We start from the raw sequence: 67,394 nt of genomic DNA, 5'->3' as shown, positions 1-67,394 counted from the left end.
TTGTAAGTTAAGATCCTCCTTGTTCTCTAAATCAGGCTATGCCAGGAAAAGGTTTTCATCTTGACCTGTTAGGTAACTTTTTAGCATACTAATCAAAGTCCAGCACACTACTGTTTTCATGTAGGTCAGATACTACAAAAGAATATTACCTCAGTCTTCTCTTGCATATTCCAAGTTGTATACTAAGGAGTGGACATAAGAGTTGATGCTTTTTATGAGATAGGCCTTCCAAACCACATGTCTGCCAATGTCTGTAGATGTATTAGAGTTGCCTGTGAGTGGGGTCCTACGTAGATAAAAAGTCCATAGTTGTTTCCTGTTAAAACCATAATTAGACATACATCCTCCTGTAAGATTCTGTCTGGATTAGTAGCTGAATACCAGTTAACAGCTCTTTGCCTCTATCTTTTGCAGTCCTTATGACTGCATTAACTTTTTTAGGAGTCAGAATTATTTGCTTAGTTAAAACTGTGTTTCAGTTAAATTGGAGAGAAAAAGGTCAGTATTGGTCAATCTTGTGACCAACGTAAGAAAAAATTAACCTTGAAATTTATAGCTCTATCAAGGTAAGCAATTAGATGAGTTTCTAAAGGAAAACCTAGAAATCTGGGGGGTTTTCTAGATGTAAATAAAGCCTGTTTCTGAAGCTTAATCTAAAGACTTAGTGCTTGAAATCTGTATTTTAAGCTTTTCTATACACTGAAAGGCTACCTACAAAGCCACTGTGCCTGTGATTTTTCTTCCTTTTTTGATTGCTTGAAACAAATGAGGTCTTTACAAGATTATATGCTATAAATGTAGATTAAAGGAATTTCAGATCGGAGAAAAAATAAGGTTCAAGACATCCCTACCTCTCCCTCTCTGTCTGTGTGTTTCCATTTTTCTGTGTCAGTCATCTTGTCACACCCTGCACCCACCCCCATCTTGCTCAGTTTGTTACAAAGAATATTTGTGTTAGTCAGTGGCAGTAGAGTGACATAGCTAGAGTAAAAACTAGCTTACTGTATCACAGGAAAAGTGTCTGAGGTAAAGGGAATTTTAGCCTAGTATAAATTCTTTTTTATATCTGTAATATTTTCATTTACCACTTTTATTCACCACTGTAGAAGCAGATGTTGAATTTTAGTCTATTAACTTTTATATTTCTAGTTTTATATTATACATCTGACATATAGAAAGGATGCAGTAATCTAATTACTGAGTAATCAGTGAGGCTTACAAGTTTTTACTAGCCAAGTCTGTAGGTTTGGGATTCATAAAGTGCACCTGAACCATTGTCACAAATCATGGTGCATCCACTGTCTTCTCCTCTTTAGAAGAGGAGGAGGGAATAGGTAACTACTGATTCAGTGTCCCAAGTAGTCACTCCACATATTCTACAACCATACACTGTGTAAAGAGGACAGTTAGTTGAACTCATAGCTTTCAAGTGTCATTAAGGAATTAAGTCATCTGGGGCAGAAGTAAATGATTTAGGGTTTCCAAGTATTAGAATAACTCTCCTTAGACAATCGAATTGTGAGATATCTGTAAACCTCTGACTTGGCTCCATGCTCTGGCTTGGTTTCCTTCTTCGTATGAGATGTCAGCCTTCCAGGGCTTAACTTCCAAGTTCCTTTGTTTTGTGTATTTATAGAGCTGACACAAGTGAGTGCCCAGCCCGATTAATTCAACTGGACACATGTCAAATTTTATCAGTTTAGGAACAGGTGTCAGTTTTCCGTGATGTAACATGTCTTGGTTTGATGGCAGCCTTCACATCAGCTAGAAATTACCTTTTCAAATTCTGCCAAGTCTAAGGCCTGACTGCTTACAGGGTGTCTCAAAATGTACATTGTTGGTGTGGGCTGGCCTAGATAGTTGTGGAGATTTTTATGCCACTTTTCCTTCCATCCTACCTATGGGGGTTAGTGAGCTAGTAAAATTCATTCTGTATTGCTGTGAATTGTCCCCTCCTTATGCTAACAGGTTCTCATCATTGGTCAGACTTTCTCTTGACTATGTCGTTTGGTTAAGGAAGAAAATCTAGACTGCCTTCCTTGTTTATCGTGATGGAGTTTTGCCCTGGCAGTCTTGGAGTCTCCTGAAACAGAGGACCACAAATGTGGGGACAGTGACATTCTTTGTATGGATGCTGAAACTTTAGGAGACGAGCTGTATCAGCTGAATGTTCACAAGTCCATGTGGCCTGATGGGATTCATCCCAGCATTCTGAAGGAGTTGGCGTATGGTTTGGAAGAACTCCTCTTGATCATCTACCAGACATCTGGGAGGGTTCCTGCTTACTGGAAGCTAGCTAATGTTGTTCCAGTTTACAAGATGGACATAAAGGAAGACCCAGGGAACTACAGACTCGTTAGTCTAACCTCAGTTCCTGGAAATTATACAGATTATACCAGGTACTATTGGAAGGCACACACATATGTTGTTTCTCTTTCAATCTTCTATAAAATCTTAGTAAAGCAATGTAGGAGTTGTGGAAATGATTACACTTTGCTAACTGCTTGTGCCATGGTTAGGTCTTAAAAGCAGCTGATTCTATCCTATAATTTCTGTAACAGATGTACAAAGCCCGGAGCATTTCACCACCAGCCAGAAAAGAGATGGAGGGAATATCTCCAAGTCCCAGTGATCCATTCATATCTGCTGTTCTTGCACATGCTGCAGTGGAGGTAGAATCTGCACTAGATGGAGCTGGAGGAGAGGGGAGGAGTTTGGAGGGAAAAAATGAGGAACATTTGTAAAATGTTCCTCTGAGTGCCCTTCTGATGATTTTTCTGAGGGAGGAATGAGTCACTGATATGAGCAATGAATAAACAAAGGGTGAAAGATTGTAAGTGTAGCCTATTCATTGGAGCTTAATATTCATCTAAATGCAGTGGCACATTTTTGTGTTCCTAATTTGACATATTAGTCACTTTCTTACTGACTGTTGCAATGTGAGCATACAGGGCTTTGCAGTGGTTGAACAAATGTGAATATTGAAAAGTTTTGTCCCCTGTGATACATGTTTTAATGTGCACCTAAGTCATACAACCAAATGTATGCTGTGGATTTGTGAAGGATGACAGTTCAAACTCATAAGATATACATTACAGATTGACGTCCCTGAACCAAACAGGCAAGTTTTACTTAATAAAGGAAAGGTAATTAATCACTTCTGCTGTAAATGAACAAGTGTCTCTGAAGAGGCAAGGCAGTGGACTTTGTAATTGCCTCTTGGAAATGTTGCACCTATTGAACATTCATGTCTGCAGTGGGGATGAAAGGCAGAAAGCCCAGCCCAGTTCCATTGTGAAGGGAAACGGAGCGCTGAGAAGTCTGGCCAGAAGCTTGAGCCTGCTATGTTAACTGAGGGACGTGTCATAGATATTTCTGGGGAACCTCTTCTTTTGTGTACTTCAATCTTCTAGCATCTCATAAGCATAGATTTTCTGTAAAGTTTCCACAATTCTTAACAGACACTTTCTTCATCAGCAAACTATCACTGTTCAGTGGAGTTTTTCTGTTTTCCTTGTGGACCATGTATTTCTTTTTTGTTACTTGTTCTTAAGAAAGGTGGGTGCCCCTGAATCATTAACAGCTCTTGTTAAAAGCCTCTAAAATAGAATTGAAGGACACGAAACACCAAAGGGATAGACAAAGTGAATGAAGTGAGGGAGGTTCTACTTCTGCCTGGTAAAGGGCACACTGCTGCTGCTGTGGCAGGGGAGACAGATGTGAGTTGGGTAATGGTAGAGGAGGTATCCAGTCCTATCCTGGGGGAATCAATTCTAAAATAGATAGAAAAGGTTTTCTGAGTAACATTGGTCTCCACACTTTAGGAATTCTATTGTTGGGCCCAGGACACTATTTGATCATTTGTTGAGGCACTTGATTCTGTGGAGAGGTTTTAAAGCCCAAAGCCACAAGCGTGGACTTAAGTCTATAAATTACACACTTTTTGATAGAAAATGTTCTCTTTGATATAAATGAATATTAACAAATACTGTGTCAGGCATTTGCAAGCAATTTGATGGCCTGTAATTTAATTCTAGATTTCAGTGTGGAAACAGAGTAATTTAATTATTTTAGTAATAGAAAGTAAAACTAATCAGTTTTTGCAACAGCAAGTTAATGACTTTTAGAAAGCAATGCACAGGAGAGAAAAGAGCAGTTTTCAATTGTGTTCCAAAACTGAAATTCCAGATAAGCTAGGAAACAAGTATTTTTATTAGCTGCTGTTTCTTTGCATTATACAGATAATGTCATTTCAATGAAATAATTCATTTAGAAAACAGCAAAACTAAATATTTATTTGAAAATTATTAAGTATGAATAAACATACAACTTAATGTTCCCATGGTCTCTGAGTAACAACATTCCTATCAATAGCCTTTCTTTTGTACTCACAGTTTACTTTCAGAATTACATCATAGTATCTCTTGAGGTTTGCAGCTGTTTCAAAGCCTTTGTGAACACAAATTTTTGTCTTACATTTTCCTGCTACTGAAAAAACACTGACTGATGTAACATTCATTAAATAACGTTTTCTTTCCATCTTTCTGGTTTTAGAAAAAATAGCTGGTGCTTCTTCTGAGAGACAGTGCTTAATCATTTGTGTTCCTATTCCTCAGTATGTAACTGAATTGTCTGATAGATGTTACCTGTTAAGTAGTATCCTTTAATAGGAATGCTCTGCCTGTGTAAATAATTGTTATTCAAAACGAAAATTACAGTACATGTAGAAACCCAGGGGTCAATCCATAATTATTCTTTCCAGTGTGGTTGGTTGCACCCAGCTCCAAAACTGCTGATTTCTGGAAACAGCTCACACTTCCCTATGGCAATTCTTCACTACATTCTCCTGCGTCATGGAGACTGGGCCTTGACATCTCCTTGATAAAGTTATCTGTTGGATCAGTTGTATCATATTTTCTTTCCTAGAATTGTAAATCAGTCCTGGTCAATCCCAATATACACAAACTATTTTTAAGAGTGTGGTATAATTAGGAGACCTCCTTTGCCCACTGGTTTATTACAGTTCATGTGTTAGTGTTTATAATGCCTTTTAACATTTTCAAAATTTAGTAAAATATAAAAAAAAGTGCACTTGGTTATACCTAAATAGGACCTAAAGAATAAAGAAAATAGCTGATACATTTCATAAAACCAAACTTCTTGGTAAAGCATGAGAAATTTTATTGAAAAGAAGCCATCTTAACTGAGCTTTAAGTCAGCACTCCAGCAGAGCCTTGTTCTTCTGGGCACTTGACAAATGCTTTGGTTATAATACAAAGTACAAATCCAAACCAGGAGATTTTCCATTGAGTTAAATGGTCTGTGGAGAATTATACAGGGAGAGAGAACCTGCAACCAAAGTGCACAGAAGCTGCAAAGGATGTGAGGGTGGCGAAGGGGACTTGCCCAAAGCAAAGTGGAGATGGAGCCCCAGCCTCCCAAGTGCCAAGGCTGGGACCAGGCTCGCCCACCAGAGCCCACAAGCAGCCAGCACTGGCACAGAGCTTGTCTTGGGATGCTGCCTCGCACAGAGCTGCTGGCACGGCAAGTGCTGGAGCCATTCAGCACAAGCTGTCGCGCACGGTGCCTGCTGGCACACAACGGGATCCTGTTCCTGCTCTTACTGTGGTATTTATTGTATATTGATGCAGCTCCACAAAGGCTCCTCTGACTTGCTTGGTTCCCTGTAACGCTCTCTGCTACCCAGTGTTGTGTGCAGGCAGAGCAAGATTGTCTTCCATGTCCCCCATGCTCAAATGACAGTTTTCAACAGCCGTCCTGTGCTGAGCAGCCAGGCAGTCTTCCTCAAGAGATGTCAGTTCTGAAATAATGTGGAATAAAGTCTGACACTGGGAAAAACACCACAACTGTTCACAGACCAGAACATTTTATGGCCTGATATGCTGAAATATTTATGGTCTAAATAAGCAGGAGATGAAGTTTTCCTATCAAAAAGGCAGTACCCCAATTGAAAATGCTGCACACATTGATCAAGGCTTTTATAGATCTTTTATACTCTAGAACAAACAAGTAGCAAAGTGTTAAGTATGTAAGAGGAAGGCACTAAGGCTCTTTGGGGTCCAGTTATTAAAAGATAGTTACATACAAAGTCCACAGTGGGGTCTCATTGAATCAAAAGGAAAATAGCTGGTGTGAGCCACATGCAGGCTTTCGTTAAGATGTGTTATGATGGCACTACCTTATGATATCACCTTGTACTAGCACTTGCACTAACAAAGCACACTTACAGCCAGACAGGAATATCTTTAGTTTTAAATACTGTAATATAATGTATGTGGTGAGAAATGAAAGGTAGGATCTCAATGGAATCACCCTGAAAACATCCATTTCATATTGAGGTTTCGCTGTGAAGGAGTCAGGAGCCCCCTCTGACTTTGACAGCCTTGCCAGCCAGGCTTTGGGTAGGTGAGGATGCACTACCTGTAAACATGACTGAAGGCTGAGTCGGAACCTTGGGTCCTGACTCCCTCCTGGCTGATAGTGCAAAGTATGCTCCCTTGTGTCAGTACCCATACAGTGAGCTTGAGGAACTGTGTGTGCATGCTGGTGATGACTAGGACCTGTAATCCTCATCCAGGGAGGTGGAAAACAGGAGTGTGTGAAGTAGAACTGCAGTAAGAGAAGTGGGAGTGCATAGGTAATGCCTGAAGGGAGCAACTTTTTCTTTCTAACGCATGTGCACACACAAGTAAGAAATTATTGTTACATCTAGTTTTCCTTTGCTTAGCTATCCGTGGTATCCTGAATGAGGAAGATGGTGTGTTAATAGAACAAAAGTTGTTAAGCATTCATATGGCAAAGGGAAAATTTGGACTTCTGACAGTTAAAAGCTAAACAGAAGTCACAGCCGAAGGGAAAGGTCAAAAGTTAAGGTGTGCTACTGGTCATTTCCAATGAGATGTTTAAACAAGTTGTTCCTTTGGGTATGTTTCAGTATCTGGGGACATGTTTTGCTGTCAGTCAGTCCACTGTAAATCTGGAGCTTTATGGAGTTTTTTTTGTGCTCCTGCCAGTGCAATAAGAGTAAACCTTGTCTCTGGTTACATCCATCTAGAGCAAGCTACAGCTTGCCTTATCCACAGAAGAATTCCTGTTGGCTTCATAAAGTTTTTCATGAGTTGGGACATCTGGATGTGGTACAGTAATACTTAACATTGTGATGTTGCTGTAAACACTAGGGTGTTTACAGAAATGAGAGACAAATCAGACCCCTGCTAACTATTTCACAGGAGCATAGGGTTTCTTCCAAGAAAAATATGTGAGCTCTCTAGGGCAGCATCTGCTCCCAGTATTCTGTTCTGCAGGAAAACCTACATTCAGGAAGATTAAAATTAGCCTCCCTGGATTCCTGGATAAAACTGTCAGCTTGAGAATCTCCTCTATCTTACAATTGCTAATTGCACTAATTCTCATAACTGTTAGTGAAACTAATGGGTGCTGAGCAGCTGTCTCCCATCCCTTGGGAGTTCCAGCCTCACTCTACCCTGGGCCGGGGCATGCATCCTTTGATAATTAAATGCTCAGACTCTGTTCAAAGAAACCAGTAAGTGAACTACTATGAAAACTGAGGATGAAGATGATGAATATTTAGAAAGGGAGAGCTGTATTTTAGATACACTTCCCTTGTACCCGAGCCTAAATTTTGGAGACTTTCTGAGTTAGATTTAACATGTGGTTGCATTTCAATTAAATACGAATCATCCATTCAAAGCAGAAACTGATTTGGCCTATTTTTCTACCTCCTGCAGCTCACAATACACTCCAGCATGTAAAGTAAAAACGAACAGTCACTGTGACAATTTGGATGACAATTAGTACATAAAAACCTTCATAAGCTGCTTCAGTTACAGTAAGAACTGGTCATAAACCAGCAGGGACTTTCTGTCTGCAGTATGGCAAGAGCATTTGCAGCGCTCTGTGCCAGAGGTTAGCTGGCAATGAGAGGGAACTGCTGCTGCGGAGGTGGAATTAACTGGCTACAGCTTACGTGGATTGATCAAGTTGATGCTAAGCTGGTGACACAGTGGTAAACAGAGAGCTGGGGCTCTCCCTGCACAAACTCTGCAAACACAAGAAGTAATCTTCCCTTTTGCAAAGTACCAGAGGTTATATAAATAATTGCAAAGGTCAGATAGAAAACACCAGGTTTTCCTCAGCCTGGCCAATATAATTAAAATGTTCCCTGATAGGATTGCTTTCTTGGGATCTTAGCACCAGCCTTGAACCAAAGATGTTGCTGGAGTTCTGTGCCTCATTTACCAGAGGGGGAAGTTCAGTACTACTTTCTGATGATGTTTTCAGCAACCCTGCCAGCATGGTTTCGCTTGGTCAGGAGCTGAGCCTCAGAGAATGAGTCACATTCAAGTAAACATCTTGTGTGGCTGGAGATCATCTCTTCCACATCACTGACTAGATTTGCTGTTACAGCAATGTGAAGCTGAATATCAGCTGTCTATCACTAATACAATATTCAGTGTTTCCTTTCTACTCTTCCTAGAGACTTCATACATATATTAAAAGAAGGTAAAGACACAGCAGGACCTTCCTCTCTCAGATCGTTTTTCGGTCTGAGGGCTGCTCTTCCCACACTGCCAACAGGAGTAGAGTACTCCAGTCTTCTCTGGAAGTGTCTCTATGTCATTGCTCTGACATAGCAGAAAAACACTCTGAGGTGTTTTTCAGATCAGCTCCCTCTGACATTGAGCCATGAGTGACCTTGCTGCCAGTGCACCTGTAAAACAGGGTGAGCCGTGAATGGGGAGAGTATTTTCAGGGCTTTTGCATACTGATGTGGAGTGCTGCCAAGCCATCATTTGATGACAGTGTAGACACCTCCAGAGCCTTCTGGTTTCAGCAGCCTCACTGGGCAGTTCATCAAAATTACCATTTCATACTGAGGGGCAGGAATGCCTCTTTGGTACCACAGCCTATGATAAACATTTCCCTATCCCATCCAAAGGTGTCAGTACGTTCCAGTTTTCTAGTGTCTATGCATGTACCCAAGTCAGACTTTGCAGTGGAAATGGCTGCTGTGTGGTGCATGCTGCCTTCACCACCAAGAGGGTCATTACAAGCAAGAACATGAAAAACAAGCTACACAAATGCCCCATTAGAATTTCTTCCTTTCACCTATTACTGAAATCTGAGAAGAAAGGTCCTGCATCTGTCAGGAAAAATAAAGGATGTTCCTTTCCAATCCTGTCTGTTTTTTTTTCTGGGGACACTGTGTGCTAGGGACAGATGTGAGAGAAGAGGTGCTTCAACTGTTGCACACAAGACATTCTGGATCTCCACCAGCCAATTTCCAGTTCCCTAGAATCTATAGTTAGCACCACTAATGAAAATGAAAATAAACACCTTGGGTCACATTTCTTCTTTTTCCTTTAACCATTTTCTAGGTTGCTGCACTGGTTCCCTCATTTGAATTCCAGGGCCACATGACAGCTGAGCCATGCCTTGGTCAGCTGCTGGTGTCAACCTTAACTCTGTGCTGTGGCCTGTGAGACCCCTTGGTAAAGCTGAGAGAGAGGAACCTGTGGTTTTACTAACACCGGAGCACAGTATAGGCTTGGTTTCTTGCTCTGTGTAGGCTTGGTTTCTTGTTCAAGCTTCATTCAGAAGACTTTTTTTGCTCTTGTCAAGAAGAGATTGGCATTGAAGAGGTTTGCATTGCTACTAGTTAATGTGATGTCATTTGTTAAGGAAGTTGTGGGTGGGTGGCTTGGGTAAGGAAAAAGAAGGCATCAGGCCCAAATAGTTGCTAAAATTATTTCTCAAAGGAAGTTTTTCAAGATCACTCTGTATTTCACAACTGAAAAATTAGCCCATGTAAAAGGGAAAAAAAAAGAGTAACAGAATTGTCTAAATTATGGAAACTGTTTGCTATCATAACAATAAAAGATTTATTGTATCTCTATTGCTACCAGCGGAAAAGGTGCTGGGCTGGTTCCTAATTTCAGTGATCATTAACCAGCCTGTGTGACAAGGTGTGGGGCAGTAATTACTGTTTTTCTGACATATTGTTCCAGTGATCTCTGAGTCAGGGAACTGCTAAATTAGATTAGAGCATGATCAGATTTCATGAAGAAGGTCTGAGTCACCCACTCAACCAACCAGGGACAAGAGCTTCCAAACCAAGCTTTGTCCCCCAAGATGTCTGTATCCACTGCATTAATTTCCGAACTGAAAGAGCTGCCAAGAGGCTGGCAAAACAGACCCAAGGAAACATCCCTAGGAACTGCTGACTGCTTTCCTCAAGGTGTGCATGTTACACTGTTGCTGAGAGCAGGGCACACACACAGATTTTAAATACCTTTTTCCTATGCAGAACAGTACAGAGTGCTTCATGAAAGTCCACACTTGGGGTAAGAGGCTGATCCAAACATGATCCAAAGAGAAGAAATGTTTTCCTAAAAATAAAACCTATGTTATAAGCCACACTAGTTCTGTGCTATAGACAGCACCACACATAATTAGGGGCTCATAAGGCATTACCAGTAAGTAGAGAGCAGAGTTGTTATTCTGCTGCAGATGTTACTCTGCTAACCTGGGATTTCTAGGCAAAATATACTTTAAATACAATGCCCAGTTTCTGTAAAAGTTTTCCCTGAGTAATTTTCCTTTGAGAGTGATAGCCTAAATGTCCCATATATCCCAGGGGCCAATTTCTTTACTTCACAACATCTATCCCACCCGTTTCCTGAGTTCAGCTGCAAACCTCTTCAGCTGAATGTTGTCTGATGACACAAGGACTGTTTCCTATCTGGCATAAATCAGCAGAGGCCCAGAGAAATCGGATGAGGAAGATCTTCCCTAAAGGCTCTTTCCTGAATTGATGATGAGAGGTTATTCCTGTCATTCACTCATGAGTTTATGAAGCATTGACAAGGAACCATCAGACCTTTGTCACTGTCCCCTCCAGCAGTAGCTGGGAATCTTGCCTCTCTCACTGTGAATTTTGATGGAGAGCATGTTAAAAAAACATCATGAGTTCTTAAATACAAGAAAGCTTGCAATGAAACTCTGGTCCTATCATAGTTCTATTAATATTTCTACGAGAGTAAAGGTTTGCTTTGCAATTCTCATATTTGAATATTTCATCTGTCTCTTTTCTCTTACTTTCACGTAAGTAGATAACAACCTTTACATCTTTTATCACAAGTGAGATAATATTACATCCAGCTCAGTTTGTCATGTAAAAATCCTTTTTTTGTCCTGTCTACTTGAGTCAAATGAAAATGTGTTGGTGGGTAAAACGCTTCTGTTTTCTCACTTTACTATGTATTTTGCTGAATTGCGAGAGACGCATTCCCATTTGTTGACTGTAGGCAGTCAACGGCGTACAGTGACTTGTATTTCAGGGTGCATGAAGAAATAATGTGGACAATAATATAAGTACAATAAAATCCAACTATTCTTTGCATGCATTTTGCTGAAACTGGATAGGGAACACCTACCTACATGGTGTTTACTGCTGTACTTTGACCTCTTACATAATGCTGAGCAATTTGTTATTCTCTCAGTCCATTAACCAGACGTAGCTGAAAAATTAATTTTTGTGTGGTAAGAAGGGAGGGGGCATGTGGAGGGAGGCAGCACAAACACACAATTTGAAGTTGAATTTTGCAATGTGCTCCAAATAAGCCAAGGAGAACAAAATTATAAAAATATTGAAATATTTGATATTTTAATTAATTGTTTCATGTTGGAAAAGTAAAAAAAATTACTTCAATGCCTTCAGAAAGAAATTTGTTATTTGGCTTTAAAATTACATTTCTCATTTTGCAATTAACCTGCATAAAAACTGAACATTTGAATTGATTCAAAATGTTCCTGTTTCTTGGTCTACTTGTTTTATGAGAGATAAAAATCCATTTAATTTCCACCCAGACAATTTGTTGTTGTTTTCTTTCCTAAGTTTGGCAGTGGATTCAAAAAAGCCTCTATTTGTCTAAACATATTTAGATTTAAGTTATTGGAAATGTCATCTATTATGTAAGTGTATGGTTTAACCTCAGCCACCAACTGAGCCCCACACAGACGCTCACTTCCTCCTCCCCGGTGGGTTGGGGAGGAACATCAGAAAAAGGAGAGAACTTGTGGGTTGAGATAAAGACAATTGAATGGGAAAGCAAAAGCCACACACACAAGCAAAACAGAACAAGGAATTAATTCACTGCTTCCCATGGGCAGGCAGGTGTTCAGCCTTCCTCAGGAAAGCAGGGCTCCATCACATGTGACGATTACTTCAGAAGACAGACACCATCACTCTAAACGTCCCCCCCTTCCTGCTTCTTCCCTCAGCTTTATATGCTAAGCATGGTGCCATATGGTCTGGAATATCCCTTGTGTCAGCTGGGGTCAGCTGTCCTGGCTGTGTCCCCTCCCAACTCCTTGTGCACCCCCTGCCAACTCGCTGATGGGGTGGGGTGAGAAGCAGAAAAGGCCTTGCTGCTGTGGAAGCACTGATCAGAAATAATGAAAACATCTCTGTATTATCAACATCATTTACAGCACAGATCCAAACCACAGCCCCATCCCAGCTACTGTGAAGAAAATTAACCCTACCCCAGCCAAAAACAGCACAGTAAGAGAACATTTTGCAGCATAAATCAAACAGTAAAAGTGGAGCAAGGTTTATACTGGAGCTCCCTAAATCAAACTCAGAGGATTTTATTTTGGCTGCCTTCCACTTCAGATGATCCAGGCAGATGATCAGACACAAGAGATTGGCCCCTCACAATTCAACAGCAAAACTCTGCAAGTAAAAGTCCTGGTGCTTCAGCCTGCATTACTCCAGAGCTGTGTACAGAGCCAAAATGGGAGCTCTACTCAGCTACCAAAGAAACTCTGGGTAAATGAGGATATAAATCTCCTGCAACTTAGCATCCTCCATCAGTGTAACTCCTAGACATTAACTGTGCACCCTGAGAATCTGCAAGCCAGAATTCTCCACTCCATGGTTGAAAATTTGATTCTAAGAAAAGACTCAAGCCCCCATTTTGATATTTGAATCCATGTTCTTTCTGCTGTAGTGCATAGCTACAATTAAGAGTTCCATGTTTATTTTATTCTTTAGAAATTAAATATTATGGTTCAGAGCCTGGAATATGTGTATATAAGGTAATGAACATCTAGCTACAAAATGAGCTAATACTAATACATTAAAAGCTGTTGAAATGAAAATTTCATTCCAGATCCAGATTACACCTGAAGGACCCCAAATGCAATGGTATTGAAAAGGCAAATGTTTGTTTTCAGCAGTAAAAACAATTTGACCAACTGAGGAAGAAGAGTGGTAATGTGCACCACGGTCTGCTGTTGAAAAGGAACCTTTTTTCCCCTAAAGACCATGTTTATTTCTTCTGGTGCTGCAGATGAGATGGCTTAAACTGCCGAATAGCACTCGTGTTTGAGGATTAACCACATGGTTCTATGTTTTCTCTGTCTTTTATTGACACCACTGCCTTGTACTAGTTTCTTATCATTCACTCACATCTGTGAGGCCTGCTGATGTTTCTAGAAAATTTTATGAACATGAAGAATTTGCATAAACTTAATACACCATTTAAATAACTAATATAATTAGTAAGATGTTATTAGTGTTGAACAATGAAAGCAACTACGCCTATTCTGCAAAACGGTAAATTTTCTTCAAAAAACTGACAGACACTAAGCAAGAAGCTGATGTTGCTCAAAGTCCATGGGAATAGATCTTTGCATAGACAAGAACAAAAACTTACTATATGTGCAGTTTCAGAATATACATGTAAGAAAGAATCTTACAGCTATAAAAAACATCAAATTCAGAATATTTACCATAGGTGTGACTTAAGAGCAAAATAATAAAACAAGGCATAGCAGCTTTCTCCAAGTAAATTCCTTGGATTAATAGCTGTAATTGTAATTTGCAATGTGAATTAATAAAATATGCAAAAAACATTATAAACAGATGTGCACATTGGGAAAAAAAGAAGTAAAACAGTCTCCCAGAAGCCAGGGGCTGTGGAAGGAAGGGATATGTGAGTGAGACTGCCTGAGTTTTAGGTTTTAAGCAGCTATTACCAAAAAGGTGATGTATACTTTTGGCTTCACTACTTTATGCAGGTAAGGTAGAGGCTAAGTTTAATCATGTCTGGCACCAGCTGTTTGAAATTACATTAATGAATGCTCATTTTCTCCTCTTAAGCCACTCTGCTTTGAGAGGTAACAAAGCCTGACTCCTTACAAATTTGTATGTCACCTCCTACCTCCACCCAGCTGCCATGGCACCAACTTCTGTCAACCCCTCCACCACAAAGTTTTGTTTCCTTTCAAGTTTTCTAAAGCATCTACCTTCTGCCAAGAATTCAGAGAATCTGCTCCAGAGCCCCTGGGCTGGAAAGGACCCTGAAGACCATGTGGTCCCAGCTTCTGTTGAAAGCTGGTGTTCATCCAGGACCTCATCAGCCCAAGCCTGGAGTTTCCTTCCCCTAGACACTTGCACAGTAATACCCCTAGCTCTCCATTTCGGTCCTTCACAGCACCTCCAGGGTTACACAACCCACCCCACCATGGTCTGTGGCTGTGTGGGAAGCAGCCTGGGGTGGCGAGCCACGTGTTTGTTGGCCAACATGCCTGTGGGGCTGCTGGGAGCCCATTTCCAAGGAGGAAAGGGGAGATGTGGCCATTCTTCCTCTCAGCACTGACAAAGTTTCTCTTCTCCATCTGAATGTTGCTTTACGTGCGACGTGTGAAATCTTACTGTCCCTGGGAACTACACCTCTACCACGTGGCTGAGCATGGGCTGTGGGCTCAAAAGCTGCCTGGACCGTGTTGGCAAACAGATGGTGTGGTGCTTCAACTAACTCCCTGCAACTCCTGCTTTTGGGTGCCTTGCTGCAATGTATTGAAGTGCCCCCTCAAAGGTACTAGGGTGAGAGAAGCAAGCCTGGAGCACGTGCCTAAGGCTCCCATCAAACTACCCCCTTCCAAAAGCCAGACTCTGCAGTAGAGGGAGCTGCCTGCTGCTGATGCGGTGCCTGGCTCAGGAGAGGAGAGGTTGCTTCACATCTCAGTGCTAACAAAATAAACATAATTGTTATTAATGCTGATTGCTTTTTAATGGAGCCGTGTGGTACATAAAAATAGAAAGGATCCCCTTATGAGGATTTGTACAAACATCAGCTACTGACAAGTTTCCTTGTCTCCTAATATTTCTTCATTAACTTTCAGACTTCTGTTGATTCACATATTGTCTTCATGAACACAGTATAGAGCAACTTCTCCAGTATAACTGCAAGAACCTTTATCAATATTGCATTTACTTGCCAATACCCACTCTATTAGTTGCATGGCACCGTGGCCTGACAGGGAGAATAAAATCGGTGTTGACATCAGGTAATGCTATTTTTCCTCCTAAGTGGAGCTAATAAAATGTTCTGTTTTAAGACCTGCTAAGAGAACCAGTCTAGGGGTGTTCCTTGCCTTAAAAGAGTGCCTTTTCACATGGCCTATGTAATAAAGAATAAGGCTGGCAGAATTTGCTTTGGTCTGCTTCAAACTGTAAGATCTCATCATTAGTTTACATACATATGATGCCAAACTGCAGTGAGGGTTTAGCTTCAGTTGTGGCCTCTCTCCAGGCCAAAAAGCCCTGCATATTTTCAGTACACTTACTGGCATCCTGTAGATCAAAGTCTCGCAGTCAGAAAGCTCTTGAGCTAATGCCTTCGTTTGCCACAGGGATTGTGACGAACACCTACAAACAGCTTCTCCTCTGGGTGGGGAGAAGACTCACAGGACTTGTCCTTTCTGTGGGAATCTAGTGCCCCATGGTTTTGAGTGGGAAATTTCTGGGTCATGCACTGGGCTAATGGCCACTGAATGAGGATGAACACACTGTCAGCCCATGTGGTGTCACACCTATCCTGCGCCAACAATGTGGAGTGTACACGTACTTGCATGGACCAAGGGCTTTGGAAACATTGAACCCAACCACCTTAGAGTGCCTGAACAGAGCAGTGATACAGGGGCAGCAGGATACACTGGCTGTGCCATGTTTGATCTGACAGTGTGGGCAGATCTGAGCCAACTTCAGTATTTCTGTGAAAAGTTCAGCATAGCCTTTCATGCCACAGGTCCCAGTTCAGCAGAGCACTCAGCTCATGCTGCAGTTAATACGCCTGTGTCCTAGTAACCTGAGTAGTTTTTGAGTTTCAGTTTCTGGCTTTGCTGAACTTGCTTTCATCTATCATCTGGCAAATGGTGGCATCGGAAGCACGTTGTATCTGGCACCATCATAGTTTAGAAAATATGCTGGCTCATGTGATTTTAAAAGCAGTAGTTTTCTTTCTTACAATAAGAAACTCTTCAAAGACACGAGAAGGCAATTCAAAATTGAAAGCACCAAAATATGGATAGCTGTAAAGCAGTGATTTTTCAGTCATGCCAACTGTTCATGGACTGTCTCACTGTAACAATGTGGTTGATCTGAATCATTCACAGAACAATTATTTTAAATACAGAAGATAGGAATTTCTCTGTCTTAGTGCAAGTTTGAGGATATGAACTGTTATAGCATTTTAACTCTGAAGGACAGCATTTTTGTTAAAATAAATTTGGTGTGTTATATGCTTATACTGGATTTTAGTTTGGGGTGGGGCTACAGTGGTGGCTTCTGTGAGAAGGTGCCAGAAGCTTCCCCTGATAGATCCAATACCAGCCAGCTCCAGGACAGATCCACCATCGGCCAAGGCCAAACCCATCAGTGACAGTAGCAGCACCTCTGGGATCATGTATTTAAGAAAGAGGGAAAAAAACCCTGCTACCAAGCAGCACCTGCAGACAGGGATACAAATATGTGAAAGGAACAGCTCTGCAGACCCCAAGGTCAGTGAAGAAGGAGGGGGAGGAGGTGCTCCAGGTGCCGTAACAGAGGTTCCCCGTGCAGACCATGGTGCAGACCATGGTGAGGCAGGCTGCCCCACGGAGGTCCATGGCGGAGCAAAGATCCACCTGCAGCCCACAGAGGAGCTCCATGCCAGAGCAGGTGGATGCCCAAAGGAGGCCGTGACCCCACAGGAAGCCTGTGCTGAGCAGGCTTGTGGCTCTTCAGTGGCCCTGTGGAGAGAGATAGGAGCCCACACTGGAACGGTTTGTGAAGAACTGCAGCCCATGGGAAGGACTTGGAGAAGTTTGTGGAGGACTATCTCTCATGGGAGTGATCTCACACTGAAGTAGGGGAAGAGTATGAGGAGTCCTTACCATGAGGAGGAAAGAGCAGCAGAGATAACATGTGATAAACTGACCGTAAAACCCACTCCACATCTCCCTGCACCACTGGTGAGGACAAGGTAGAGAAATCGGAAGTGAAGTTGAACATGGAAAGAAGGGAGGGATGGGAGAAAGGTCACTTTAAGATTTGGTTTTATTTCTCATTATCCTACTCTGATTTTGATTGGTAATAAATTCAATTAATTTCCCCCAAGTTGAGTCTGTTTTTCCTGTGATGGTAATTGATGAGTGATCTCTCCCTGTTCTTATCTGAACCCATGAACCTTTTGTTATATTTTCTCGCCCCTGTTCAGCTGAGGAAGGGAGTGATGGAGTGGCTTTGTTGGGCACCTAGTGTCCAGCCAGGGTCAATCCACCACAATAATTATTTTTTTTTCCAGATACTTCTGAGGCAGAGGTTGGCAGACAGACACCGATGCCAAAAAAACTACCACCACCATGTCTTTATGTTTCACAATCACAGAATCATGGAATCATTTAAGTTGGAAAAGATCTTTAAGATCATTAAGTCCAACTGGGAACAAAACAGAGCTCTCACTGATACTCAATAAACATCAATATTTAATAAAGGGAAGAAACTTAATGATGTAACAAAGGAATAATTTCAGTTGTTAGGCACAGGGGTTTTTATATAAATATGCTTATTAAGAGTTAGATAAAAAACTTTTGAAGGACAATGACAACCATGTTTCCTGAGAGGCCGGAGTGCTGAAATGGCAATGAGATAGAAGAGAAGAATATGACTCACAAAGTTTTATCATGGAGTTCTGTACTCTTTCTGTTGCAGTGACAACCACCACTATGACTACCCTGAGATGTCAGCCCCAGGTCCTTCTCTCAACTCCTGTTCCTGCTTCCCTATTCATTTGGTTCCTACAGTTTTCTCTTTTCATAGGAAAGATCCATTACACAGTTAGATCACGCCTTAGATTGGCATAATGAGTGATGGAGTGATGCAGCTTGCATCAGATTTTAAGCCACCCTTTGTTGTGTCCCCATAATGATGGGGGCAGTCAGATGAAAATCAAGATGGAGAGTAAACAACTCACAAGAAAAATGCATTTAAGAGGTGTTACACATAAAGGATACCACTAGAAAGGTTCTATCCTCACCTAGCTGGTACATAATTCATGGCTTTTGGTAAAGGGAGGAGATCACAGAGAATGGGAGGCTTGAGAAACACAGGAGCCTCATCTGACAAACCTGCCACAGCTGACCAATGGAGAAGGCATCCTGGCTGCAGTGAGTCAGTAGCAGAGTCAGGCCAAACAGTATCTTCACTACTTTTGTGGTCCATTTTCTCCTGAATTGTCTTTTCTCTTGTCTCTGGGGCTTTCTGCCTGGCTTTCCTGCTCTTCAGAAAGAGGTGTTCCAAACAGAGAAGACCTCAGTTTTGCTCTCCTGTGTCTATACCTGGTACTTTCTCATTGTGTATTTTCTCTGGTCCACTCATCTACCCTCCCTGGATATGGGTTGCCAACATTGCCCCCACACTCCCATGGCTTTTCTGTGCCCAGCAACCTGTCTCCAGTCACAGTACCTGTGGCATTCAGCTTTAAAACGTCAATTCATTTTGGTGGATTTCCTTTTCTCAGAGTCAGATGAAACCACTGGAAAACAACAACAATAACAACAACAACCAAACAAATAAAACCAACAAAAAACTAAACAAAAATCTGCTTCAAATGAAAACATTTTAGTTAGTTTCACTTTATTAAACCATTTCTAATTTTCAGTGACATTTAAATTTCTAAAAAGAATATTATTTTAAATGTGAGAGTTGGCACTTTTTGTGTTATAACTGTCGGAAAAAATGTTGGAAAAATATTTCAGCAAAGTCCTTTCTCACTTTTAGCAAAACTAGTTGCTTAACTGAAATGTGTTAGCTTCAGCCTCCTTCCACATTGAATTTGAAGGGAATTTATTACAAAGTGCTATCATATTTAAAAAGATATAAACTCAATTGAAAATCCGAATCAGGTAATACTACAAAAATTTTCATCCAGCAATAACTATCCTCACTTCTTAGTTTGTCACAAGCATCAGTTAGGTGAAGGCACAAACAGTATGGCTTTATTTTTCAAGCTAAGGCTTTATAATCATCACAAAATTATATCTATCCCCTTCAGGTTCCAGAACATTTAACAATTCCCATTGAAAATTGCTGGTCTACACCAACAAAAGAGCCTTCCCATGTTCTCCAGTACTCCTTTACAGAAGAAAGTATTTTATTCCTATATCGCACATTCAACATTATTCTGAATCTAGAGTTCACTGAAATTTTTCTGAACAGCATATTTTTATTAGAGAAAATATGCAGTGAAATTGAATATTTTTCCCCAGGAATATATTGACTAATATAATAATATGAGAAATTACATTATATGAAATTATGTAATTATAAGTATATTATATTATAAAAATTATATTCTTTCTTATTTTTATAAGAAAATAATGGAAAGGATCAATGCTTTGAGGAAATTCAGTGTATTTCATTTGGAATTAATAGGCTATGAATGAGGCTGAAGCTATTCCAAACAAATGTCCTTACTTTATGAGATGAAATACTTGAAAAAGAGCTGTTTGAAACTTTCAAATAATATTTTCTTGACTTGCTTCTTGGGGAACAAAAAAAATTAACTTTTCCTTTCAATTCAGGACAAAAGGAAAGTCAAAGTAGAAATCTTCCACAGAGAATAAATTCTCTATATTGACCAGCTCTATTGCAACATCATTAGCTGAACAATACATACAATCTGCCCTTGAAGCCATACGAATTTTATATTGCTATAAGTTCCCATGTAATTTTACTCCAGAATTCAAGAAAGCATTAAAATAGTCACTAGCTAGTGCAGGCAGGAAAGAAAACTTTAACAATGTTAAGTAAATGCAGATTTGCATTGTGATACCTCCATAAACCTGCACAAAAAACATACTTCTGCAAGGAGTTTGCAGTTCATCTCTATGAATTACCTAAATGAAGACTGACAATAATTTAAATATATTACCTTTTCATTCATGATCATTTGAGCGGAAACACCAAGCTAATGTATTATCTGCTGGTAATGAGTGGAATGACAAGCCAGGGATGAGCAATATCTGGTGCTGCAGATTGCAGAGACAAGGACGTGGGCTGCCGTCTGACAAACTATCAGCTGCTCTTGATCCAGGTTAAGATATTGCTAAACTGCTATCTCCCAGCTGCTCATCATGTCTTCCTTACCAAATTCTCATCTCTGCTGGTTTACCAGCTCAGCTGAGAGCTCTGCGTTACAAAGAGAAGCAAGTATCTAACATAGCAGTGTGTTTGAATTTGGGCCACTGTGCAGAAGTAGGTTACTGACTATGACTCAAATAGGTAAGTTAGCAGAAGCCGTGCCCACCAACAGATTTATTTACAATGTATGCCCTTTCCCTCAGGGCTTGCAGCTGGATGTGCGTAACCCTTCATGTAATTTTTGGTGGTAGCACTCAAATGCTTCTGGAATGAATCCAGAAACAGGCATGACAGTAATTTTAGGGTGATCCGTCTTGCAATTTCAAGTTTAATCTTCCAATAAAATGATCATCATAGATTTCACTTTAAGGGACAATTTTAAATTTTACAGTCTGCAGAAAAGCTAACACATGCAAAGGCTTGAAATAAATAAAAACAAATAAGAGATACTGAAGATTTCAGATAGTAAAAAACTTGTTCTTTGAGGCAAATATATTTACAATAACAGAGTCACTCTTCCCTGCCCCTCTCCAAGTACACTCTCTGTTTCCATATTTCATTAAAAACTCAAATCCAAACCATTTTGATTCAGAATGGCACCATGTTCCCTGGAGTTGCAGCTTACTTACTTTGTGATCCAATTCTCCACTATAGAAAAGATGCTTTTTTTTTTTGAATATGGAAGATATCATAAAATCTGTAATGTGTCCAGAGTATCCAGTTTATAGGGTGCTGGATCTACACCTCCCAGTAGGAATCAAGTATTTGCAACAAGTCAGACACAAAGACTGATTGCAGACGAAATGAACTCAACATTTCACTTTAAGAAGTGAACAAGCATTAAAATACTTCTGAGGTCTTTGTTCATGCCTCAGCAGCGCAGCAGCCTCAGGAATGACACCAGGGAGATGATCTGCTCCAGTCCCTGTGGCAGCCCCCTTGGCCGCCCAGCCTTGAGGGGAGGGCCAGGGTCCTGGGGGAGATCTCTGAACACCAGGCAAACAACAGGCATGGGGAAGGGGAGGCAAGAAATGCAATAAAACACCTGAGACAAGTCATTGTATGACATCCAGCATGACAGCCAATACTGTTAGAAGGATGTTGCACCACAGAGGCCACCTCCCCTAAGCATCTTTTATCTGGCTATTCCCCATCTCAGTGTCTGACACTCCACTTCTTAATTTATCTTAGGCTATTCTTTCTACCAACAGCACTAGAAGTTCATTCCTTTTGATTGCTTCACATAAAAGGTCAGGCCTTACAAAGGTACACCTGCCTCTATCTAAGGCTGAGCTGGCATTTATTTAGATGCCTCCCTGTTCTTAAAAGATTTTGTGACCCTGCCCCAGGAATTTTGTGGGTTTGGTTTTCAATTTTATTCTAACTCTCACACAAGAAAGAACAGAAAAAAGAAAAAGATAATCACTTTTCCTTGCAGTCCTCTGGCAAGTCTGGAAAAATTATAAATATTTTAAAAGGAATGTGAAAATTTAAAATTATTTGAAAATGAAGTGGGAATTGGCACTTCTAATAGCGAATTAGTGGAGTTAGTATCTTTTTCTACAGAGTCTTCTTAATAAGTAACCACTTTATTATTAAAATTTAGCAAATTCTCACCTCTGCTTTTCTCAATCTCGTTTTATTTCCTTCAGTTCAAAATTTGATTATTTTGTGGGATGCACAAATATCAAGCCTAGTCACCAGTTCCTGCTGTTTAGTGAAATCTGTTCAATGTCTTCATGTCTTCAATGTTGAACCACTTCCACAGTCTAAAAGTTTAGTGATCTATGAAGCTAACTGCATCATAGCTTTTGTTTTATATAGTTTTCCACAAGTTGCGAAGGATGAAAGCCTCTCTATACTGATAAATGGAGAAGGAGCTGAGGCAATGTTTAGGATCCAGGTGTTCAGATTTGTGTCTCTTACAATTGCATTTTTCTGCACTGCAAAATTCAGATTTGTCACAGCAGCTGTTTGCAAGTCCCTAAGTTTTGCATGTGTGATGTGAGGATAAAGATGTAGTTATGTTACTGCTGGACCAAGAGAGCAGATTTCTTACATGGAAGTTCCTGAATCCCAACTGCCATAATTTAGTTGATGCTTAGCCCAGAGCAAAGCATTCAACCGTGGGGTTTTAGCATCCCCCATTTACAAGGCAGCAAGCCTGTGCAGTGACTTAGCAGAAATGAAACTAAAGAGCAATCAGGAAAGGATTTTATTTTAGTCTTACTCTTACAGCTAGATAGCCAATTATTTAGCCATTATTAAAGAGGCAAAAATTCCATCAAAATCAATGTGTGTTTTATCTATATTGTTTGGACCAATACTTTATATTATTTCTAGAGCAGCCTGTACAGTGATGTGCATAGAAAAAAAAAGTTCTGTACTGATGGTAGTTTACAGCTTAAATGACATACTTGTAGTCCCAAAGGAAAACAAACAGCAAAGAATCTGTCTCTCTCTGATCAGAGAATGTAATGTAGCACCAGAAAGCACACAATATTACTTGCTCCTGGAGGAGTTATAACTAGGTGACACTTACAAGCATTCAGCTAATGAATTATGGGATCTTGAAATGGGAGTTCTCTAATGGGAGTACTATAATATTTCATCCAGAAAAACAGATTCTTTTATGCTGTGGTATCCTACAGCACTATGATAATAGCAAGAAGATTTATTATTCAAAGTCCAGAGGGGAAATACTTTGTAGATCAGGGGAGAAAGTATTATATCATATTCTCCATACTTATGACACAAATACAATATCTACTTGATAGGTTTCAGGTGGTAAAGGTTTAGTCATTAATGGCAGCTGCCTCATGACAACAAGGTTTTATGAACCAGTTTGTTTCTTTAAAGATATATCTGAAAGTCACCACATTGACATTAAACAAGAGAAGAAATCAAAGCAGAAGGCACTGTGACATTTTGGAAATGGACTCCAAACCAGATGCTAGGTCTGAAAGTCACAAGATTGCCAATGCATGCAACAAACAAAGTCTGAGAAAAACAGTACTAGGATTTACTTCTGCTTCCAAGTATAAATGTCAGTTATTGCCTCAGACCTTGTTATGTAATTTGCCCACACAACAGCATGGACTTCCTTAAAAAGATAAAACCCAAAAACTTTAGCAACATGTGGTCCTACTAAATCAGTGTTTAGTTTACCTTGTGATTCAAGACCTTTGCAACCTGATGTCATCATATTCATAAAATACTTCTGAAGGGCATATAAGTAAGTCATATACCATTGCATCTGATTTATTTTATTTTTCTTAACAGGACCTAACCTGGCCTCATCTAATGCTGAGGAAAAGAAGATCATGGTACCATAGGGGGCAGGGCATATTCCATACTGACCATTGCTAATATGAGAAACAAAGACACCTCAGGATGTATCTGCAGAGTAGGTCTTGATTTGATCACAGGAGGTTATCTGTTGTGCTTGTCTTAAAGGAACTGGAATTTCCTTTTGTGTCTATTATTCTAAATTATATAATGTGTGTTATATTTACTACTCCATATGAATAAAACTGATGCAGGAGGATAAGAAAGCCTTAAAAATGCATTGCTGACCTTAGATCTTCTTCAAAATGTGCAGCCTAATAACACCACCACCTATTTGCCATAGTTGACTCCATTTTCCCTTTCTGGAGTAAGGCATATTTTTGCCACACAGATTTTTTAGGTTTTGGAACAAAGCAACAGTGAGTCCTTAGCCTATCATACAGCAAATTGTTAGCGCTTACAGTGTCTCAGGTCCATAAACCAGAGAAGATTCAGTCCCTTGCTTCCAGGCAAGAAATTGGCCTGCCATAAGAAAATTTTAATGGCTACAAATAAAGTCCTACCTATTGACTCCTCATGCAGACCTCTTTCTTTGGTATTGCAAAATATCTTTAACTGGGACATTCACAAACCTCCGGCACGTGTTTCTGAAGGAGAAGAGATAGCTACAGTCCTAGTAACTTCCATGCACAGCTGTGACTGGAGGGAGTTATGGGCTGAGAGCCCAATCAGTGAAGCAAGGTTTTATTTTAGTCTCTGCAGCTGACCTGGATGTTCAGTTCTGGGTATGTTGCAAGGGTGTGAAAGGGGTAGAATTTCTGAATCCTGATCTGTTTTATTATGAATGGTGAAAGTTCTTCTTTAATTCTCAGTCTTGCTTTTGGAATTCACTATTTCTGCAGAACTGAATCAAGACAATGACACATATATCAAGATCTTTCCCCAGATGATTGAGCACTTGGGGAATCCCCTTCCCCATTCCAACCAAGATGCTGAGAGATTCACTAGTGTTGCTCACTGGAGTTCCCCAGCATCATTCGCAAGAACTTGATGTCTATATATAGGGCTTGGAGAGAGGGAAGGCTTTGTCCTTGGAAAAAGGGAGTGTGCAGGATGCCAGATTTGACCTGTCACTAAAGGCACAAGCAATTAATATGAAGGAATAACCTATCTTCTCTTTGCAGAGAGTCTTGGTTGAAACAGCCTGCTTAGAAAAAAAAAAAAAGAAAAAGAGTGGAAACAAGGACATTAATATAAAAGGCAAATTTTACAAGTAGCTTAAAAGTAAAAAGTACATCATTTTACCCATATCCTTCGTAACCTGAGCATTCACTGTAATATTGCTCTTCTGGTTAAATCCTCTTCCTACTAGACTTCTTCTCTTCATGATCACATTGATAGCTCTGTGTCTTTCATTGTCATGCCAAAACTGCCTCTGATTTTTCTGCTTTTGATACATCCGTCAATGTTGTCAAGAAAAGGCAACAGTGTATTAGCCATTCTTTGAAACAGCCACCTTAGTTACTTGTCTTTGCATCTGCCAGTCACCAAAACTTTATTCAGACTTTCTGGCTTATATGGAAATTTGTTCTATATGAGAGTAAGCTCTGACAAGAAAATAGTTCTCTCTATATATAATATATGGAAAATCTATATAATTCTATATACTATAGAATTATAATATATAAAGATATTATATGTAAAGATATATTACTCTCTCTATATATATTAGATAGAAATATAAGTCTAAATAAGCAAATATGGATATTTCTTCTTGTCATATAAGCAAACACTAGGGACTGAGAAACAGAAATCTTTCAAGCTCACTAAATAAAAGTGTATCTTTCAAACCTGAATCAATTCCTAACATATCTTCTAGTATGTCTTTTACCATCCTAGTGTTTCACACTAATATGTACAAATAACTTTTCCCATTTTGGATGTGACCAGCATTGACAGTAGCAGCTCTGAAACATAAGTACAGTTGGGAGAATTGACAAAAACCCCCATGGTATAAGAGTAAATTGTCCAAGTTTAAACCCCACTAACTTACATTCATTGTTCTTGTTGCTGAGTGTATCCCTTGAAAGACTAAAATCACATGTGATCAGGAGTTAATTGTCAGACAGACTGCTAGTACCGTTTGTGAGTGATATTCTTGCAAAAAAAACCCCACAACTTTTCCAAGAACTGTGTTGACCTGCAGCAGTAGAAAATGAACTCTGGTAGAGCTACACTTGTGGAAGCTACCCTGGGCTGTCTGTAGCTCCAGGTCTTTGCCTGCAGGTTCAGGCCACTTGACCTCAAATGACTTCTAACAAGCCTCTCTGCAAAAAATGTTAGTGTTCCACAACAAGTCCTCTAAGTAGCAGATAGTCCTGCTTTGGCTGCAGGACAAGTTGTCTTGTGTCTTTAGAGTACATGATGTATTGGTTTGTATATATAGGTGTCAGAGTCCTCTCTTGAAAGAAGATAGCTCATATACAGGGCCTCATAGAGCTGGTAGAGCTGTTCCTTCCTCTACTTGTTGAGCTTCTGTTTCAAAGCAAGCATTAATTGACTTTTTATTTTATAGAAGTGTGTACAGTCCTGACAATTTCCCCTTCTTTAATCAGATTTGTATTAATTATTGCAGAATGACCAGCAATAAAAGATTTGACTCCATTCCCCACACATTGTCTCTTATGGTCCCATTAAGCAAAAGCTAACAATCAACAGGGAAGTAGCTGCAACTAAGTGATTCAAAAAGTGGTTCACCAGAAACAAGAAAGTTCCATGTAGCCTAGAACAAATCACCAGCATGTTTTTAAAGTAAAAACTGTGACACTGCTTTGAATTCTTATCACTGCCTGAGATTAAAGCTGAAGTCTCCTGCAATCCAAAAAAACTTAAATGTACTCATGCACATGTCATGATGTGGTTTGATTTCCTTGCCAGTGTACTCTTTTGGATTAGCACAAGTGTGCACAGCCCAAGCAGATGCTCCCATATGATTAATGAATACACAGCTTCCTGATCAGTCCTAATGGCTGGGAGCTACTATGTCTTCCTGTCAGTAAGCTTTGATAAAAACTATAACTAGAATTTTTGAGGCAGATATGGTTGATAGTTTACCAGGGGATCAACCAGCTCCAAGTGCACTCCTGTTAGTCCTGACTTTCCTTCTCGCCTATCATGATACAGCCAAAGCCAGAAATAAGCTGTGCAGCAGGCAGTAGTGTAGATATGATATTTTGATCCTTGCTTCCCCCTGCAGCCCTGCATGGCACTCCCAACTTCAAACATTTCATATTCTATGACTTGACCTTCAGCTCCTTTCCCCCCTCAGATAAAACACTAAAGTGACATTCATCACACCACCAATTCAGTTTTGTAAAGGAAAAATGAAAAGAAATTAAAAGCACTAGTGGCTGACTAAGTCTTCTGAATCAATCACCTGTGTCAATGCTGGCTAGCTTTTTACTTTTAAAGTACAATAGCTCTCAAATAGCATCTTTATTTCTAAAACAAATTATGTAGCTTGCAATCACCAAAACCAGAAAGGTCACAGAGTATGCAAAGGCTGTCTAGTAAGAATATTCCCAAATATATGGAAGAAATAATAATATTAAAAGATAAAAGTTGCTGAAGTTTTGCTATACAAAGAACTTGTTAGTGCCAAAAAGAATGAAATCCAATAAAGGTGTTATGTCATTGTTATTTTGTTTAATGTAAAACTTCATCTCCACTAAAACCTAGTTTTGTGATATTAAGCCCAGGAGGTACAGTGATCCTCCTGAGCACCGAAGCTTCCAAGTCAAACTTCCTGTGAGCTCAGAGAGGTTTCCTTGTACTGCCATGTAAAACCCAGCCATTCACACAACTCCTCTCAAATGTGGTGTCAGAGGGCTCAACTCTTCCCTCCTTCTACTACTGCAAATCAGACACAGCTCCATCAGGTTTCCTATGACTGTGCTATTGCAAAACTTAGGCAATTTTTGGAAGAATCCAGTCCTAAAGTGGTGTCTAGCCTAGCTGCCACCGGTAATGGAAGATGCAACCACATGGTAGAGCATCTTCCCTTCAGGCTAGAGACTGATCCATCCTCTCAGCTGGATCATGGAGAATGAAGCCTCTGTGAAAGCACAGATGAGACCCACAGCCTCCTCCCCATGAAGGCAACTCCTGAGCTGAAGAGGCAGCATTATATCCCAGAAAATTGTATCCTGCACATGTGTATGGCACTCAAGCATTCTGGGTATATTTTGTTCAGAAGATCATTACTGTGATGCTCAACTCCTGTAACAATCACATTCTTCTTTCTAGGTCTATAACCAACCAAGGGAGTCCAATTTGGCAGGATTAAAATTTTATTGACTTTTTTTTAGGTTGTGGAATCTTCTTCTCTGGAGATATTCAGAACCTGCCTGGATGCAATCCTGTGTAACTTGCTCTGGGTGAACCTGCTTTGGCAGGGAGTTGGACTAGAGGTTGTGCAGGGGTCCTTTCCAACCTCAACCATTCTGTGATTCTGAAGGTATTTACATCCCAGTATCTGAGACACAGTACGAAGAATTCCCACAAAACATATGTGGCAACCACCCACCACAGCTTTAATGGTTGTAACTAGGTAGTTACAGGTTGTAACTAGTGCCATTATGCTGACACTGAGATATCTGACCTCATAGGGTAAATTTTCCTACAAAAAAACCTTCTATGTTAAAGGTAGAACATGAAGAAACAACACAAAATGCCCAAATTCATGATCTTATCTAGCAGCTTCTTTTATAATCCATGTTCAAGGTGTTCTAAAATATCAAATGTTACTACTATCAGAGAATCTGATTATTATGCTACTTCAAGTCTCTAGGCTATTCACTGGCTTTTTTTTAAATGACAGAAGAAGTACCTCGTTAAAGAGGAGAGACTTTGCTTGAAAAGGTATAACCATAAAAGCACTAAGGTAAGTATCAGATCTCTTGATGGTCCTAGGTTGAAAACAAACTTAAGAGTTGCAAAAAACTTTTTTTGAGGTCTCTGTTGTTTGGAAACATCCTGCAGTGTAAATTGCATATGTGGCTTTGTGGGCAGATCTCAGCTGTTTATTTTTACACACTGCTAAATACGAACACTCACGCATTAGTCAATCTACTTGCAAATGCATTTTGGAAACATTAGTAATTTTTTCCCCCTCTATGTCTCCACGTAGAAAGAATTTCCAGACAAAAATACCCATCGGTGAAAAAAGACTGTGATTGCTAGAATTTGAAACTAGAAAGTGCTTAAATAATTCACATTCACTGACAGCAAACAAATTGCACTTTCCACAACCTTAGAAATAAATGTGTTTTATTTCACAGTTACTGGATTACAGGAGATTGTTTGCACACCTCAGCAACTGCCTTGGTATTTGGTACAGGTTTTACTTCAAATAAGGGGAAAGACACCAGTTATACCGCCTCAAGAATCAATATACACTTCACTCTTCTGTTGACTTCAGTGACAGTGTCATGTACAGAACAATACTGGACCAGAAATGGATACTCATTTTCCATTTATGAATAGCCCAAATGAAGTTTCAGTCATTTTGGATTTAAGCCAGCAGAAAATAACCTCTCCAGTTGTTCACCCACTGAATCCTCAAAGACCTTCTGGCTTGTAGGTCAATGGTACCAAGCCAAATTGTGTGATTACAATTTTCCTGATTACCTTAAATAGCAGTTCATGGGAATGATGATGATTGTCTGGTGGGACACAAGGGAATAGCTGTGGGACCATAAACAACTATATGCACTAAAGCATTAGAGAAGCAGCAGATTGTTCCCTGAATGACTGCATGATCAGAGAAGTCTCAGCTGAGGTATGAGAAAGGAAGTCCAAGCCACAGAAATTCATTCTTCTCACTCAAAAGAAGCAATAAAAAGCCCAGCTTCAGTCATAGAAGCTCAATTCCAGAACACAGTCAGTGACAGAAGCACTGCAACACCCTGTGTAATTAATACCTCTACAGCAGAGTGATCTCAGCCAGCCAGCAAGTGTACTCCACTGTGGTGAGAATAAGCAGCACAGTAAACTCCACCTGCCCCACAGCAGACACTGCCAGTACGAGGCAGTTGCAAAAACCATGACTGTCTACACAGATTCTGCCCAGTAATTTATATAATTGCCTGCTGAGCAGATGAAACGATTTTGCTTGGCTTCTCTGAGTCATGGTGCCAATCCCTACCATCTTCTGGAACTCACTTGGCTCGATTATTATATCCTGATCCTATAATCAAACCTATGAAGGATAAAAAGGGCCTGTCCTCAGGATCAAGGAAGATCAAGGCTGTAGTATAAGGGTGGGGCAAATCTGAGAGTGCTTATTATAGGAAGTGCTGGCAATGATGCCTCAATATTAAGGTCATCTTATGCTTTGTCTTACGTACCTAATGTGAAAATGATGGCTTATGTCCTTCATGCTCTCTTGTTTAGAGTAAGAAAGGTAAGAATTTTCTAAGATGCTAAATGTTCAAACGTGCAACAGTCTCACATCTTTTACTTACTCCCCAGCAAACCTGGGTTAGGTGCTGAGAGATTCAGAGGATCTATTTTGCTTGATCTTAAACATGTACAACCTCTCTCAAACAGAAGTCTACACAGATGGCAGGGAAAGAAGGTCTTTAGAAACTAGGTGCAGAAAACAAGGTTTTCCTGGAAATTTAAAGGAAGAATACCTTTTCTTGTGAATTAACAAACTAATCTCCCCAAGCTGTATCTTCTGCGGCCACAAAATACGTCTACATTTATTATGTTCCTTCTGAAAAAAAAAGGGTATGGTCTAAGTAAAACTGCTTTTTTTCTCAGGACTGTAAGACACACTGTATCCCCTTAAAATATGAAGTGTATCAGGAATAAGGACACTTACAGCTGTACACCCTGTGTGATTCCTACCTAGTTACAAGGGCAGGTTTCCATGGACTGAAGGGCAAGACCTGCAAAGGAAGGCTCAACACACTGCACTTCTGGGACCAAGTCCAAGCTTCTGGGAAGAAAGTTGTGGGGTGTAAGCCCAACATGCACCCAGAAAGGTGTTAGACAGGCACTGCCAGTAACACCAGAAGGCATGTTCTGAGCTGGCTGGCTGGAAAGGTTTTGCTGATGTGGTGGGGGCTTTAGCAAGACCCAGTGCCTGCAGAGGCCCAGAAAAGCCGACTTAAGTCACAGGATAGATTGCAGTGGTGCATCCCCTCAGCTGGATTGACCCTGGAACCAGGACTGGTGATCTCCTTGTCTCCCTTCCCCCCTTTTTCTTCCCTTTCCTTTCTCCCTACCACTTTATCTGAAACTCAGTGTCGTGTGCCTTATATAGTAGGTCAGGGACTAACATACCAATTTCCATGGCAAACGTACAATTTACTAATAAAACTTCCTGATTGATTGCGGACCCTCTGACTTTTGTCGCTCGTCTCGACCAACGCGCATTTAGGAATCTTAGGTGCTTCCCTTCCCTTCAAGGGTGGGTCGTCACAGTGCTAACGCGCATTTAGGAATCTTAGGTGCTTCCCTTCCCTTCAAGGGTGGGTCGTCACAGTGCCCCAGCGCCCACCGGTGCGCCCGGCGAGCCGAGAGGGTCCGTTCGGACCCGACGCGGCAGCTGCGCTCGCTGAGCCCTCCGCCCACACCACGCCCGCAGCGGCAGCCCCGAGGCCCAGGAAAGCTGCAAAGGCGGTAACCCCAGGGCCAGGGCACGCTGGCTCCCGGAGCGGAAGGGCAGGGCACGCCAGGGAGCCCCGGAGCCACCGCTCCCCCTCGCACCCACCCACACCCCACCAGCCTCCGCTACCGCGCACGCGCAAGGAGGGCACCCAGGACGCCCACGCCACATTCGGGCAACACCGGCCCGTCCCTCCATCCCGGCCCGCCCCGCCGGCCCCGCCCCGCCCCGCGCACCCGCTGGCCTTGCTTGTGGAAGCGCGCGCGCGCCGCGCGGCCGCGGGGGGCGCGGCCCGGAGCGGGGCCGCGGCCGGATAGCCCCGCGCGGCGGTGCGGGCAGAGCGAGCCGGGCCGGCTGAGGCGGAGCGGAGTGCGGCGGCGACGGCGCGGCCAGAGCCCCGCAGGGGAAAAGGGCGAGGCGCAGCGCAGGCTCCCGCGCCCTCCTGCCTGCCGGCCGAGCGACGGGGACGGGTGAAGCCGCCGCGCTGCTTCTGCTTGCGCTGTCCCGGCGGGGGCGAGCCGGGGCGCTGCGCCCCCCCCGGGGCCGCGCCCCGCGCCCGGCAGCCGCGGCCGTAAAAAAATGGCGGCCCGGCCGGGCTCGAGCGCCCGAGGGCGGCTCCTCAGCCGCCCGCTGACAGCTCCGGCCGGGGCGGCCGCGGGTGGCTCGGTTGGCGGGTCCGCCGGGTCCCTCCGCCCCGCCCGCCCCCCGATCCCCGCGGGCCGGAGCGCCGGGGCCGGGCCGGGCCGGGCCATGTAGGGGTGGCCGCGGCCGCCCCGCCCCTTTGCCGGCCCCACTCCGGGCTCACGGGCGGCGGCGTCGGACCGAGCGCTGCTGCTGCTGCTTATTATGACCCCAGTGCTGCCAGCACTGTCGGGGTGTCGCGATAGCACGTGGGGAGGGGATAGGGCCGGGGGCTGCCTGGTGCTGTGGAGACCGCAGTCGGAGAGGCTCCTTTCTGCGTGGAAGGAGAGGGGAAGAGAGCAGATGATCTAGAGGTATTCCTGAAAATCTTCTCTACTGCCCCGTGTTCGTGTTATTTCGAGTAGGTGTGCTCAGACCATGCAGGAGGTGGTGGTTTGACTCTTCTCCAAATTCGTTTTTTTTTTACGGCTGTTGTTGACGTGCAGTGGAACCTTTGTTTCCCTCCTTTATGAAGGTAAAGAACGTTACGTGGTTGCACTCCCGTAACCCCACGGATCGGCAATCAGAAGCACACAGGGAGATGACAGCAGCTTGTTGAACGGCTCGCGTGTTGGAACTGTTGTGTGGCCTCACTTCCAAAAGTTCTAGCGCCGCTGTTGTTTGCAGCAGGTCTTCAGAATTCTTAAGGGAAACAACCCGTGGACTGGAGAGACGGCTTTCTTTTGTTCTATAAAGCTCTACTCGGATTTGGCTGAGGAGCTTTACATAATCCTTGTTTCCCGTGTTGTTAATATGCCAGAATAAGTGTGTGTTACCATACTAGTCCAAACCCAGGCCTGTGCTCGTGTAGTAACAGCATCACCTTGCTTGTGCTAGTACTTAAGGCAAGATGCCTTCCTCTGCTTTCTGTAGAATTGGTGTGTAGTACTTGATGGTTAAGTCCTTTCCCTGGTCAGCTGCTGCCTTCTGCTGCATATTGATGTCATACACCTTAACTTGTGCTGTGATTTGGATGGTTAAGGTTCATGCATCTCTTTTGATGAGAATATTAGTTATGCCTTTTTATGATCTTCCCCTCTGCACCCCTCTCCCAGAAGTCCAAAACATATTATTAGAAGAACTTTGCTTGGTAAGCAAGTTGAGTACTGGAAGACTGAAAAATACACTGGTAACTTTACTCTGTGTCCGACACTGTATGCGTGTAAATATCTGTGCGTAATTTCTGCATAGCAGTCAAATTTCATCCAGAGAAGAAGTAGATTAAAAGGGTGAATGGGGGTTGTATTGCAAGCTGAGACTTTTCGTTGGGTCTCTTGCCTCGTTTTCTTCCAAAGTTAGAAGGTGTTAGAGAACAGAAGAATCCCAGCAGAATGGGCAAAAGTTATGCAAAAGCAGTGTTTTTACTCTTTTGCACTAAATTCTGCATTTATTCAATTAGCTTCTTAAATTTGGATTATATTTCCCTTGCCTTTTACTTTGATGTTAGAAGTCTAATGGGCAAAATAAGTGCTGAGTTTAACAAGCAATATCTGGTTGGAAGCTTTCTGGACAAGAGTTCTGCATGTTTTTGGACAGCCAGGTTTTTAGGTCCTGAAGAGAGTGTCTTGTAGTCTACAACTTTCTGAAGAAGAAAGCATATGGCTCTCAGTCTTCAAGTGAGTTCCTTTAGCTGCTGTAGATTTCAGGTCTGTGAAAAACCTATGCTTTGTATTCAGTCCAGTTGAACTAAAATAGCAAAAATTCCCTCATATCAATAGATCTGTTTCTTTGGTGAGCTCTGTCTCAACTGAGTCAAAGGCTCTTTGCCCCTAACAATTGAGATCCAGTGGTACAGAGGTGGGAGCAGGGAATCATTTTTTATCATTATGCTGGTGGCAATTTCCCTTCAGTTTTCTTATCTGCATAATAAGAATAAAGATGATGTATCTGTTGGTGAGATGGTTAGATTGTATAAGGGGTGCTAAGTATTCCTGAACAGACCTCAAATAAAGAAGTAGGAGACCTCAAATTATTGAAGGTCACAGAGAAATCTGTGTAAGCTGTCCTAAGTGTCTGAGCAGTATCTAGTCTCAATATTGAATGAAGGAAAAAGGCTGAAAAATCTCGTAATACAAACTGCTCTGAAACAGGCCAAGGGAGTTAAAATGGCAGGGGAGTTCTAGATTCTGATGTACTTTGCAGGCTACTGTTTTTCATAGTTTCTGAGGTGACACTTGATGTCTTGTAATTTTGTTGTAATCTGTTAATGCTACTTGAAGCTACAGTACCCTGCAAACCCTTACAGTCAGCAGAACATCTAATTGAATAGACTGTGCTGTTTCTTACCAAATGCCCAATGTTGATCTAAGCTCTTAATGTGAAATCATGATGAAAACATGATAGGTTTAAACTTAAGTCATGAGAACGAGAGGCATGGTGAGGTAAAGTTTTAAGTGGTGTAGTTACAGCTCTTCATACAAAACTTAAGTAGTGGTTCAGGCCGATTGTGATACCTGGTTCAGACTTGGTTATGGAGATGCTGGAAGGTGGGTGGTGTTTTGTTTGTTGAAGTTCAGGGTTTTATTTGTCAGATTAGAAACATCTCTAGTAGAAATTGCAGTTTTCCGAAAGTCCTATTTGACAGAGAAATTTGTTGAAATGATAGATTCATTGCAAATAGGATCTTTATATGAGTGTGCTTTACTGACATAGCTGTAATGCTTTTACAAAACCTTGTTTTGGCTGAGTCACTATTGTCATCAGATAAGGAATGTGTTTGGATAGGAACGTTCAGCTGGAGTCTTTGGGGAAAAAGAAATAGCATCAAGCTTGTTGGCATTTGGAAAATGCAGTCTAAATTATATTAGAGATAAATTGATGACTCACTGTACGTCCTAAAACCCTGCACAAACTTGTAGTGAAGAGTTTGTGTTTTCCAGTTCTTCATTTATGTTAGAAACATATTGAAAGAGCTGGTATAACATGCTCATTATGAAATGTATTCCCAGCTTTCTGTCATCAACTATTTGAGATAGGTGAGGTTTTGTTTAGACAGTAGTGGGGTTTTTTTAAAACTAACTATTTTTTTACCGTTTCTCTTGTGTTTAAAACCAAGTAGCTTGGAAGGGGGAAAAGCCTAACAGTTGCTGCAAAAAATGTCTTTCATTTGATAAGAAAGTGAAATACCCAAAAATAGAATAGGTTAGAGACTTAAAACAGTCTCTCTTGTTCTCATAATCTTCTTCTATTTTGAAATTTTCAAAATATTTTGGGACAAACTCCCTCATTTCTACTTCAGTGTAATCTGATGAGGTATGTGTGTATGGATGTCTGTTAAATTGTTTTGTGTACTGTCTATTTTGCTGTATATTGGTCAGGCCATTGTCTACTAACAAGGATGTATTTTTAATAGAAAAAATAACTTATATGTACAGAATACATGACATCTGCATTTCAGTCTGGTATGTTGGAGAGAAGTTGCATTCATGGTCCATTTACTTTAAAGTTCTTTTCTTATTTTGCTATGGGAACTGGTTAAACTTGTGTAGAAAGACCTGAAATAGTGTATTAATGACATTCTTGGCCCAATTTCTGTAAATATGCAGAGATCAGGAATTCTTTGGCAGCATGTATGAATTAAAATATTACATAAGAAGAATTTATTTTTTGTTTTGGGTGGTTAAAACTACCTCCTGCAATACAGAATGCATTATTTTTTACAGTAGTACTGTTTCTGCTTTCTGAGAAATGGCTTATTTTCTTTCCTGTTTTCCTGAAGGAAATTGGGGGATAAGAATATCGTTGTTCCTTCGGGCCTATCACCTCAATTCCATCTCTGTTAAGTTTTAGTGATAATCCTTGGGTATGAACACAAGGAAGAAGCAGCTTATTACAGTAAAAAGCTTTTTAATAGTAAGCAACTGCTTAATAAGTTCTCATGTGAAGACTGAAGATGGATGAATTATAACTAGACTAAAATGCAGTTTGTAAAAAAATCAAACTTTAAATTTATTTACTTATTTTAGTTCTCCAGCTGTTGTAATCTTTCATTCGAGTTTGGTTTTTTTCCTGAAGTGGTCAGAGCAATGAATTAAGTGTGGTAGGTCAGAATAATATCTTTGAATAATTTCTTACAGCCTTAAATGTAACGAGGTGACTAACAGCTATCAGTAAGCTAAAATGACAGAACTTAGGTTGCCCCTGGGAAGTCTGTTAAAAAGATGTTTATATTTCTATAAAGGCTGCAAAAAATTTCAGCATTGTAGCTCCAGGTAGTGTAAGCACATGACCTTTCCAGGGGATTGTACATATGTAAAGCAATTTCTACACCTGAAATGAAATCTTACTTCTGATCTCATTTCTTTCAGAGTCTGCAGCAATTGAGGAGTCACACTGTGCTCAAGTTCAGAAGTGCTTTACACATGAAATCTACTGACTCTCTGGCTGATTCTGCCCTGTCACCATCTCAACAGGTAGAGTGCTTCTGTGCCTGAGCCGTGCAGCAAGCATAGCTGCTCCTCATGCCGTTGTCCTGTGTCAGGGTGTGGCCAAAGGCACATTGAAGCCTTGGGGTTTCCTCTCTGGGGCATGTGTCAAGGAAGCAAGAATGCATGGCAGATCTGTCACAAAAGTACTCAAAGGAAAAGCCTAGTAGTTTTGGTTTTGATTTTTAACACTCATTGAGTTTAACAGGGATAGAAGAGAGTGTTCTGTCGTTTCATCAGAGCTTCTATTCTAAAATGGAACAAAACCAGACACATAGGGCATCTGTGGAAGGTCCACTTCAGTCAAATCAGTGTTTTGCTTTGGGTCATTTTCCCCTTCAATTCTACCTTTTTTTTTTTTTTTTCTGCAATGATTTTGGAGGAAATAACCTCACTGAAATTGAAATCTATGAATGGTAGGAAGATGGTTTGCCACTAGGAAGAAAGGAACTCCTAAAGTGCTACTCAAAAGAATGCAAAATAGATTTTTGTTCCTAGAGTAGGATATTTGGGGCAGAAATAGACAGACATAGAAAAGCTCTTCTTTATAAGATTGATATAAAAAAGGTTGCACTTCCCTATAATTCTAATGGTTACTATTTTTGCTGTAATTAGAGGTTTCTTTTTGTTTTGGTCTTGTTTGTTTGTGAGGGGGATAGGTAACTTTAATTTATGCTTAAAAAAGCAGTTAGTATATATTCTGTCAATGCTAGACCACTGATAAAACTTGCATCTTTCCAGAAGTATGTGTCCCCCTGAATTTTTTTCCTTGCAATAAGAAGCCATGTTTTGAGCATGAACTTTTTCTGCCTCTTTTGTGTAATAAATTAGTGTAGACTATGATCATAATGGTCCAAAGTAGCATCTTATTTATATAGTATTTTGGGCTTTAGTAATTGGAGCTTCTTCTCATGTTTTCAGTGTTTAACAAAAAGGTAATGTAGACGCATTCTAATATGTTCAATATATGCAGTCACTACCAGCCAGGGAAGATGCTCTCCTCTTTGTTGGGGATGAATTTATGTATGAGAATCCAGTGAACACTCATCTGTCCAACTGTTTTGAATACAGTTTTAACTTCCCTGATCTCCCTACTTGTAACAGAAATCAGGGTTGTCTTGATGAACTCCAGGGTGGGAGCAGCAATTAGTATCCCGTAAGGTCGAAGTTGGGCATCTGAAAGAGAAGTTCCTGAGAGAAACCTGAGTAAAAGATGGAAGATTCAGAAGTACGGCAGTCTCTTCTACAGTGTCCAGAAGAAAGGGGAACTTTTTAGCATGGTTTGCATATATTTGCTTGTGGGTGGATTTGGATGCTTCTGGGAGTTTAAACTTGTAGTACAGCTTGTGTGTCTCTATGCTTCTACTTCCTTGAACCAGTAATTTAAGAACCTGTTTGCCTATTTACTTGAATTTGATAGAAGAGTCTCAAAGGTAGCTGAGCTTTATAGGTTGGTGAATAAAAGGTGGCTGAGTAATGGAGGGTTCCAATAGCAATAATGGTTGTGTGATTTCCTGCCTTATTGGCACCAAAGAATTCACGGAGGGGAGAGTAAGCAAGCAGGCTTTGGGTTTGATAATACTAAGTACAGCTCTTGTGGTGTAGAAGAAAGTGAGAGCTCTTGCAGCTGAAGCACTGTGTAGTGTCTGAAACTTTTATTATGCTATTTTAATGTTTGTGTTATAACAGCAACTGAAAATCATGTGGCAGTAGCAGCTGGAATTTTAATCCTTTTAATTATGACAGATTTTCAAAGCATGTTCCGGCTGATTTGGTCAGCTGACTGTATAGTATGTACAATAACATCAAGTGATTGCACAAATTCTGACAGCAGTGGTCACCTCACTGGAACGGGATGTATTTTTAGGTTTCTCTGCTAGTAACAGTCAAGTGTGTGTACTTAAGCACACTGAACTGAACTGAAGCTAGTTGCTGACACTACACTATTAGAAAAGGACAGCTGTTCCTCCTTGCTGTAGTCATTGATCTGACACTGTCTTCTCACCATATTGTGACAAGGAACACAGTGGGATATAAACACCGTAAATACTATTGGTACATGTTTTAATGACATATATTTTTCTTTAGGTCAGCAATGACATTCTTTGTTAGCCCTTTTAGTTTGCTGTATTAGAGAAAATGAAAGGACTTTGTTACCTCCAGCAAGAATTTTCTTTATCTCCCCTTTACCCAACAGTTTTTTCCTTTACAAGGCAGTATTTGGGAAGAGGGTGGTTCTTGTTCTCTGTGTAGTACTAATGATATATTGGTTATGGTTATTTAAAGAAAAATTATTCATATGTGGATGCTCTTAATCTATGAATCAAAGAGGTGCTAAGTTCTGTGGTTCACAAAGTTAGCTTACAAAATAGTGAGTCATGGCCATTTGCTGATTAATGAATGTGCTAATTCTTGAGGTCTTATCCATTTACTTCACCAGTTTGATAGGGTTGTTTGGTTTTTTTTGCCTTTGGACTTAATTTGCAATTTGATAATTGAATTATATCAGAAGCCTTAACTAGTTTAAGCAGTCCAGGAACTCATGACTGCCCAAAACAGCTGTTGAATGTGAAGCCCAATGCATAAAAGGACATGTAATATATTTAAAGAGACTTTGTAATAACCTGTAAGTAAAATGTGACATTCTGACTAAATTGAAGTTCTACACCAGGTGCTGTGGAGTTAATGCCTATAAGCAGAACACAGAATTTTAGTGAATGTTCTGTTGATGGTCTGCTGATGTCTGAAGAGATTCTAAATTATGAATTTAGATAAGGAACCAAGGGATTTGAATTTTAAGATAAATGGCAACTAACGTAAAACTTCCTAGTGACCAGTAAAATTCTTATTTATGGAAACTGAGGGAATAGGTCACTTCAGCTGCTTAATTGATTTGTGTCTGTAACTGCCTCTTTATAAAAACAACCTGAAGCATCTGTTATAGAACAAGTTAGCATCTACCTGTTGATAAGACTTGATATTTTAGTGTCAGCTTTGGCTTTCATATCCTGTCTGTTACTGATATATCATGTTTTCACCAGATTTTGTTTCCTTTTTGCACACGTCACTTGTCATTTGCTTGTATGAAATCATTAAGTTTTGATGAATATTAGCTTTTGTGTGAAGGAGCCCAGGAGCCTGAGAAAAGCCAGTATCATCCTGCAACTCGGGTTTTACAATCTGACTTGTAAAAAACCAAGATAGTGTGCTGGGGAGGAGGATGTTTTACTGTCTTAATAGAATGTTCTGTGTAAGCTCACATAGGCTATTTAAAGATAGTATTTAATGGTGGTTGACTAATTTGGGGTATGTCTACAGAAATGGTGCAGGCAAATAGGAGCTCAGTTTGACTGGGTTCTGAGCTGCTGCATGTGGGCCAGCTTTGGCCTAGAAGCAGTAGAATAGTGCTGGCTTAGCAGCAGTGTGTGTGCTACCTAACACACCTGCCCACTCCTCTGCAAGTGGCTCACTTCTGGCCAGCTTAAAGTGAGCAGGGTGCAGAGCTTTTTGCAAAGTATGTAAACAATATATGTTTTTAAATTTTTTATTTTAAATCATAATTGTGGCTAATTGATTAAATTAAGCTTTACTACTACCAGGCTGTTGCTTTAAGGAAGCAAGACTGTTTAGATACATGAAACAAGGGCTGGGGTCTCTAGGGGCTCCTGCATTATAAATTAGCAATTGTCTTTTTCAATGCTGTTTTCATTTTGTCTTATGCACTTTAAAATACACACATAACCTGAGAGCTTCCTTTTGATCTCTGCTCACCTGTTGACTTGAAGAAGGCTACAGTGTGGTTTCAGTACTGATGCAAAGTTCTGAGATTTTCTTTAGTCTAGCAATAGGCTGCTGTATTTGGCAAGAATTAAGGTAGACAGGGCTTTCCTGGAAGAACTAAAAATATCTTCAGAGAAGTTAAATCGTTTTCTCTTTTTTATTCTTTATTAAACGTGTTTCAGCTTTTGTAGTAGATGCTATCTGACTTAATTTGCACGTTGAAAGCAGGTTGTGTGCCAGAAAGGTTTGTGAAAATGTTTAGGAAGTCAGTCAGTCACTGAATCCAGTGACTGATGCACTTGACAATTTATTTGAAACTCACTTGTTACTCAGTATATAAATGCTAAGGTATAGTGGGGGAAATTCAGCTGTGTTTTGCCTGCTAAGTGTAGCACATATGCTTCTTTGTTAGAAGTGTTCAGGAGAGTGGGTGGCTAAAATATTTAAGTCATCCAAATTACGACGGATGGGGGGGTGAGGACTGATTGCTCCTTAAAGTTGGCATGAATTTCAAAGCATTATAAAAGAACAGAAGTGAGTGAAGTGTCACATAGATTTCTATTTAAATGCTTTATTTAAAGTGGAGTGTCTAAAAGGCACTTGTTTCTTTTTACCATCAGTTTGAACAGAAGGAATAATACTAAGCAGTTTTATTTTTTCAGTTTAGAGTAATTTTAATGTAAGAAGTCTTAATGCATTAAAATAGAAGTATTCAGTCTGAAGACAATGCATGAGAGCATTTGTTAGCTAGCAGAATAAGGAACTATTTCTATCAATCTTAAAGTATTTGAGCATTTTATTTCTCAAGAAAATTACTAGAGGGTGGGGGAGTAAGGAAGAGCTGAAACTGAGCAATGGATTTTTGAAACAGTATTTTGAGATTTTGCTATGCACAAATCATTCTCTGATATTTCTGAACTTTAATCCCTACTGGTATCACTGCTGAGAGGGAGTTTGTTGGAGCATACAGGAGAGCTTGATCACTTGTGTGGGCCTGCACTCCAGCAAATGAGTCGCTCCAGAGTTTCTCAAAGTATTGTACAAAGATGCAAAGTTTACTCTTCTCTTTCCTTTCTCCCTTTTTCCTTCCTTTCTCCCTTTTTCCTTCCTTTCTCCCTTTTTCCTTCCTTTCTCCCTTTTTCCTTCCTTTCTCCCTTTTTCCTTCCTTTCTCCCTTTTTCCTTCCTTTCTCCCTTCTTTCATTTTCCTTTTTTTCATTTTTCGTTTTTCCTTTCTTTCCATGCCACAACAAAGAATTGAATTTTTTGTTTGTGTCAGTGTGTTATTATAGATTACACAATTGATGTATATGTATTTGCATTTTTATTGTTGTTTAGCCTTTTTATGTAGTGTTGTGATACCCTTATACTTTGAACTGCTGGTATTGTAATCAGGACTGCCATAGGATGCATTAAAAATTTACATTTTGTGGGTTGAACTGGACGTATAGGTAGGACCATGTTGGCTACTAAAGTTTTATGTAAAAGTTTTCAATGAAATAAAAGGACTTATTTAATGTGCAGTGTAATTGTGTAGTGTAATTGCTACCCTTGTACAACAACTACTATAAAAAATAAGGGAGGAGCTATAAGCTATAGAGGAAGAAAAAGAGCGAAGAGCTGTTGTAAAGGACTGCAGTCTGTCAGGTGCATGGAGTTGAAGGCGAGAATGGGACACAACAGGGAACTGAGATACTCACTGAAGGCTGCAGAGTGTGTTAAACAGAACTGCATGAAGAGGGTGTCAGCATCTTAGGTGGTAGCCAGGCAGAATATGGGGAATATGTTGCCTCTGTTTAATTTAGAGAACTGGAGATGAGGATGAATCTGGCTTCCTTTATTTTGTCTCTGTACAGTTGTATGGTTTATGATTTTAGGTAGTAGTCTATATAGTCAATGATCATGCTTTGTTTTTCATTGAATAATCTATTTGCAATGGGCAGGGAAAAAGGACTATTCCAGAGGGAAGGATTATACAACATTTTTCCCATATAGTAGAGCCGGTAAATAAATGTATAGACCATGTTTTGGACTCTGATGCAAATGTGTATTTTTAATTTTCAGATGAACTTTTAAGCACCATTTCTTTGAAATAAGATCTTACATACTTGTTTTCCTAAAATGGGTACTGACCAAGGATGCAAAATTGCAAATAATGGTCAGTAAATATTAACAATATTGAGTAAATATTCTCTGCTGTTGTCTCCTTTCTCTTTACTCAGAATTGGATTTACAGTCATGGAGGAACATCAGCAACATATACACTGTGTGAACTGTGTCAGCCGTCGTTGTATGACCAGACCAGAGCCGGGCATTTCCTGTGATTTGATTGGCTGCCCCTTGGTTTGTGGTGCAGTTTTTCACTCCTGTAAAGCTGAGGAACATCGCATGCTATGTCCACTTGAAAGAGTGCCTTGTTTGAATAGTGGCTTTGGATGTCCCTTCATAGTAGCCCGAAATAAAATTGCTGACCATCTAGAAGTTTGTCCTGCAAGTGTGGTATGTTGTACCATGGAGTGGAATAGATGGCCAGTCAGTTATGCTGACCGAAAATCTTATGAAAACCTGAGTAAAGATGTTGATGAAGTGGAGCAGCTAGATATGGCTTTAGCCCTTCAAGACCAGCGCATGTTATTAGAATCCCTTAAAGTAGCAACTATGATGTCAAAAGCAGGTGAACAAATACCAGAATCCAGAGAGCAAACTTCTGTCAAATCAAGTGCCCCAGATACAGTGCATACAAATGGTTTGATGCCTGTAGATGAAGAGTCCTATGGTGCACTTTATCAAGCTACTGTTGAAACAACGAGGAGTTTAGCTGCTGCTCTGGATATTCTGAACACTGCTACACGGGACATTAATATGTTAAGTTCAAACATCTGCATTTCACCACATGAAAGGAAAGAAGATACTGAGATTAAAGAACAAGCTTCTAGTGGCATTATTCAGGATAAAAAGTCTGACCATGAATATCCAGATGAAGATAATGTAGGAGCAGTTGGGGGAATTAACTTCGATAGCTTGAGTCAAAATTCACAAATGGAGCAAAATGGTTCTAGTGATATTTGTTATGATGTAGTGCAAAATCATGACTTAAATCTAAACCTCAGTAACTCCCCACTTTTGTGTAATGGCTTTCATGTAGAAAATGAATGTTCAAAGGTGTTGGACCAGAATGAAGATCTTAGTGCATCTAATTCAAAACCGTCCAGTGTAGCAAATGGTGAATGTACTGCATCTCACGATGATGAAGCATTACAGTCTTGCAGCTCCTTCCCTGTAACAGCACAACTTAAAGAAGAAGTAATATCAACTGATCACTTAGTTAATGGCAATATTAATCATGTACTACTTCCCCATAATGCTAATGAAGAAGAAATATTAGAGAAACAAGTGGAGCAAGAAAGATTGAGAAACATAGATGCATTTTCACTTTTGCGGCATCGATCATACAGATTTCTTGTTAACCACTATTGGTCAGCACCAAAAGAAGACAAAGCTGTTGATACATCAGATTTGGAGGTAACAGAAGATCCTATGGGTCTTCAAGGGATTGATCTAATCACTGCAGCTCTGTTGTTTTGCCTAGGAGACTCTCCCGGAGGTAGGGGGATATCCGAAAGTCGTGCTGTTGATGCGTTTCACGTTGACTTTGGGACCCAAACATTTTCTCTCCCATCTGCGATATTGGCCACAAATACAATGGTGGGGGAAATAGCTTCAGCTTCTGCATGTGATCATGCCAACCCACAGCTCTCAAATCCAAGTCCATTCCAGACCCTTGGACTGGATTTGGTGTTGGAATATGTGGCTAGATACCAAACAAAACAGCGTTCAATGTTTACATTCGTTTGTGGACAGTTGTTTAGAAGGAATGAATTTTCATCGCATTTTAAGAATGTGCATGGAGACATTCATGCTGGCCTTAACGGCTGGATGGAGCAGAGGTGTCCTTTGGCATATTATGGGTGTACATATTCTCAACGAAGGTTTTGTCCTTCAACACAAGGGGCAAAAATTATTCATGACCGCCACTTACGGTCATTTGGAGTTCAGCCTTGTATATCCACAGTATTAGTGGAACCAGCAAAAAGCTGCTTAATTGGACTGCACAATGACCATCTGAGTAGCCTACCTTTTGAGGTGCTGCAGCATATTGCTAGCTTTCTAGATGGCTTTAGTTTATGTCAGCTTTCAAGAGTGTCACGTTTAATGAGAGATGTGTGTGGAAGCTTACTTCAAGCACGTGGAATGGTGATATTGCTGTGGGAGAAGAGAAGGTACCCAGATGGAAGTTCTTGGCAGGTAAAAGAAAAGGTAAGTGTGGGGTTTTTTTTTTATTTTGAAGGTGAAAGGCAAAGTATTAAATTGGTCCTGTCTCTGCTTTTACTCTTAACATTATCTCTGATACTACTTGCTTTTGGTATAATAACCCTTCGAGAAAGAGATTGTCATCTAGAACAAGTGAAAATTGCTAGCAGGTTGGCTCAATCTTCTTTACAGTTGGAGAAGTAGAAGTTGAAGTAGTCTGTCTAGTTTTCACTGGATGAAAGTAAATTAACTTCTGTTTTTTCCAATATTCTAAAATATTAAAAGATTACTTCATGATTTTCTTTGATATCAGTATTCCACAGAAATAGGAAAGCTGCTACAGAGTTTGCTTTTCTTGCCTTTATAGTGTTTACAGCAATTATTTTTTCTAACCTGTTGAAATCCTATCTATTGCCATGATATTGAGTGCCTTAAATACTGAAATAATTTAAAACCTTTGGATGACCTTTGTGTAGTAGTTTTCACCATCCTCCTCAAGAGCATCTCTAGCACTTATTTGAAATTCCAGAAGTTGATAATTTCAGAACCAAATCATAATGACTGGTGTTGCAATACTTTGTCATTTAACTTCTGATTGCATCTATTTTGTAGATGCAAAAAATACTGCCTGTGTTTCTTCCCAGTTCAGAGTTGTCTTGGAATCTGAGTCAACCTGGGACTGACCATACAGCTTTTAGCATTGTATATTTTTGCTATGTTGGTTTTTATTATGATTTATAGTAGACGCACAACATTACCTGAAAGTTTCATAGCACAAGTACTTAATTTTCTGCTCTGAGTTCAGGTATCTTAAAACATTTTGAGCCTAAGTGCAACTTATTTTCTAGGTTTGGCGCTTCAGTACAGCCTTCTGTACTGTGAAAGAGTGGAAGTTTGCTGACATCGTAAGCATGGCTGACCACTTGAAGAAATGTAGCTATAATGCTGTAGAGAGAAGAGAGGAGGCTGTTCCGCTGCCATGTATGTGTGTAACACGAGAACTCACTAAAGAAGGACGTTCACTGCGCTCTGTTTTGAAACCAGTACTTTAAGTATTGCAACCACTCCAATTGCACATACACTCAAGCACCTGATATAACCTCGGTAATATTACATGACACTTTATTAATGTACTAAAGATACTTTCTAGCTAAATCTTCTCTGTCACTGTGTATATAAGGTTTGAAGTGACATTTATTTTTTATAATACTGTTTAGCTGGAAAGTAATGAAAGTTGCCTTAACGTTTGAAAAATTCGGAACTTGCTGGACAGGGTAGTTTTATCTAACTTATATAATTTAAGAACAGAATCCTAAGATGTGTTTTCTGATTCACTGGTGCCCATGTTGCTGATGACTGATAATATTTCAAAAATAGCCTCTAAATGATATGCACATTTAGATAGGAAACACTGAATTGTAGTGAGAGAAAATCCTGTCCAAATGTTCTTTCTGTATCTGGTCTATTTTTTTTTTAACAAATTGTAATCCAAATATTTGAAAGATAAGGAAGAATTCAAAACTTTATAATAGATGTCTCAAACACAGCTTTTAAGCACATCTTTTCTCATTAAACCGGTGTTCTAGTGCTCTTCCTAGTTAACAGGTGATCTAGGATCAGCTTTTTTTAAAAAAAGTTTTTTTTTAGGAATGATCTAAGTGAACTTAGATTTACAGCAGCTTAATTTTTAGCACAACTTTGTTTTGACATGTCAACAATTGCTATTTTTTTTCTGAACTCTTAACAGTTATTTTACTTCTGGGAGCAAAACTTTAAGAGCTAAAAACATGGAATACTAGTTTTTACTCTCGCACCTACAATGACATCAATATCAAATGTTCAAAATATTTTTCCTTGTCCTGCAGTTGGCTGAGGGTTAAATTGCTTGAGCAGTCAGAAATTCTAAGTATGTGATGAACAGTTATGAATTTATAATGCAGCTAATGAAAGGGCTTTACTTGTTCTATGGTATTGTGAGATGTATTGTCTCCTTTTCTGTTAATTTGTCTATAAAAATGCTGCTTTTTTAAGCAGCATTTTAAATTACTGGTATGTATAGCAAATGTATCATCTTCATAAGATGAGACATGATTTGTTAATTGCATAAGGCATATCAGAAATGTATGTTCAACCACATTTTTTAAACAAACAACTCCAATTTGCTTCCAGTCTTCCATAAGAAAAGATCTTACAAAGCATTTATGAACAGAGAATACATGCTATGAAAAATGGCCTGGTATAGCATAACTGTAATAACTTGAATTGACTTTCCAACTTGTTTGTAATAATGTTGGTGTCTCTAGCCTGTTGCACTTAGCAACTGTGCCACAAAGCTAAAACAGAAACAGACCAGAGCTTGGAACAATGAAATACAGTACGTATTTCCATTATAGGAAAAAAATAAGAGATTAGTAAGGAGGAGATGTTTACAAAAATGGCTAAATTTATTACTTGTAATTTCTGTACTGGACATTTGTTTATGGCTAGTCTGGCTGCAGTTCACAACTTTGGTATCTGTGCATTTCCCATTCTGGGTTCAGTCCAGCTAAACATTCACTGCCTTTTTCTATTCAGAGTGCTACAGGTGCCCAGAAAAAAAAATAAATCTAGTTCTTCAGTGCCATGAGTTGAAATCATAACAGCTCAAATAGAAGTTCTGCCTGGATCTTCAAACTGCATGTTCTTGTTCCAACAACTTATCTTCCTTTTGTTTGAAGAGAAGAAAGGAGTAAATCATCTACAGAAGTTAGCAACATTTGCAGTAATTCTTAGCTGTTACCCCAGTTATCTGGAAAGGAGAATCTAGATTGATGTACAGAGATGACTATACCAACTGGGTTTTAGGTAGGGATTTTACACCCCTGGTATAGTTCTGTGAATGCATTGAAATGTTCATTACTCACAAATTCTTCAGTATAAGGCAGGAGACAGACCTTCATCAGTTCTTGTCTTTTAGCTCTAATGGCTCCTTGCTGCTGCTCTCCAGTGTTTTAAAAGTAGTTGTGTGACTGGAAGGATCCTGAATGTTAATGATATAATGTTTGTGTTTATGGCTAAATCTACTTTAAAACGTCTGTCTGGGGGTTACTGGTATTTTTTAGTGAGCAATGTGGTGGTTTTGGTACTTGAATTCTTTGTAACTACCCAGAATCCTGATAAGTACAGTAGGCAGACATATGTCTTGGTCACTTATGGAAAAGAGGGTGTTCAGTTAGTGTTGGTAGAACCTCGCTTGTAGCACAGTACAGAACTGCATCTAAAGTATCATCAGTTGTTGATCTAATCAAATGAACTTTTTAAGTACTCTTCTTAAGAAATAACACTATTTCTCAGTACATGCACTTTTATTTTCAAATGTAGATACAGGCTTTTTTGTTAAATTAGTTAATTTTTTAATGAGAATCCAGAGCTATTAAAAAATCATTGTTGTAAACAACATCTCTGCCTTGTAAACTGCTCGAAATGCAGGAATACAGTATAGTTAGGATAAAACCTTTTTTTTTTTTTACACTGCTATGCAGTTTGTAAAACATTTATGGTGTATAGTCAGTCTATCAAAATGTGACTTGTTCACATTTGCCCTTGAATTTTAAAAATGTTGTATCCCTTTCGTGGTACATCTTCCATACAGCATATATAGACAGCTGTTCCAGTCTTTCTTTTACTTGATACCACATTGCTACTTTGTTTAAAATATTATGTTTTCAATCATTATGCAATATTTTTTTGCAATGTCTGTTGAAATCCTAATAAAACTTTTGGAGTTTCACTTTTAGTATGATTGTACTTTCTTTAAAGCGTATCCCCAGCCTACCAGTGTTCAAGTATGGTGCTCAGTGTCTGCCTGTAGGATTCCAGTAAATAATCAAAAAGAAAGAAATTTACATAAAGGAAACTATTTACAAACATTCAAACATTGCATAATTTGGAAGTGACCAATATTTATCACATTTATTTCAGTGTGAAGATTGGTAATTTATTTTTACACTTACCTACCCATTTCTATTGCTTTGGTCTATTATGCAGCAGAAATTGCCTTCCACAATTAAAGATTTAACTACATAACATTGAAGACACATATTGTACCTTGTAGGTTTGTTCTAATTGATTTTTCTGAATAATAAATTGGAGAGATCTGATCAATGTGATATGCTGCTGGTTTGCAAAGAACATTTTCAGTGTGTTGTCTCATGAGTAAAGTTTACTGTAGAAAGTTGTTGGTGAGAATGATACAGAGATAAAAATTTAGGCTAGTTTTTAGATAATAGTTGTAGTTCAGGCAGTTTATAGAATGGCAAAACATAAAACAAAACCTCATTAAAATAGAAGACTGCTGAGAAATTGACCTTTTGCTCTGAGATTTGCTAATATGGGATGCTAATAGTCTTTACAAATAAAAGTGATACCCATATACATAAATTTAATAATAAATTAATCTAAACTGTGTTGAAAAAAATAATGTGTTGCATGGTTTAAGTTCAGCCAGTACAAACTTGTGACTATTTTACTTTTTAGATGGGCTACATTTTGGTTTTATGTCTCTATAATTGGGTTAGATATCCTGCTGTGTAAGAAAGTATTTTGTATCTCACTTTAACTTTCTTGATGCTTTAAGTGGTTTAGAGGATTTTTAGCTTGTTTTTCTGAGAATACTACTGCTAAAACTGTCTTCATGGCTCTTCTCTGCTGCATGTACTTTCCTAAAATGAGATTTAAGTTCAGTGGAGAATTCAATGCTTGCTGTAATACCAGATTTAAATTCTTTGACTCAGAATGTCTGTTCAGGCAGCTTTGATCGTTTTCAGAAGAGCAAAACTACCAGTTGCTTCCAGTGCTGAGGAAAAAAAGTAGTAATCAGATACTGTTTATAAAAAGTTATGGCATGTAAAGCAGAGTTTGAAGAATGGGATTCTCACACTGTGACTGGCATGTGGTGAATATTGAAGCAATAATCCAAACTAGAGAGGAAAACTGAATGAAGAAGTAGACTTTAAATAAGGATAGCATCCAGTCCCAGGATATAGAGACTCTTCTGAGAGACTGTGTGAGAATGCTGGGAGTTTGACTTGTGCATGCTGCAACTGTGTTTCACTGACCATTTATCAGTCTTTTGATGATGGCAGGAGTTTACTCTGCTGCTTGAGCTCAAATGGGCTTTAGTTATAAACTGCCTCCAAATACTGCCTGCATTCCTGAATCAATATTACGTAAGTTGAACGCAGACCTCTCTACTGAGTGCAAGGTATGTATTCAGTGTTGGTTCTACATGCTATTGGTGTTAGAGGTAATATTTGGTAAAATAATAGAAAAATAAGGTCCTTTGGAGACAGAGGATTCCTCTACTTGGCTTCTATCAGTATTTGCCAAAAAATGGGAACAAAAGTGTGTTAGGGAACGCAAAGAGCAAGACTGATAGCATTCACTATAGCTTGCCAATGGCCTGATAGTTAAGAAAACATTATAAATTGTCATTAGATGCAGTATGAAATGTGATGGCAAAAGTCCACACTTCTGTCATTTAGATATACAGACTCATTACAGCATCAGGTAGTAGAAAAAATGTATACAAAATAAGCATGTATGATTTTCACTGCAAAATATGTGAAAACTAGAATTTCATCAGGCGTGAATTCACATAAGGCTAGATTTGTAGAATGAATCAGGAAAATGTGATTTCTGCCTTGAGGATGTTTCAGTGTTCTGGTGCTTAGTTTCATCCTAAACTGTGCTGACGTTTATTTATCTTAAATCATAAAATTAATGAACTGCAGAAAAATAGTAGTAGGAAAAGATGAAATGACTTTACAAAATCATTTCAGTTTGACAGTGTCATAAAGTAGTACTGAACTGAGAATTTTACAATATAAAAGGAACACAAGCAATAGATTGTGATATATGCTTTTCACTCAAGATTTGTCTTTTTATTCCTATAGTATGTTTTCAAGTATGTAACAAAAGAGCTGTCTTCAAGCTTACTGTGATTTAATGGAGAAAGTTCTGCTAGTAAAATGAAAGTTGGGTTGCATTAGTATTTCCCAGCAAAGGGGTGGGCTGCAGAACAAAACTAATCTGATTATGTGACTGGTTAGCAAGTGAACAATCAACCTGGCGTGAATCTATGCTGGACTTTGTTCAGAAGTGTTAATGTTTGATTGTTATGTGTTGGGTAATCTTCTGAATATTGTGTACTCTTTAATATTGTAATTGTGTAGTTGTGTTCCACATGTGCTTCTGGAGGCCTTTGCAGCAAACAGGAAATAATGTGCTGCTTAAGGAGATTTGAACCTTGGTTAAGGTATAATGTGAGTGTTATGAACTGTGACAGCTGTTTATGAGCATCAGATGTCTGGAGTTTCACGTCATTGTGTATTTCAAGAGAAAGGGATGGCTGGATGCCTTGTTGCCTAAGCAAGGTGGCTTTACTTATAAGCATGTTATATGGTATTGCACTGTGCAAGTGGTTTTTAATATACAGATGGGTAGGATGTTCTTGAATTAACAAGGCAGTAAGACTACTGAGCAGATGGGATTGCACACAACAAAAATTGCTTCCATATTTTGTGACAAAACAGGGTCAGTCTAAGTGATCTACATGTTTGACATCAGTTAAATGCAACTCATAGTCATATTCTTCAGCTGATGCCATTTTGGATATACACAGAGGCATTATATTAAAGGTTAAAAAAAACCAAATCGAAACAACCAAGAAAGAAAACTCACACCCAAAAAAATCACCCGAACAAATAGAAAAATTCTCACTGATGTATTTTTTAAATATATAAACAGTGTTCGTTAGTGTTTGTTAGGAGAGCCTGGCAAGTAATTAGAAAACTCAGTTTCTATATTTTGTTCAAATAAAATCTACTGCATATAGATAAGAAAAAGCCAAAACAAAACACATTTACAAAAACTGTATGATTGGCAATATCACCTTTCTACTGTCCTTTTGATCTTCAGGTGAAACTTAAATGATCCCAGATTTGCTAATTTTACCATCTAGATTTTTGTATTCTCTTTGACTAGTTCAAGTGTGTAAATAGCTGAAAAAAATTTCAAGGCTATTATAGGTGTTTAACAGGCTGAGGCAGTTTAAAGTACAAGATTTTACCCCTGATCTTTGTCATGATTGTAGGGGTTCTTTGCCAAGATGTTGGTGGTTATTGTGTACCTCAGATGCAGTAAGATTGTCTTTTCAACCCTATATTGAAGGTCAGGGAGAAGGGCAGTTTTCATGTATAGCTGTGATCCTCCATGCCGTCTTGAAGCTCTTCAGTTTTCTAGAGTCACGTTGAACCTACAAGAATCTCACCTTGATTTTTACTTAGCAGGGGAGTTAACATAAAAAAACCCCAGAACACTTAGTTGTCTCTATGCCTAAGTCTTCACATTTCCAGTAATTTGGAATGTGTGCCAGGTGGGTATCACAAACTACATTAACCAAAGGCCTGCTTTCTTGAGGGTATAAAGTATGAACAGGACTGTGCTGGGTTTATGTGGCAAGAGTCTGGTAGCGGGGGGCTGGGAGGGAGGAACCTCTGTGAGAAGAGACTAGGGACTGCCCCATGCTGAGTACAGTTGGTTCTAGATGGCTCTGCAGTGGCCAGCAAATGCTAAGCCATCCAGGAAGCTGGTGGTGCCTCTGTGAGAACGTAATTAAGGAGGGGTAAAAACCACTGTGCAGCAGATGTGAGAGAAGAGTGACAAAAAATGTGAGAAACAGTCCTGCATACACCAAAGATCAGGGAAGAAGGAGGGGGAGGAGGTCCTCCAAGTGCGGGAACAGAGAATCCCCTGCAACCTGTGGAGAAGACCATGGTAACTCAGGTTATCTGTCTGTAGCCCACGGAGGACTGCACAGGAGCAAGTATGAGCTCTGCAGCCCATGAAGGACCCCATGTCAGAGCAGGTGGATCTACCCTGAGGGAAGCTTCAGTCTGGGGAGAACCCCCACAGGAGCAGGCTCTTGGCAGGAGATGCAGCCTATGGAAAGGAGCCCATGCTCCATGGAAAAGTTTTATGGCAGAACCTGTGACCCTGTGGGGGAACCATTCTGGAGCAGTCTGTTACTGAAGAACGGGACCCTGTGGAATGGACCCATGCTGTAGCAGGTCTTGAAGAACAACAGTGCATGGGAAGGACTCATGTTTGACCAGCTTGTAAAGGGGGCCTCACTCTGCAACAGGGGAAAAGTGCAAGGAGGAGGGAGAAGCAGGGAAAAGCTGTTATAAACTGACTGCAACCCCCATTATCCATCCCCCTGTGCTGGTTGCAGGGGGAAAAAGGAGATAGAAGAGTTGGAAGTGAAGTTGAGCCTGGGAAGAGAGGGTGAAGGGAAAGGTGTATTTAGTTTTGTCTTTGTTTCTAACTATCCTACTCAATTTTTTATTTGCAATAAATTTAATTTTCCCTAAGCCAATGCTTTTCTTTTTTGCCTGTGACAGTAATTGGTGAGCAATCTCCCCATCCTTATCTCAACCAGCCTATGAGCTTTTCCATTTTACTTTCTCCCCATCCTGTTGAAGAGGGGGAGTTAAAGTGGCAGGTTCAGTGTCTGGCAGCCATCCAAGATCAAACCCAAGGACAAAATCCATTAGAAAGCACATAGAATCATAGAGCCATTAAGGTTGGAAAAAAGATCTTATTGATCATAGAGTCCAACCGTTTACCAAATACCACTTTGTCAACTAGACTATAGCAGTAAGTGCCACATCCAGTCATATCTTGAACACTTCCAGGCATGGTGACTACCACCCTTCCCTGGGCAGCCTGTTCCAATGTTTAGCTTCCCTTTCAGTGAAAAAATTCTTCCTCATGTCCAGTCTGAACCTGCCCTGGTGCAGCTTGAGGTCCCATCCTCTTGTCTCTGGTTGTCTGGGGTAGGAGACTGTCCCCCACCTGGCAACAATCTCTGGTGGTTGTAGAGAGTGATGAGGTCAGCCCGAGCCTCCTTTTTTCACAGACTAAACAACCCCAGCTCCCTCAGCTGCTCCTCTAGAGCCTCCACCAGCTCCATTGCCCTTCTCTGGACACACTCCAGTACCTCAATGTCTTTCTTGTAGTGTGGGGCCCAGAACTGCACATAGTACTTGAGGTGTGGCCTCACCAGGGCCGAGTACAGGGGGATGATCACTGCCCTGGTCCTGCTGGCCACACTATTTCTGATACAGGCCAGGAGGCCACCTGGGCACACTGCTGGCTCATGTTCACCAGCTGTCAACCAGCACCCCCAGGTCCTTTTCCCCTGGGCAACTTTCCAGCCACTCATTCCCCAGCCTGTAACACTGCATGGGGTTGTTATGACCCAACTACAGGACCTGGCACTTTGCCTTATTGAACCTCATACAACTGGCCTTGGTCCATCAATCCAGTCCAGATTGCTCTGCAGAGCCTTCCTACCCTCCAGCAGATCAACATTCCTGCCCAACTTAGTATTGTCTGCAAACTGACTGGAGGGTGCACTTGATCACCTCATCCAGATCATTGATAACGATATTAAACAGAACTGGCTGCAGTATTGAGCATGAGGGAACATCACTAGTGTTTGGGGTTTTTTTAATGCAGGTAACTTCGTATTTTTTGTGTTTGTGACAATTTGTTTCTCAGGTGTCTCCACTCAAAAGGAGAAATCATGTAGGACTGTTCTGTAGTCACTGGAAGGTTACTTCAAATGTATCATCCATATGCTTGCTTATGCTATTTCCAATGGGGCTTGAAAGCTGGAAGGAATGTGGAAGGGCTTGTGAGGCTGAGGTACAAGGCTTACTGTGTTGATCTGCACCATATATGAGATGAGGGAGTCCTGTGACTCAGCAAGTAAGATGGGCACCATCCCTGCTAGATGTGAGAGGGAAGGGCTTGAGTATATCATGAGAGTCCCAGCTCAGATTAAGAAGTACTTGGTTTTACATTATTAAATGTACTCATGGTAAGAATTAGCATCAACAGCACGACTCAAAAAATGCCATTTCCTAATAGCCAACTTTCTTGTTTTCTCTTACTTAAGTGGTTGAAAAGTTTTGACTTGAGGTTTTTATCCAGAGAAGGTGTTGAAGCCTTAATTGGATTTGCCATCAGGGTTGTAGTGTTAAAGATGGAGTAAAGTGGGTTGTGTGATTTAATGTCACTCAGCAATATCATTCAATTGTAAACCTGTAATTCTGTTTTGCAGGGAAAAAAAGTGGTTTTATCTATATTTTCCCTCTGCTTTGAATGAAACAAAAGCTTGATATAGTTTATGTCAAGAAAGGAAGCAAGACACCAATGTTCGTTCAGAGCAACAGCTGAATGGTTAGGGCATTTCATATGTGGAAGATCCAGTTTGTCTTGTCTCCAAATCGAGCAGAGAAGGAATTCATTCAATAATGAGGCACTGTTTCTCACATGATAATTACAGTGAGAGCTGCTTCTGAGTTCTCTCTTGCTTTCACCTTTCTCTCATAAAATTAATGATGTTAAATTATTCTGCTGCATTAAATAGTCCCAAGAATAACACACAGGAACCTGTATGAATTAGTTACCTTGTACAGAGGTATGTTAAACAAGGTTGGCCAAACATCCATAGGTGAAACAAAATGTAAGTAAGAGATCATCAAAACAGGTGGAGAATATGGAATAATTTGTGCTTTGACAATTAGTCAAGATAAATTGTAACTGATCTATAATTTTGCTCTGACCACAGGTATGCTCTCAGCAAAAGTGGATTTGGGAACCACTACTCTACAGAAACTTAGAGCACAGTCTGCCTTTGGAATATTTTATTTGAACTTTAAGCCACTCTTGATTGACAGAAATCAAACAACTTAATGTTAACAATGGTACTTAGTAAGAACAACACACAAAGTGAATGGTATTTAGTAAGAACAACACACCTGGCAGCTGTGGTGACCTAACAAGCTCAGGGAAAAGTTAACAAGTGGCCAACTGATGCATACTGTGCTACTTCAGAACTTGTGCAAGTACCTGATGGTTGTGTCAAGATCATATGAGCATGTTTTTCTTCTAAAGTTTGACCAGGTTAGAGGACTACTTGCATCCCTGGAGGTAAAATTTTGGAATTGTGCTCAAGCTGAAACTAACATGAGGATCATTATCTGGGGACTCTGCCATGGTAAAGGAGTTACGTGCCCCTAGACCCATGCAACCACATAATTTATAATTGCAAGCTACTGCAGGGTAATGAGCTACCCATTAATCAGCTGAGACATCATGTAGTGTTAGCAAATGTGTTGCACTTTGCAGCTGGAGCAGATGGAGAGAATTTATCCGGTCTTTTATTATAACTCCACAAATAATTTGCGGAATTGCCATGAGATATGCTAGGAGTCAAAATCACACTGTACTGTCAGTGATCCCACCATTGCCAAATGCACTCTTCCATCAGATTTATTGTCACTTGTGTTTCCCTCTGTTGTATTAAATGCTAGTTTGCTGAGTTTTTTTTAATATTGGTGTAAGTGGGATTAACAATAGAAGTAATTATTTTTTTCAAAGCACTGTTTGACACCAATATTAGAAGCCCTTAAAGCTACTCTTAAGCTTCAAGGAGATGTTCTGATGAACTCATACAAAATGGTATGGACACAAACCTTAACAGAACTTGTTTTCTTAGGAAAGACTACCAGTAACTTGTTTACCTTACTTAGAAGCACTCCCGTGAAAAGTGATACCAGCTGCATTTGTTCTGTAAATAACAACTTTTCACAGATTTTTGAGTATTTTTGGTCTCAGTAGAACAGTCTGAAGTTTGTTAGCTTATGTGTTATACATATTCATGGCATAGATGTGTTGTACATATTCATATTCTGCCATATGATAACACTATTACTAATTTACATAAAGAGGTGTTTTGGGGGAAATGAGTGCACTCATTTGACTTCCATGCAATTTTCAGGCTGTTCTAATCCAGGTCATATGGTTTGCTGCTTAAAAAAAATATGTCTCAGTTCTAAACCAAAGTACTAACTCTGAAGGCTGAAATAAGCCCTTCTAGGTGATAATGTGCCATTCATCCATCACTGTAGTCAGTTGCCAAATAACAATTCAGTAGTTTTCCTTTTTTAGTTCTCTAGTGGATGACATGTGTCTAAAGAAGAAGCTGTTATATTTGCAAGCATTTCTGAATAGCAGAGAAGAATTGCAATTTATTATACAATATCCAAATCAGTAGTTGAAGTTTAATTAGCCCCTTTATATTTTAAGTTGATTTAATGAAATACATAGAGCTTTGCAAAAAGCATGATTGAGGGGAGCAGCAGAAAAAGGATTAGTCTCTCTTGGTATCTGCATAGTTCAGACAGTGAACAGCTTCTTTGCACTGTTCCCCTTTTTCTTAATTTCTGGTGTTGTTTGAAAAATAATATCCCACTGGCTGCCCCCACTGAATCTTTTAATTTGCAGTCATACTAGCCTAAATTACATATGTAAAAGACCATTTTGCATAGCTTTACAAACAGCAATTAGTTTTATTTTCATAAAGTCTTAAGTTAAAACTTGCACCTATGTTAAATACCCAAGGCTTAAAATAGATTTCTTAAAAGCACAGAAAATGAAAGATATATTTCCAGAGGGACATAATCCTTTATGTGCTGATAGAACCAATAGATACTGATCTATCTGTTATCTCTAATAAAGTCTTAGCTTTAAACTTCCAAATGAGAATGGTTTTGCTAGAGTCACTTTGAATCTTTCTACTAGTAAGTGAAGACACTAACAGTCAGTGATTTTTATTTCATACTTTTTAAATATGAAGAAAAACCTGCCTTCTGAGGTTTAGTGTTTAAGTGTCAGAGAACCTCATTTGAGTAAGACAGGTTGGTTTAACTTTCCCTGCAAAAACATGGAGACCAGAATGATATGAATACTGTTTTGTGCTCTGTCCTTAAAAATTAGGAGGTACATCTAATTTAGTTGTTACAACATAATATGCCACCTTGGCTCAATGACTTTTGGAGGCAAGTGACGATGGGCTCAGCTTTTTCAGTGTTAAGTCTAAAAAGATATGTCTTATGCTTGTTCAGCATAGGATCTATCTGAATTAATATCGTTGTTCTGCTGCAGGTGGTTGTATACAGATGCAGATAGGGCTGTGATTGCCATCTCGCCGGCGGTGCTTGGCTTTGAGCATGCTGTAGCATGGATTATTCCACTGGACACATGTGGCAACAGGCTTGATTTTTTTAAAGGTATTGATGTTGATAATGTGCCAGACTGTTTAAGTCCAACCCACAGCAGGATGGTAGATGTAGCAGTTACTAAAGGAGCGTGCAGATCTACGTGCAAATACTAAATATGCCTTTCCTGTGCATAATCACTCCTTAGAAATAGAGTTGAAGAAAATCATGTCAATTATTTTAGCTTATTATTTTATATTGACAGAATCCATGTAGTTTGAAAGAAATGTGTGTACAGCTGAAAATGAGGTGATTCAGAAAGCAAAGGTAAGATAAGTGGGCTGTGGTGGATAAGTGGAACATGCAGAAAGTACCTCACATAATAGACTCTTGTTCCTGCTGAGGAGGAACTGTGCAGTAACACCCATCATATTCACTAGGCCGGGAGTGACACTCTTGGAGGTTCTGATTATGGAAGCAAGAGATTGAGTTATCACACCACAGTCTTTGAGAAATGCTGAAAGGTAGTTTATTTTGTGTGTCATTTAATGCAGTCAGGGTAGTGAATATTTACAATATTAGTACCATTGATCACTAAGGTAAAAAAAGTTACTTTTATTGCATATTCATTCTTACAATCAAATTAAAAATGCAGAGCTTAATTGTTACTTTCATTTGAAATAATGTAAAATGTGGATGCTTCCAAAGGAAATATAATAACGCACATCAAATGCCTCACTGTGCTGCTCCTATCAGTGCAGACTGGCCATTATGCCAATCTAATAGCTCTATTCCCTTTGCCTTTTCCTCCTTATAAATATTTTAATCACTGGGATTGCTGTATTTTTTAATAAATTAATTAATTATTAAATTAAAAATACTCATAAAATACTCATTTGCAGTGTAAAAACCTGTTCTTAAGATTAAGCTCTTGAGAACTTGGAACATGATATTCTACAACATATGTTAATTAAAAAACTACTTGATGTTACAAAGAATGGTTGGTTGGCAGACAGGAACTTAAAAGAGCAAGTTTCTGAAGTTTGTGTGGAACTAGTTCCCGCAATTCCTATATAAACACATTTTTAAAAACTCCACTTCATTGTTTTATGGGCAGGAAAACCTGAAAAGTGAGAGATCAGATCAGGATTTATTCTACAAGTTTCACAGACAATGAATTTTCTATCAAACAAAAAATAATTCTGGTAATTTAAGAAAATAATTCCACTTACATGGAATCTGAGGTCATGAGTGACATACCGAAGAAATGCTCATTTTTGGCCAAATTAATGCCTGTTATAAATATATGAATATATGAAAATTTCTATTTAAATTTATCTCAGGATAGGAAGGCATTTGGCAACAACATTTTATATGGCACTAAGCCTTCCATAATGATCTTAACTTGAGAATATTGTGCCTATGGAAGTGTGCAGATGACTTACTGTGTACAAGTAAACCAAGAAGGAATCTGTAAGTAGGATAGTTAGAGCTAGGTGCTATTTTTCAGTATGTTTAAACCTCTCTCCACTTTGGGGGGAGCAGATGTAAGAAGTGTCAGACAGCTTGTATAATTATATTTTCATGCAGTAAGGAAGAAAAAGTAAGCAGTGAGAAAGACAATGTCATTTGAAAATTGAAGTGTGCTCACAGCTGTTCAAGACAGTGTATGTGTAATGCAAGTGTAACTCTACAAGACTATCTGAAGTTTCTCCTGTACTTCACAGGCTGTTGTAATACTTTTCATTAATGCAACTGACCTATTTTCACGCTGATCTTCAAAATCCATTATTCCTTCAAAACAGGTGAAATAAAGAACAAGTGGTCAGCTGCTGACTTAGGGGTCAGGTACAGCTCTTGAGGAGCCAGCTCTGGCTTCTGTGTTGGGATTACCTTGAAGGACTGGCTGTGCTAATGGGGAGGCATTTGTGTGAGAACTTGAGCTCAAGTGGAAACAGGTCACTATGGTACACAGCAACATACACACACCAAATTAAGTAGCAGGAGTCCCCTGTCTATGATCTAGTCTCCAAAGTATGTCATACACATCTTCTGGTTTTTGGCTGCAAGCTGTTGCCATGGCCTGTGGAAGGTTGCTAAGTTGCAGGCTGTTTACACTCTCATTCTAGAGTGCAATTCGTATTTCTTTATAGCTGGATGAAAATAGTATTTGTTCCTCAGCAAGGATTATTTGTGTGCCAGGTAAGTGAATTTAGTGAAGCTTGCCAAATCAGCTGAAATAAAGTTTCTTTAAAAGAAAAACAAGAAATGTACAATTGAAAACTTGGTAAATACATGAAACCAAGAAGATAAGCAGCAGCGATGTATTGGATTGATACACTGATACAGCAAGGGATTCATACAGGAAAGAAGATAATGGAGTAGATATTCTGTACCTTATTATACACTTGAGCATTAAATTTCATCTTTGTTAGATTTGGTTGACGATATAACTTCTTATTTTTTGTATGTGGTGGGACAGTCAGGTAAGAAGCAGTGTGGTTTCTGAATTTATTTTTTTTATTTCTGCTGCCATTTCTCCTAGACCTTAAAGATAAGTTGCTGCTCTAAAGATAACTTTTGGATTTATTTTTTGATCCAGATTCAGTCTAAGATAAAGGCTGGAAAAAAGAAATTTATTGGTAGGGTCAGTCACTAATAAGTTGGATTTCTTGTATTATAAGGAACATACAATGACCACTGAAAATTGTATACTTAAATGAATAATCATCTCTTATATTTCATCCTTTTTGTTCCCTTTTTTGATATATGGCCCATGGCTTGAAGGATAATGTCCCTCAGTATATGTTTGCTTAATTTTTTGAAAAACAGTAAAGGTTCCCTTTACTGTTCCAAACAGCTTTTGTTCCGAAGCCATTTAAGTCATGGCTAGGCTTCACAAATGAAGATTTGGGAAAGGCTCTACCCACATTTGCTACAAGCACGCTGGTGGCTAAAGAGGCCAATGCAAGATAGACAAATCCAGTTGCAAAAGGCACAGCACAAAGACTCCTTGGATGGTATCAGCAAGACACAATTCTTTCTGCGTTGTCTTTTCTCTTTGATGGTGATCCTGTGTGCGTTCTCAAAGGAAGCAGCAGCATTATAGATGGTGTGTCTCCAGACCTCCCGATTGGAGGCCAGAATAGACCAGCAATGAACATCAATGTGGCCAAGGCTGAGATGTTGTTTCAGGGAGTCCTTGTATCCCCTCTTCGGGGCTCCTCTCTTGCGGCAGCCAGTGGCAAGTTCTCCATAGAGCACGATCTTAGGAAGGCAGTCGTCCTTCATCCTGGAGACGTGCCCTGCCCAATGCAGCTGCGTTCTCAGTAACATGGCCTCAATACTTGTAACTGCTGCTTGTTGTGGAACAGACCTATTAGTTACATAATCTGACCAGTGGATGTTTAGGATTCTATGGAGGCAGCGTTGATGGAAGCGTTCTAGGAGTCACAGGTAGTGGCGGTAAATGACCCATGATTTGGAACCATATAAGAGAGTAGACAGCACTATGGCTCTGTAAACACTGATCTTTATACTTCTCTTCAGGTGTTTATTTCACCAGACTCTTTTATGGAGTCTTCCAAAAGCTCTATATGCCTTTGCTAACCTGTTGTCTATCTCTCCGTCAATCTTACCATCCGAGGAGATGAGGCTACCTAGGTAATTAAACTGCTGGACTGATTTGAGCTCTGATTGGCCAATGGTGATATGGGGATGATGGAAGACTTCCTGAGGTGCCGTCTGATAGAAAACTTCTGTCTTCTTCAAGCTGACTTCCAGCCCAAAGAGCTCAGCAGCCTCAGCAAAGCAGGATGTTAAACGCTGCAGAGCTACTTCTGTGTGGGCGACAAGGGCGGCATCATCAGCATAAAGCAGCTCCCGGACAAGATGGTTTAAGGTCTTGGTGTGGGCCTTCAGTCCCCTTAGGTTGAATAGGCTTCCATCAGTATGATATCGAATGTAGATACCGTCCTGATCATTGAGGTCTGCCGTGGCCCTTTGGAGCATCATGCTGAAAAAGACTGTGAATAGGGTTGGTGCGAGAACGCAGCCTTGTTTCACACCATTGGTTATTAGAAAGGGCTCAGAAAGTGCATTGCCATATCTGACTTGGCCGTGCTGATCCTCATGGAGTGAGATGATCATTTTAAGGAACTTGGGGGGACATCCTAAACGTTCCAAAATCTGCCACAGACCTTTTCTGCTCACAGTATCGAAAGCCTTGGTGAGGTCAACAAAGGTTACATAGAGACCTTTGTTCTGTTCCCTACACTTCTCTTGCAGTTGTCTGAGAACAAATACCATGTCTGTGGTACTCCTGTTGGCTCTGTAACCACATTGGCTTTCAGGAAGTAGTTCTGCTATAGTGGGTATTAGTCTGTTCAAAAGTATTCTTGCCAGGATCTTGCCAGCAATGGAGATCAGAGTAATACCACAGTAATTTGAGCAGTCTGATTTATCTCCCTTCTTCTTATACAAGGTGATGATGACTGCATCACGAAGGTCTGATGGTAGCTCACCTAGTTCCCAACAGCACACCACAAACTCGTGAAATTTAGCATGGAGTACTTGGCCCCCATGCTTCCAGACTTCCGATGGAATTCCATCAACCCCAGCTGCCTTGCCAGTTTTCAACTGCTGTATGGCCTTAAGAGTTTCTCCCATAGTAGGGGCAATATCCAATTCATTCTTCACTGGTTGTTGTGTAATGTACTGAATTGCAGAGTCTTGAACTACATGGCTAGTACTGAAAAGAGTCTGAAAGTGTTCAGACCATCGATTCAGAATGGAGGTTTTATCTGTCAGAAGCATTTGACCATCTGCGCTGAGTAGAGGGCTTTGGACCTGGTATGTAGGTCCATATTACATAAAATCTAGTTAGACTTTTCTGCAAGACTTCAATTTTTTTTTTTTGGCTGCATATTAAGTTCCAGTCAGCTTTGGAGTTAGAAATGTATTGCTTAAGTACATATTGAGAAGAAACTTTTCTTATTGAACTTTCCCATAGTTGCTTCTCTCACCTTTTACACAACAGCAACTGGATTTTTGTTTTTTCCTGAATTCATAATTTGTAGTTTAGTAATTTATATTCTGAAGATAGCAAATTATGCATAAACTTTAAATACTTAAATGATACTATAATCTTAAAGACTGTGCCAAATGTTTTGTCATCTAGTGCTGTGTGTCTTTCTGAAATGCTGTTGGTCATACATAAAACAATTGCAATAAAAAAGTCTGCATAATAACAAATAAACAGTAATTTTTTATTAAAATGGTCATAGGAGTACAACATACAGGAACTTTTTATCAGTTAGTAGTTTGTAGGAGGTTCTAAGAACACTGTAACTCTGCAATTTACAGAGGGTGCGTTAGACTGGAGCACAGTTACTAGGGTCTGTGGGCATCTGCTTTTGAAAGTGGAAGGATTATGGAAGTCTCCACGAAAAGGCACATTTTTCTACCTAAAAACTAATCTGTCATATTGCACATAAAATTTGGATCAGATTGCGCTTTCCTAATTAATGGAATAAAGTTTTGCTATTCCATACAGTCAAGTGTTGGGTGCTGTCTTGTTTCAAAAGGGCTGAAACACGCTTTTTCACCCTCATGTAGGAATTTTTATAAGAAACTTGATATAACATTGTTGACAAAAGGCTAGTTTCAAAAAAAGTACCTTATAATGAATTGGCATTGTAATGCTTTACTGTTACATACTGTTTTTCACTGAAGAAGCTCAAGGCACTCTGAGTAAACACTTGGCCTCTCTTGTCCTTTTGTGCCAGGCAGAGGAGCCCTGTTCTTGCTAGGGCTACCAGAACTCCAGACTTGCTTGGGACATATTACCCCAGTGCAGATGCACCACAGATATGTGAGGCTGGTCTGGAGCATCCCTCCAAGTTCTGTGTGGCTCATTCTGAAGCAGGAAAGGAGCCATACGCTGGACAAGTCTGCGATATGTGTTGCTATCTGGGCATTGATGAGGCTGATATCCTGAAAGAGCCCTGTGCTGAAATATTTTGGGACTTTCTCCAGCTCCTAAGACATTTGAGGCTGAGGAGGATGCAGAGATGGCTTTATTGGATGTTGAAAAAAGAAACTTACCGGAACAGTTATTCCTGCATGTGTTTCTGTAATGTTTACTGTAATGTTATTGCATATTTATGCTGCCTAGTTACTTCTAAGAATAACAAATTTTTTTTAAATATGCCACACAAACCCCCATGCCAAAGTGGAAATTGTCTCATGTTGTGTCCTACCTACAGCATAATTGTACAACACAATTCTTAAAATGGTCAGTCATGCCAGAACTTCTGTAGCTTAGTCTGCATAAAAGGCTGCTCCTAGCAATAAGCAGCTAAAACAGTTAATGCAGTTATCACTGCATTAAGTGTTGCTCTGACACAGCACTTTAAAAATTATGAATAGCAGTGCTTATCAGGTTCTTAAATTGCTTAGTCTTCTTTCAGTCTTCAGACTATAAAGGTATTTCTTAGCTGCTGTACTGTGAAATAAGAACAAACAGTGAAAGCATTAGTTTATAGTTCTATAAGAATTATCATGAGAAGGACAGTTAGAATTCAATTAGAAGGTCTTGGTCCATAGTTTAGATTAATCAACACAATCAACTTTCACTTAAAACAGTGGTCTTAAATTATTTGCATTAGACTAGTTTTCTTTATATATATATATATTTAGTTCAATCTCTTTGAGGAAACGTAGGCTGTCTAAATTTTTCAGCAATGTGCCTTTTACCCAAATCGCTAATACATCTAAATCAGCTTACCATGTAATATAAATGTTTGCCCTTTTACAAGCAAGACTGTGTACCATGTACTGCCTTTCCCTTTTCTATAATTAGCAGAAACATTTGGAAATTTCAATAACATTTTCTCTGTATCTTTACAAGAAAGAAAATGACCTAAAAAGGGAAGAAAGGCAAGTCTAGGAAGGAGCACAGCTAATCTAAACATCTCCCACAACTTGCAATCAGGGACACCTCCTCCCTTCTCCAAGCAGATCCCTTCAGTGTTTGTGTTTTGTTTTTGTTATTCAGACTCTCTCTCTTCACTACAGATTTCCCTACTTGGAAATATTATCATTTGAGATCACTGTACAGCAACAACAGATAAAGCTGTGCCAAACTGCAAACCAGCCCATGGGATAAAAGTCTGTAATCAGTAAAGGACACGTATACTGCAGACACAGGCTACCCCAACATGGAAGTATTAAGTTCATCTGTCATTTTAGTAGTGTTCACATTGTTCAGGTAATTGTGTGCTGTCTCTACACCTAGTTGACACTTATCAAATAAGAAAATTGTGAGGAAAAATGTGACTTTCCACTTGGAAAGCTGAATTTTGAACTGTCAAACGTCTTAACTACTGTCTTTACTAAAATTTCAGCCAGCAATACTTTGCCCAAGTTTCCTGACAGTAACAAATGGTTCAAAACTCTTGCATTCACAAAAATACCAGGACTATTTTATGTCAGGAAGAGACAGTATAAGAAATTAGAGGGACTTCTGTAGCATAAGAAAGCCATAAACATATTTTTCCTGACTGGTAAATCATCCACAGCAATAGGATTGGTACGAACATACAATCTCAGCATTAGAACTTCAGTAGGGCCCTATATAGAAAGTTAGATTTGTGATTCTGCAAAAGTTTAGTGCACAGCAAGTGAAAATGCCTTTAAATGTGTTTTACATGTCCATAAATATAATCAGAGTTCCAATCTCTGGACATTCAGACTTTTCCTTAGAACACTTTTACCTACAGCAATTAGGCAGAAACTGAAGGCATAACTGTTGGTTGATTTTAAGTTGGTACACAGCCTTGGTGAGTCCTCCTGTGAAACCTCTACCACCTGCACAAATTTTGGATAATAAACCAAACATAAAGGCTAATTTGCTGGAAATTACGTAAGGCCAGACCTATTTAGCAGAAATCCCAAAAAGCAATTTATTTTTGCAGAGATTGCGATCTCTAGAGCCCCTTCTTGGATACTAATGCTGTGGAAAAATAAGCTGGTTTTTTTTCCATACAATTCTTCCCATTTTGCCAGTTAGAAACACAGTCAGCTTTGGCAAAGACCTGGGATAGTAGCAGTGACAATAAATTGAAAGCTTTAAAATAAACTTGGCACTAAGCCTCACTGTGTTGCTAGTTTAATGTTCAATTTGAGGTCAATCAAGGCTTTCACTCAGTAAGTAGATACCATAGGCTAAGTGTACTGCTAGATGTGAAGGACACAAAGGCATGACATTTATTTAATTACAATTCAGACAGACCACTGAGATGGTAGTTTGTTCCCATAGGAATGAACAATTAACAGTAGTTTCTGGGACAGTTAAAAGCAACTTGATTATTAGGGGTTTGGCCCCTTTATACCAAAGCTTTTTGATGGGAACTGTAAGGCTTGCCAAGTTGGAATGAGGACTTAATATTTAAGGGAAAAAAAAGAAAATGGTCATGTTTAATTTGTGGTTGTAAAAGATGACTGGATTATGGGGAATGCTTTTAGGTTTCAGAATAGTGTTGAGGACTGCAGGGGAAGAGCACTGGCCAGGCAGTACTAAAATAAGGGGTCATTTTGGCAAAGGAAACTACTTTATTGTTAATTCCTTAGGAGGCTTAGGGTGACACTTAAGTCCCAAGCCAATCTACATTTCTAGTTTTTATCTCAGTCTTGCAGGATCCATCAATAGATCCAGTTTTTCAGCCTTCACTGTTTATCTCTCAACCTAACCCTAATCTGAACTAGGGATTTTTTTAAGGAAAAAGCAGGCAGTCAAGCTAGTTGCTTCCTGTCATCTTTAGCCTTCATCTAACACCCAATATCGACTGGCACAAAACACATTAAGGCAGATCCTGGAGAAGAAATTAAGTGAATTATTTTTAAAGATAGCATTTGACACAGCAGAGTCTAAAGAACAATTTTTTTATTGTTCCACATGGTTTACAGGTGTAAGATGAGTACTCAGTACAAACTCAGGTTTGTCTAAAGGTGCAAGTTGCTGGTTTCTCTTTACATTGAGGCTTAGACAACAGCCAGGAACTAAACTGTCAGTCACATGTACTATTGGATCTCACAGTTTCTTAGCTGAGACTGTGACTGGAATGAACAGAAGCATATGATTTTACATAGACACAATATGCTGGGATTGTTTTAGGACTCCTTTCAAGCTTGAGCTTTAGGATAAAACCCCAAAGTCGTTACACTGTGTTTTGGCCATGATGCTAAAATGAAGGCATATGGTAAAGAGGTAGATATTTGAAAGACAATTATGAGATAGGTTATGGGTAACTTGACTGTAAGGTTGAGCAAAAGCAAAGATTAAAATGTAAGGCGCTGTTCCACAAAGGCAGCAGTGCTACAGTGAAGCCTGGTGCTAGAAGATATGCATGGAGGTGAGTAAGAATTTCAGTAGCATCCAGGTACATCTGGAAAAATGGTGGCATATCACTTACACAACTTCAATGAGGATCAGTGAAAATTAGCTACAGCACTCTTAAAAATAAATTTGGCAACACATACACTTTGGCATGTAGTCACCCCTGAACACAGGAAACAAACAACCATCTTCTAGGGCAGGATTTCTTTTGACTCATTG

At 39.8% G+C, this 67,394-nt stretch overlaps 1 protein-coding gene and 1 long non-coding RNA gene across 9 annotated transcripts; one reads left to right on the top strand and one right to left on the bottom strand.

Annotated features, from left to right (window-relative positions):
- Positions 1-10,412: 10,412 nt before the first annotated feature.
- Positions 10,413-24,377, bottom strand: LOC108640636. The gene is made up of 3 exons (XR_001921322.1): positions 24,364-24,377; positions 18,836-18,905; positions 10,413-10,430 (listed from the first exon to the last, which is right to left on the bottom strand). It is a non-coding gene; the product is annotated as an uncharacterized LOC108640636 (long non-coding RNA).
- A 7,467-nt stretch (positions 24,378-31,844) lies between these two features.
- FBXO30 (F-box protein 30) lies at positions 31,845-48,438 on the top strand. 8 transcript variants are annotated; one of them, XM_018078102.2, is made up of 6 exons: positions 32,648-32,786; positions 33,212-33,246; positions 33,693-33,772; positions 36,464-36,568; positions 42,581-44,675; positions 45,518-48,438. In XM_018078102.2, exons 5-6 carry the CDS (start codon positions 42,597-42,599, stop codon positions 45,719-45,721), a joined length of 2,283 nt encoding a protein of 760 aa, XP_017933591.1. In that variant the 5' UTR covers positions 32,648-32,786; positions 33,212-33,246; positions 33,693-33,772; positions 36,464-36,568; positions 42,581-42,596; the 3' UTR covers positions 45,722-48,438. The 8 variants fall into 8 exon arrangements, with proteins under 8 accessions (XP_029818617.1, XP_017933595.1, XP_017933594.1 ...); XM_018078104.2 differs by lacking the exon at positions 33,212-33,246; XM_018078103.2 differs by lacking the exon at positions 33,693-33,772.
- The last annotated feature ends 18,956 nt before the right edge of the window (positions 48,439-67,394 follow it).

Source organism: Manacus vitellinus, unplaced genomic scaffold, assembly GCF_001715985.3.
Source record: "Manacus vitellinus isolate BGI_N305 unplaced genomic scaffold, ASM171598v3 scaffold_4_pilon, whole genome shotgun sequence".
Lineage (NCBI taxonomy): Eukaryota > Metazoa > Chordata > Aves > Passeriformes > Pipridae > Manacus > Manacus vitellinus.
The sequence above is the reverse complement of the archived record's forward strand: the minus strand, read 5'-3'. Positions and strand labels throughout refer to the sequence as shown.

What these genes read in the sequence shown, in the direction of transcription:
- FBXO30 (XM_029962757.1), top strand. Translation starts at nt 42,597, where the DNA reads ATGGAGGAACATCAGCAACATATACACTGTGTGAACTGTGTCAGCCGT. An exon ending in CTTGGCAGGTAAAAGAAAAG is followed by an intron (nt 44,676 to 45,517) that starts GTAAGTGTGGGG and finishes CTTATTTTCTAG; the next exon opens with GTTTGGCGCTTCAGTACAGC.